Source organism: Camelina sativa, chromosome 14 (assembly GCF_030686135.1).
Source record: "Camelina sativa cultivar CO46 ecotype springtype chromosome 14, ASM3068613v1".
Taxonomy (NCBI): Eukaryota; Viridiplantae; Streptophyta; class Magnoliopsida; order Brassicales; family Brassicaceae; genus Camelina; species Camelina sativa.
In genome coordinates, this window is record NC_141893.1 from 28009285 (window position 1) to 28075471 (window position 66187).

General features: G+C 36.8%; 2 protein-coding genes and 2 non-coding genes across 4 annotated transcripts; 1 reads left to right on the forward strand and 3 right to left on the reverse strand.

Annotated features, from left to right (window-relative positions):
* Nucleotides 1–222: 222 nt before the first annotated feature.
* LOC147928717 (small nucleolar RNA R71) lies at nt 223–329 on the reverse strand. The gene has a single exon (XR_015581106.1). It is a non-coding gene; the product is annotated as a small nucleolar RNA R71 (small nucleolar RNA).
* Nucleotides 330–9461: 9132 nt separating this feature from the next.
* Nucleotides 9462–9568, reverse strand: LOC147928718 (small nucleolar RNA R71). Its single transcript, XR_015581105.1, has one exon. It is a non-coding gene; the product is annotated as a small nucleolar RNA R71 (small nucleolar RNA).
* An 18121-nt stretch (nt 9569–27689) lies between these two features.
* Nucleotides 27690–28690, forward strand: LOC104743961 (uncharacterized). The gene is made up of 3 exons (XM_087486242.1): nt 27690–27747; nt 28066–28196; nt 28280–28690. Exons 1-3 carry the CDS (start codon nt 27690–27692, stop codon nt 28688–28690), a joined length of 600 nt encoding a protein of 199 aa, XP_087342368.1.
* Nucleotides 28691–45336: 16646 nt separating this feature from the next.
* LOC147928719 (protein C2-DOMAIN ABA-RELATED 5) lies at nt 45337–47046 on the reverse strand. The gene is made up of 4 exons (XM_087485717.1): nt 46818–47046; nt 46467–46679; nt 45905–46000; nt 45337–45777 (listed from the first exon to the last, which is right to left on the reverse strand). Exons 2-4 carry the CDS (start codon nt 46575–46577, stop codon nt 45487–45489), a joined length of 498 nt encoding a protein of 165 aa, XP_087341843.1. The 5' UTR covers nt 46578–46679; nt 46818–47046; the 3' UTR covers nt 45337–45486.
* Nucleotides 47047–66187: the final 19141 nt, after the last annotated feature.

A 66187-nucleotide genomic window follows, 5' to 3' on the forward strand; every position in this document is an offset into this window, starting at 1 on the left:
AATGGAGGATCCTCTAGATCACCTTGATGAGTTTGACAGAATATGTGGACTCACAAAAATCAATGGAGTAAGTGAAGATGGCTTCAAGTTAAGGTTATTCCCATTTTCCCTTGGAGACAAAGCTCATCTATGGGAGAAGACTCTTCCTACTGGAGCAATAACCACATGGATGCATGCAAGAATGCTTTTCTGGCCAAGTTCTTCTCCAATGCAAGGACTGCTAGGTTGAGGAATGATATTTCTGGGTTTGCTCAAAGGAATAATGAGAGCTTTTGTGAAGCTTGGGAAAAGTTTAAAGGATTCCAGACTCTGTGTCCTCACCATGGCTTCAGCAATGAGTCCCTTCTAAGCACTTTGTATAGAGGAGTGCTTCCCAAAATCAGAATGCTTCTTGATACAGCTTCCAATGGCAACTTCCTCAACAAGAATGTGGAAGAAGGATGGGAATTGGTTGAGAGAACCTTGCTCAGTCAGATGGTAATTATAATGAAGATTATGATAGGCCCATAAGGATCCCCTCCACTGATCAAGAGGACAAATACAAGCAGGATTTAAAGATGGTCAATGAGAAGCTTGACAAGATTCTCCTAAGCCAGTCAAAAACCATTCACTTCATTAGTGAAGAAGAAGCTCCAGTCCAAGAAGGAGATAGGGAGTTTGCTGAGTTGTGGTATATGCAGAACCAAGGAGGAGGATACAAAGGCTACAACCAATGGGGAGGATTCAAGCAGAACAACCTCTCTTATAGGAGCACTAATGTAGCCAACCCTCAAGACCAAGTCTATCCACCTCCTCAGCCTCAACAACAGAACAACTATGCACCCAAGCAGCAGCAACAAGTGTTGCAGCCCCAATTGTGTCCCCCACCAGGGTTTCAGACTAACCAAGGCCAGGAACAAGACCTAAGAGCAATGATACAACAACTGTTGATTGGGAAAACCAATGGAAAGATTGAGGAAGCCAAACAGTTTGCTGAGTTGAATCAAAGGTTAACATCACAGTATAATGATCTCAATATGAAGTTTGAAGGTCTGAACTCAAGAGTGAAGTATATGGAGAGCAATATAGCATCTACTTCAGCTCCAAAACCCACCCAACTCCCTGGAAAAGTAGTTCAAAACCGAAAGGAGTTTACTGCCAAAGCCATTCATATCTTTGAAGAAAAAGTCACTGGGGACAGTGAAGTTCAAGTTGGGGAGGATTGGTCATTTTTTGAAGCTCAGAGTGAAGTCTGTGCAAAGCAGTCTGAATCCGGTATTGCACTCGACCAGGTGCTCGAGCAAGCACTCGACCGAGTGAGTGTTCGAGTGGTCAATCAAGCTGAAGAGTCAGAAGTTGTCAAGCCTGCTAAGTACATCCCTCCTGCTTACAAGCCTCCACTACCATTCCCAGGGCGTTTCAAGGCACAGAAGCTTAAGGAACTAAGGGAATTCATTGAGAAAAAAGAAATGTTGGCTTTGCAACAAGAGGAAGAGAAAGCTTTGAAAGAAGATGTTGTGATTGAGAAACAAGAAAAAGTGATGGCCATACAAGAGATCATCATTGCTTACCAAGAAGAAGAAAGATGACCTGCCTTGGAACAGTATGATCCATATCCTCTCTATAAGGATTTTTTGCTTGATTTATCAAAGAAGAAGGCTCAAGCTCAAGATGAGAAGGATCTTGAAGACCTTGGAGGAGTAATCACCCCAATTAAGCTTAAGGATCCAGGTCCATTCTATCTGCCTTGCACACTTTGCTATCTTCACTACAACCAGTGCTTATGTGACTTGGGAGCATCTATCAGTGTGATGCCCTATTCTATAGCACAAAAGCTTGGGCACACTGACTTCAAGTCCACCAACCTTCATATATGCCTAGCTGATGGTTCAAACAGAGATGTGGTTGGCAAGTTGGAGAATATTCCAGTCAAGATAGGAAGAGCAAGGGTTCATACAGATTTTGTGGTATTGAAGATGGACAAGGAACCTGAAGATCCTATCATCCTTGGGAGGCCATTCTTGGCCACAGTTGGAGCTGTTATTGATGTTAAGGAAGGTCTTGTGACCTTGAACATTTCTGAGGGTATAGCTATGAAGTTTAACATCTATAACCCAACCAATCTTCCTACCATTGATGATCAACCTTTTACTATCAAGGACAAGGGTGGTCATGAAGGTTTGAGTGAAGTGGCAGCTCCAAAGGACAATCTCTCTCTTCAAGAAGATTCTGTGGAAAAGCTTAAGAGGTCAGTTCAAGAGTTGACTGGTATGGTTAAGGATCTCCAAGTCAAGTTAAACAAGAGGTCTTTGAGGAAAGCAAGACCAAGGCTCAAAATCAAGAAGAAATATGGTTTGTGTGTTAAGGGTGAGGTGATCAAGGATCAGACTCATAGTGATCAAGAAGTGTCAGGGAGGATTTCATCACCTCCTTGGTATCTAAACAAAGCCTAAAAGGCAACCAAAGACAATCTTAGTGACTCTAAACAAGCTCACTAGGGAGGAAGTCCCTAAGGTATCCTTTGTAAATATGCTTTATTTTCTTAGTAGTTTTGATGTGTTTTCTTTTATGTTTGTGTTGGACAGGCCTTTCAATGAAAGTGTAGATGGGTATGGAGAGATTTGGACTTGGGGAAGGAGATTCGCAAGCCCACTCGACCAGCCCACGAGAGGTACTCAACCGAGTTGGCAAAGAAGTAAGGCCCACTCGATTCTCATTTCTCTAGAATGATCGAGTGGAGGGAAGAAAAAGAAGAAAAATTTTGAAATTTCAAACTTTGGTCAAGGAGCACGACCACGTGCTGGTCGAGTGTGGGGTCGAGTGGCAGCAAAAAGCAGGTCAAAGATTCCCATTTCGAATTTGAATGGTATGGACGCTCCACCCTTGTCTCCTTGTCCCCTTAGCTTCTTTAAATAGAGCCTCACACGATCCTATATCTCTCACACTCTCTCATTTGCTCAAAACAACTAAAATCAAGTTTTAAAATCTCTCTCAAAGTTCATCATTTGCTCAAGCTTGGCTCTTTTAAGTTTTTGGGTCACTAACCTATTAACCTTAAGCTTTGAGTATATTCCCTTCAGTTCTATTCGAAAATGTCTTCAAGGATTACTAGGAAGTCTCAACAAGCGGTTGCAAGCTCCATGGAACGTTGTGATGATCGCCTACAATCAAGGAGAGAAGCTGGAAGAACCACTCGATGCCCCACTCGAGCATGCACTTGACCGAGTGGTGGTCCGAGTAGTCGATCGAGTCAGATGCCGTGTTCAAGAAATCAGTCAGTTGAGGAAGATCCTGAGAGAACTGAAATTGAAAAAGAAAGGGAGCCAAATCTTCGTGAGTTCATGAGGAGAAACAAGGCCAAGGGGAAGAGGCTAGCAGTTGAGATTGAACAAGAGGAGATTGAAAGTGAAAGTGAGGAAGAAAGTGAAGAAGAAGAGCTAGAGGATGATGGAGAAGCAGAATCTTGTGGATTGACAAAGAGGCAGCTTTATGAAGCCTTCATGAGAATGGAGTTCCTAGGAACTAGGTATCCACACAAGGAAGCCATGGAGAAGCTAGCCATTGATAAAGATGTGGAGTATCTGTTTGAGAAGAGCAACCTAACCAAGTTCATGGGGCTTTGCATGGAGGGGTATAAAGAAGAAAGTTGTGAGTTTCTAGCCACAGTCAAGCTGCACACATATGCAAGGAAGGATGATGAGTTTGGAGCTGGTCATATTGCTTTCACAATCAAGGGGAAGAACTATAAGCTTTCATTGAAGAAGATAGCAAATGTGTTTGGTTTTGAAGTTGGTAGTAATAGGAGCTTGATGATACCAAGAGAGGAGCTCTATGCCATTTGGGAAACCATTGGAGACAACATCACCTATTCATCCTCCAAGACCAAGAGTTCAAAGATAAGAAGCCCAGTCCTAAGGTACTTCCACAAGGCCTTAGCAAATACATTCTTTGCTAGGAAGAAGACTGGAAATCTCAATGAGGGTGAGCTCAAGATAATTGACATGGCTCTCAATGGAATCATCCTTGAGGCAAGAAATGGAACAATCATTCTTGGGACCACTGTGGAGACTGACCTTGCAATGGTGCTCATTGACCACATGATATATTTGAGAAGTTGGGTAGGCAAGCTACAAAACAAAAGGTCAATAGGAGCCTTAGCCATTGGAGGCATCATCACTCCAATACTACAAGCTGCCAAGGTCCCACTTAGAGGAGAGAAGGTTTTGCCAAGATGGATTGACTCAAGCTACCTCACCTCTACTCTCATATTGGCCAAGGAAATGCATCAAGGAAATCACATCTTCAACTTTGAGCTTCCAACAGTTGGGAAAAAAACAGTTGATCTTACCTAACCAAGAGCTCACCACCATTCAAGAAGGAGCAAACATTGACTTTTGGCCAGCTGATGAGTTCTTGTTTGATGGGATAGTTCAACCTAGAGTTGATGAAGCTGGAGATGTACAAATGGCTGATGGGGAGGAACACTTTTACTTTGAAGATTATGAGCCCAACCCAAGGGATAGTAGAGGAGTGAGAGAGACTAGCAAGAGGTTGACTCTCCTACAAAAGTGGAGCAAGTGGCATGGGAAGAGGTTTGATAAGCTTAAGAAGAAGGTGACCAATATGGCTAAGTCCATCAAGGGCCTAGAAAAGGAGATTGTTGAGCTGAAGAGTGCAAACTCATCTCCAAGCCATTCAAGCCCTTTGAGGAGGAGTAGCTCAACTAGAGCACTCTCAAGAGTTGCAAACCCTATGGAACCAGCTAGAGCTTCAATGTACGAGTTAAATCAGAGGAAGAGGAGTTGAAGTAGCCGAGAACAATAATTTTTGAGGCACTCGACCGGGTCACTCGAGCACCCACTCGACCGAGCACCCCAGATGCACTCGGCCGAGTTCCAGCCCAAATCACCTTATGGCTTCCCACCTCCAGCTGCTTATCCAGGATATCCAGGTTACCCTCCCATCCCACCCCAGTACTTCATGGATCCATCAATCTACCAGCAGTTCTACCAGCAGCAAGGTCAGAATTTTGACACTCGCTGTCCAGCTCGACCCCCCCCCCCCCACTAAAGCACGTACTTGACCGAGTCCCGGTCGATTCCCATCGTCGAGCTGCCCCAATCTCCACCTCCAAGTCATCAACAAGACCCCAACTACACTTTTGACAGCATGCAAGAGGATGTGGACAGTTTCTTCTCCAATCGTTGAGGTACCACTATCACCTTCCCTTGTACATACCATTGCATTTGATGTTATGTTTTGTTTTTGATCTTGAATCCTCTTACAAATTTCTTTCACACAGAGGACTGTGTGATTTAAGTTTGGGGGAGGTTTGAGATAGCATTTGATATTGTGTTTTGTATTCTTATATCAATTTTTTAGCATCATCATGTTAGTATTTGCATAGCATCTAAGGCATAGAAAACCCCTAAAAATTTGAAACATTTATGCAAAAATCTTTATAACAAAAAAAGAGTGTTCATGTACTTTGCATTGCATATTAGGATCTTGATTAGCATGTTTCATGTAGGATTGTATATTATTTGCATTAGGGATCTATGATGAGCTTTTCCTTGTTAGTTTGCTTGATTCACTAGACTAGGATCAATGCCCAAGTTAATAGTACTTTGATGCTAGTTGAGTGGTTAGAAGCATAAGATTGAACCAAGCCTTGAATTCCTACATTGCATTTGGTCTAAATTGAAGCATGTTGTGATTTGACACTATTTCCTACTTATAAGAACTTAATATTGACTGTTAAATATCAATGTGTGCATTGCTTTAAACTCATGGATACCATATACATATTTGGATCATCTTCCTCCTTTTTACCACTCTTGTTGATCCAAGTAGCTGATTGAATCATTAAAATCAGTTTCCAATACCCTTAACCAACCCTTCTTTCAAGCCATGTTTATTCTTGAGTGTGTAAGGCCTATTTTGGGATTGAGCTTGGTAGAAAGTGTTAGGTTTGAACTGACAAGAATAATGCCTTGTGTAGTTCTAGTTTGCATTATCCAAACTAGATAGGACTAGGTGATTTCATTGTTGGGTTTGGGATTTGGTTGTTTGAAAAAGAAAGAAAAGAAAAGAGGAAAAGAGAAAGAAAAGGTTAGAGTCTTTAGGAGGAGAATGTGTTTAAGTAAAATCAATGTCTAGTGAAAGAATGGAAAGTATGATATTGTTGAAGATGGTTTCAGTCAAAGAAAAGAAAGAAAGAAAAAGAAGAGTATAGCAAAATGCTTTTATGTCTTAAGAATAAGAAGAAAAGAAAACCATAGCAAATAAGTAAGAATCTCCCATTCCACTAGAAAGATCATATAAGAAACCTCTCCTAAGACTTTAAAATCAAAAGAGAAAAGGGTGAAAGAGAAGAGAAGAAGTTAAAGGGTAGCACTAGGATCAATTGGGTTTAGATTGATAGGATAAACACTTTGGGTGCCTTTGGGTAGACAAGGTTTTGTTCTTGTATGTGTCTAAGTGTTCTTACCTTTAGCATTCTTCTAAAGCTCAATCCATTTTTATGAGAGAACCTTGATATTGATAAGCCCCACTCTAAAGAGAGACCATCATTGTCTCTAAACCTTTTACTACCAAGCCAAATGAGTTTAAGCATTGCATATAATTGATTCATGTTCTTGATTAATGAATGTTAAAGGAAATTGTTGATTTGAATGCATGTGGACATCTAAGGCTCAAATCAGTAAACGTTGTGATATGCTTGCCTAAAATCTTGAAGTACAGCTCATTCAACTTGCATCATAGTACTAGTAACTTGGACATTGATTCTAGATGGTCTATTTGCAAGCTTTAGGAGCTGAGATCCCATTTTCAAACCTCACCTACCTTCTTATGTCTTGTTCATTTGCTTGAGGGCAAGCAAAGACTAAGTTTGGGGGTGTTGATGTTCATATATTTTACCCTGTTTTCCCTTAATATATTCACATCTTTTGCATCTTTTGCTATCCATTTTGACCATTATTGCATAGCTTTAGGACTGTTCTTGCATTAGAGTTTAGTTGCATTGCATTTGCATCTTTTCATGCATAAACAGGTGATTATGGAGCTTAAGGAGCATGGAAGCAATGTTGAGGAGAAGTGAAGCAATCATGAGGAGAAAGCAAGAGAGCTAAGGCTGAAGAACCAAGGTCCGGAGTCCAACTCGACTGCCCACTCGACTAGACACTCGACCGTGTGCTAAGAGGGACTCGACCGAGTGGGACGAGCACAAGACGAGCCAACTCGACCGGTCACTCGACCGAGCACCAGGTCGAGTTGGTCGAGCCGCCTGGCTATTTTGTCTTTTAGCATTTTTAGGGCTTCCACTACTTTTTCTATATAAGGGCTTGTACCTGCAGCCACCAAAGAGACCAGCTTTTTAGAGAGTCAAAAACCTAGTTTTTACCTTTTTGGGAATTATTCCTTTTGCACTTTTATTTTCTTAAGATCTTGTACTTCTTTTAAAAGGAGAAAAAAGACTAAATTCTTCAATATTGTTGGTTTCATAACTTTCAGAATATTGAGAATTTGAGTTTGATTCTTTCTTCAATATTGTAGATCTTTGCTTTATCTATCTAATCATGCAAGTTTCATTATTTTATGGGTTTATGATTTTGATGTTCATCATGTATGATTGTTAGTAGTTGCTTAGGATCTTGAGGATGGGTTAGGCTGGGTTGTGTTTGAGGTTTGTTTGATTTGGTCAAGCTTGATTGTTGTAGATCTCTTCTAGGCTAGATGTTCTTAATGCTGATCCTATATCTGAGAGGGTAGGATCTGATTTCAAGCCTCTTAGCATCACACCAATGTCTAAGGAGCATAGATAAGGCTAGATTTAGAGACTATCATTAGGCTTGCTAAGAGATTAGAAGTCTTGTTTGATTTTTGTCATATTGCTTAATGCCTGCTTGTGTAGATTCTTTACTTTGTGAGAACAAGTCTAGAGATGCATGAGTTTGATTGTTTCTTGCCATGAGAGTGGATTAAACATGTCTTAGAAATATATGTCTAGAGATTAGCTCAAGTTGTTTGAGATTTGTTGACCAAGTTAGATGACCTCAATCATAGTCCAGCCCATGAATCCCTCCTCAAGACCTTTCTTGTTTATTGATTTCTTAGCTTAAATCCTGTTGTTTGATCGTTGTTTGATTCGTTTTGGTATTGCTTTGTTTTTCTTGTGTTGCTCTGTTTTGCGTATTTGTCCAGCTCGACCCTGCACTCGATCTACACTCGATCGAGTGCTTGCTCGAGTTCCAACCCAGAACTTGTGTTTAAGATTTATGTTTGTCCTGTTTCATTCTAGTTGCATTTCTGTTGCATTCATTTAGTATCATGTTCATTACTTACCTTGCATTAGTTCAATACTTGCATTTCCATAGTTTCTATTTTTGTTTGTCATAATCATTCTGTTCCATTTGCATTTAGCTCCTAGTTCTTGTAGTTTTACTTTCTGCACTTTCCATTTCATCATAGGATTGTTAGTGACAAACAACCTTTACATCTGGCTTGACATAGACTCATATGCACATCTTGATTGTTCACAAACACTCAAATTGGATTGACACCTCTTATACTACAACTGCATAAGGGGAATTGAAACACCATGCCATCCATTCATTCATAAGTCATCAGTCCATACATCATTCACCCACACCACAAAAAAATATGTGTTTCAATTTGGCGCTGTTGCCCATTTGAGTTTGTTTTGTGACATTTAGGATCATTATTAGTCTAAGATTAAGTTCGTTCACACACTTGTGAAGTTATTGTACTCGAATCTTCTTTTGCTTGGCTGTCTTGAGTTTCAGGTACCCACTCGACCACCCACTCGACCGAGTAGTGATCGAGCACTTGATCGAGTCAGAAGCCAGATACAAATAGCCATCACTGCCCAGTCGACTCGACCACCCACTCGAGCCTGCGCTCGACCGTGTACATGTTCGAGTCTGTACTCGAGTTTGTTGATGCACACAAGGTCAAAAGGCAAAGACAATCTTCAAAGGCCTATTGACAACATCGACAGGCTACAACATGGTTTGAGACATAAGCAAAAAAGAGTAGTTCAGGAACAAGAACAACAAGTGCTAATGGAGCAACAAGATCAACAAGCTCCAAGGGCAAGGAACATTGGTGCTGGGGATGCACCTAACACACACAACCAAAGAGCTGGTATTGTGCCTCCTGCAGTTGCCAATAATAATTATGAAATCAAGAGTGGATTGATCTCCATGATACAAGCCAACAAATTTCATGGGTTGCCAATGGAGGATCCTCTAGATCACCTTGATGAGTTTGACAGAATATGTGGACTCACAAAAATCAATGGAGTAAGTGAAGATGGCTTCAAGTTAAGGTTATTCCCATTTTCCCTTGGAGACAAAGCTCATCTATGGGAGAACACTCTTCCTACTGGAGCAATAACCACATGGGATGCATGCAAAAAAACTTTTCTGGCCAAGTTCTTCTCCAATGCAAGGACTGCTAGGTTGAGGAATGAAATTTCTGGGTTTGCTCAAAGGAATTATGAGAGCTTTTGTGAAGCTTGGGAAAAGTTTAAAGGATTCCAGACTCTGTGTCCTCACCATGGCTTCAGCAATGAGTCCCTTCTAAGCACTTTGTATAGAGGAGTGCTTCCCAAAATCAGAATGCTTCTTGATACAGCTTCCAATGGCAACTTCCTCAACAAGAATGTGGAAGAAGGATGGGAATTGGTTGAGAGAACCTTGCTCAGTCAGATGGTAATTATAATGAAGATTATGATAGGCCCATAAGGATCCCCTCCACTGATCAAGAGGACAAATACAAGCAGGATTTAAAGATGGTCAATGAGAAGCTTGACAAGATTCTCCTAAGCCAGTCAAAAACCATTCACTTCATTAGTGAAGAAGAAGCTCCAGTCCAAGAAGGAGATAGGGAGTTTGCTGAGTTGTGGTATATGCAGAACCAAGGAGGAGGATACAAAGGCTACAACCAATGGGGAGGATTCAAGCAGAACAACCTCTCTTATAGGAGCACTAATGTAGCCAACCCTCAAGACCAAGTCTATCCACCTCCTCAGCCTCAACAACAGAACAACTATGCACCCAAGCAGCAGCAACAAGTGTTGCAGCCCCAATTGTGTCCCCCACCAGGGTTTCAGACTAACCAAGGCCAGGAACAAGACCTAAGAGCAATGATACAACAACTGTTGATTGGGAAAACCAATGGAAAGATTGAGGAAGCCAAACAGTTTGCTGAGTTGAATCAAAGGTTAACATCACAGTATAATGATCTCAATATGAAGTTTGAAGGTCTGAACTCAAGAGTGAAGTATATGGAGAGCAATATAGCATCTACTTCAGCTCCAAAACCCACCCAACTCCCTGGAAAAGTAGTTCAAAACCGAAAGGAGTTTACTGCCAAAGCCATTCATATCTTTGAAGAAAAAGTCACTGGGGACAGTGAAGTTCAAGTTGGGGAGGATTGGTCATTTTTTGAAGCTCAGAGTGAAGTCTGTGCAAAGCAGTCTGAATCCGGTATTGCACTCGACCAGGTGCTCGAGCAAGCACTCGACCGAGTGAGTGTTCGAGTGGTCAATCAAGCTGAAGAGTCAGAAGTTGTCAAGCCTGCTAAGTACATCCCTCCTGCTTACAAGCCTCCACTACCATTCCCAGGGCGTTTCAAGGCACAGAAGCTTAAGGAACTAAGGGAATTCATTGAGAAAAAAGAAATGTTGGCTTTGCAACAAGAGGAAGAGAAAGCTTTGAAAGAAGATGTTGTGATTGAGAAACAAGAAAAAGTGATGGCCATACAAGAGATCATCATTGCTTACCAAGAAGAAGAAAGATGACCTGCCTTGGAACAGTATGATCCATATCCTCTCTATAAGGATTTTTTGCTTGATTTATCAAAGAAGAAGGCTCAAGCTCAAGATGAGAAGGATCTTGAAGACCTTGGAGGAGTAATCACCCCAATTAAGCTTAAGGATCCAGGTCCATTCTATCTGCCTTGCACACTTTGCTATCTTCACTACAACCAGTGCTTATGTGACTTGGGAGCATCTATCAGTGTGATGCCCTATTCTATAGCACAAAAGCTTGGGCACACTGACTTCAAGTCCACCAACCTTCATATATGCCTAGCTGATGGTTCAAACAGAGATGTGGTTGGCAAGTTGGAGAATATTCCAGTCAAGATAGGAAGAGCAAGGGTTCATACAGATTTTGTGGTATTGAAGATGGACAAGGAACCTGAAGATCCTATCATCCTTGGGAGGCCATTCTTGGCCACAGTTGGAGCTGTTATTGATGTTAAGGAAGGTCTTGTGACCTTGAACATTTCTGAGGGTATAGCTATGAAGTTTAACATCTATAACCCAACCAATCTTCCTACCATTGATGATCAACCTTTTACTATCAAGGACAAGGGTGGTCATGAAGGTTTGAGTGAAGTGGCAGCTCCAAAGGACAATCTCTCTCTTCAAGAAGATTCTGTGGAAAAGCTTAAGAGGTCAGTTCAAGAGTTGACTGGTATGGTTAAGGATCTCCAAGTCAAGTTAAACAAGAGGTCTTTGAGGAAAGCAAGACCAAGGCTCAAAATCAAGAAGAAATATGGTTTGTGTGTTAAGGGTGAGGTGATCAAGGATCAGACTCATAGTGATCAAGAAGTGTCAGGGAGGATTTCATCACCTCCTTGGTATCTAAACAAAGCCTAAAAGGCAACCAAAGACAATCTTAGTGACTCTAAACAAGCTCACTAGGGAGGAAGTCCCTAAGGTATCCTTTGTAAATATGCTTTATTTTCTTAGTAGTTTTGATGTGTTTTCTTTTATGTTTGTGTTGGACAGGCCTTTCAATGAAAGTGTAGATGGGTATGGAGAGATTTGGACTTGGGGAAGGAGATTCGCAAGCCCACTCGACCAGCCCACGAGAGGTACTCAACCGAGTTGGCAAAGAAGTAAGGCCCACTCGATTCTCATTTCTCTAGAATGATCGAGTGGAGGGAAGAAAAAGAAGAAAAATTTTGAAATTTCAAACTTTGGTCAAGGAGCACGACCACGTGCTGGTCGAGTGTGGGGTCGAGTGGCAGCAAAAAGCAGGTCAAAGATTCCCATTTCGAATTTAAATGGTATGGACGCTCCACCCTTGTCTCCTTGTCCCCTTAGCTTCTTTAAATAGAGCCTCACACGATCCTATATCTCTCACACTCTCTCATTTGCTCAAAACAACTAAAATCAAGTTTTAAAATCTCTCTCAAAGTTCATCATCTGCTCAAGCTTGGTTCTTTTAAGTTTTTGGGTCACTAACCTATTAACCTTAAGCTTTGAGTATATTCCCTTCAGTTCTATTCGAAAATGTCTTCAAGGATTACTAGGAAGTCTCAACAAGCGGTTGCAAGCTCCATGGAACGTTGTGATGATCGCCTACAATCAAGGAGAGAAGCTGGAAGAACCACTCGATGCCCCACTCGAGCATGCACTTGACCGAGTGGTGGTCCGAGTAGTCGATCGAGTCAGATGCCGTGTTCAAGAAATCAGTCAGTTGAGGAAGATCCTGAGAGAACTGAAATTGAAAAAGAAAGGGAGCTAAATCTTCGTGAGTTCATGAGGAGAAACAAGGCCAAGGGGAAGAGGCTAGCAGTTGAGATTGAACAAGAGGAGATTGAAAGTGAAAGTGAGGAAGAAAGTGAAGAAGAAGAGCTAGAGGATGATGGAGAAGCAGAATCTTGTGGATTGACAAAGAGGCAGCTTAATGAAGCCTTCATGAGAATGGAGTTCCTGGGAACTAGGTATCCACACAAGGAAACCATGGAGAAGCTAGCCATTGATAAAGATGTGGAGTATCTGTTTGAGAAGAGCAACCTAACCAAGTTCATGGGGCTTTGCATGGAGGGGTATAAAGAAGAAAGTTGTGAGTTTCTAGCCACAGTCAAGCTGCACACATATGCAAGGAAGGATGATGAGTTTGGAGCTGGTCATATTGCTTTCACAATCAAGGGGAAGAACTATAAGCTTTCATTGAAGAAGATAGCAAATGTGTTTGGTTTTGAAGTTGGTAGTAATAGGAGCTTGATGATACCAAGAGAGGAGCTCTATGCCATTTGGGAAACCATTGGAGACAACATCACCTATTCATCCTCCAAGACCAAGAGTTCAAAGATAAGAAGCCCAGTCCTAAGGTACTTCCACAAGGCCTTAGCAAATACATTCTTTGCTAGGAAGAAGACTGGAAATCTCAATGAGGGTGAGCTCAAGATAATTGACATGGCTCTCAATGGAATCATCCTTGAGGCAAGAAATGGAACAATCATTCTTAGGACCACTGTGGAGACTGACCTTGCAATGGTGCTCATTGACCACATGATATATTTGAGAAGTTGGGTAGGCAAGCTACAAAACAAAAGGTCAATAGGAGCCTTAGCCATTGGAGGCATCATCACTCCAATACTACAAGCTGCCAAGGTCCCACTTAGAGGAGAGAAGGTTTTGCCAAGATGGATTGACTCAAGCTACCTCACCTCTACTCTCATATTGGCCAAGGAAATGCATCAAGGAAATCACATCTTCAACTTTGAGCTTCCAACAGTTGGGAAAAAAACAGTTGATCTTACCTAACCAAGAGCTCACCACCATTCAAGAAGGAGCAACCATTGACTTTTGGCCAGCTGATGAGTTCTTGTTTGATGGGATAGTTCAACCTAAAGTTGATGAAGCTGGAGATGTACAAATGGCTGATGGGGAGGAGCAATTTTACTTTGAAGATTATGAGCCCAACCCAAGGGATAGTAGAGGAGTGAGAGAGACTAGCAAGAGGTTGACTCTCCTACAAAAGTGGAGCAAGTGGCATGGGAAGAGGTTTGATAAGCTTAAGAAGAAGGTGACCAATATGGCTAAGTCCATCAAGGGCCTAAAAAAGGAGATTGTTGAGCTGAAGAGTGCAAACTCATCTCCAAGCCATTCAAGCCCTTTGAGGAGGAGTAGCTCAACTAGACCACTCTCAAGAGTTGCAAACCCTGTGGAACCAGCTAGAGCTTCAATGTACGAGCCAAATCAGAGGAAGAGGAGTTGAAGTAGCCGAGAACAATAATTTTCGAGGCACTCGACCGGGTCACTCGAGCACCCACTCGACCAAGCACCCCAGATGCACTCGGCCTTCCAGCCCAGATCACCTTATGGCTTCCCACCTCCAGCTGCTTATCCAGGATATCCAGGTTACCCTCCCATCCCACCCCAGTACTTCCTGGATCCATCAATCTACCAGCAGTTCTACCAGCAGCAAGGTCAGAATTTTGACACTCGCGGTCCAGCTCGACCCCCCCCCCCCCACTCGAGCACGTACTCGACCGAGTCCCGGTCGATTCCCATCGTCGAGCTGCCCCAATCTCCACCTCCAAGTCATCAACAAGACCCCAACTACACTTTTGACAGCATGCAAGAGGATGTGGACAGTTTCTTCTCCAATCCTTGAGGTACCACTATCACCTTCCCTTGTACATACCATTGCATTTGATGTTGTGTTTTGTTTTTGATCTTGAATCCTCTTACAAATTTCTTTCACACAGAGGACTGTGTGATTTAAGTTTGGGAAAGGTTTGAGATAGCATTTGATATTGTGTTTTGTGTTCTTATTTCAAATTTTTAGCATCATCATGTTAGTATTTGCATAGCATCTAAGGCATAGAAAAACCCTAAAAATTTGAAAAATTTATGCAAAAATCTTTATAAAAAAAAAGAGTGGTCATGTAGTTTGCATTGCATATTAGGATCTTGTTTAGCATGTTTCATGTAGGATTGTATATTATTTGCATTAGGGATCTATGATGAGATTTTCCTTGTTAGTTTGCTTGATTCACTAGACTAGGATCAATGCCCAAGTTAATAGTACTTTGATGCTAGTTGAGTGGTTAGAGCATAAGATTGAACCAAGCCTTGAATTCCTGCATTGCATTTGGTCTAAATTGAAGCATGTTGTGATTTGACACTATTTCCTACTTATAAGAACTTAATATTGACTGTTAAATATCAATGTGTGCATTGCTTTAAACTCATGGATACCATATACATATTTGGATCATCTTCCTCTTTTTTACCACTCTTGTTGATCCAAGTAGCTGATTGAATCATTAAAATCAGTTTCCAATACCCTTAACCAACCCTTCTTTCAAGCCATGTTTATTCTTGAGTGTGTAAGGCCTATTTTGGGATTGAGCTTGGTAGAAAGTGTTAGGTTTGAACTGACAAGAATAATGCCTTGTGTAGTTCTAGTTTGCATTTTCCAAACTAGATAGGACTAGGTGATTTCATTGTTGGGTTTGGGATTTGGTTGTTTGAAAAAGAAAGAAAAGAAAAGAGGAAAAGAGAAAGAAAAGGTTAGAGTCTTTAGGAGGGGAATGTGTTTAAGTAAAATCAATGTCTAGTGAAAGAATGGGAAGTATGATATTGTTGAAGATGGTTTCAGTCAAAGAAAAGAAAGAAAGAAAAAGAAGAGTATAGCAAAATGCTTTTATGTCTTAAGAATAAGAAGAAAAGAAAACCATAGCAAATAAGTAAGAATCTCCCATTCCACTAGAAAGATCATATAAGAAACCTCTCCTAAGACTTTAAAATCAAAAGAGAAAATGGTGAAAGAGAAGAGAAAAAGTTAAAGGGTAGCACTAGGATCAATTGGGTTTAGTTTGATAGGATAAACACTTTGGGTGCCTTTGGGTAGACAAGGTTTTGTTCTTGTATGTGTCTAAGTGTTCTTACCTTTAGCATTCTTCTAAAGCTCAATCCATTTTTATGAGAGAACCTTGATATTGATAAGCCCCACTCTAAAGAGAGACCATCATTGTCTCTAAACCTTTTACTACCAAGCCAAATGAGTTTAAGCATTGCATATAATTGATTCATGTTCTTGATTAATGAATGTTAAAGGAAATTGTTGATTTGAATGCATGTGGACATCTAAGGCTCAAATCAGTAAACGTTGTGATATGCTTGCCTAAAATCTTGAAGTACAGCTCATTCAACTTGCATCATAGTACTAGTAACTTGGACATTGATTCTAGATGGTCTATTTGCAAGCTTTAGGAGCTGAGATCCCACTTTCAAACCTCACCTACCTTCTTATGTCTTGTTCATTTGCTTGAGGGCAAGCAAAGACTAAGTTTGGGGGTGTTGATGTTCATATATTTTACCCTGTTTTCCCTTAATATATTCACATCTTTTGCATCTTTTGCTATCCATTTTGACCATTATTGCATAGCTTTAGGACTGTTCTTGCATTAGAGTTTAGTTGCATTGCATTTGCATCTTTTCATGCATAAACAGGTGATTATGGAGCTTAAGGAGCATGGAAGCAATGTTGAGGAGAAGTGAAGCAATCATGAGGAGAAAGCAAGAGAGCTAAGGCTGAAGAACCAAGGTCCGGAGTCCAACTCGACTGCCCACTCGACCAGACACTCGACCGTGTGCTGAGAGGGACTCGACCGAGTGGGACGAGCACAAGACGAGCCAACTCGACCGGTCACTCGACCGAGCACCAGGTCGAGTTGGTCGAGCCGCCTGGCTATTTTGTCTTTTAGCATTTTTAGGGCTTCCACTACTTTTTCTATATAAGGGCTTGTACCTGCAGCCACCAAAGAGGCCAGCTTTTTAGAGAGTCAAAAACCTAGTTTTTACCTTTTTGGGAATTATTCCTTTTGCACTTTTATTTTCTTAAGATCTTGTACTTCTTTTAAAAGGAGAAAAAAGACTAAATTCTTCAATATTGTTGGTTTCATAACTTTCAGAATATTGAGAATTTGAGTTTGATTCTTTCTTCAATATTGTAGATCTTTGCTTTATCTATCTAATCATGCAAGTTTCATCATTTTATGGGTTTATGATTTTGATGTTCATCATGTATGCTTGTGAGTAGTTGCTTAGGATCTTGAGGATGGGTTAGGCTGGGTTGTGTTTGAGGTTTGTTTGATTTGGTCAAGCTTGATTGTTGTAGATCTCTTCTAGGCTAGATGTTCTTAATGCTGATCCTATATCTGAGAGGGTAGGATCTGATTTCAAGCCTCTTAGCATCACACCAATGTCTAAGGAGCATAGATAAGGCTAGATCTAGAGACTATCATTAGGCTTGCTAAGAGATTAGAAGTCTTGTTTGATTTTTGACATATTGCTTAATGTCTGCTTGTGTAGATTCTTTACTTTGTGAGAACAAGTCTAGAGATGCATGAGTTTGATTGTTTCTTGCCATGAGAGTGGATTAAACATGTCTTAGAAATATATGTCTAGAGATTAGCTCAAGTTGTTTGAGATTTGTTGACCAAGTTAGATGACCTCAATCATAGTCCAGCCCATGAATCCCTCCTCAAGACCTTTCTTGTTTATTGATTTCTTAGCTTAAATCCTGTTGTTTGATCGTTGTTTGATTCGTTTTGGTATTGCTCTGTTTTTCTTGTGTTGCTCTGTTTTGCGTATTTGTCCAGCTCGACCCTGCACTCGATCTACACTCGATCGAGTGCTTGCTCGAGTTCCAACCCAGAATTTGTGTTTATGATTTATGTTTGTCCTGTTTTATTCTAGTTGCATTTCTGTTGCATTCATTTAGTATCCTGTTCATTACTTACCTTGCATTAGTTCAATACTTGAATTTCCATAATTTCTATTTTTGTTTGTCATAATCATTCTGTTCCATTTGCATTTAGCTCCTAGTTCTTGTAGTTTTACTTTCTGCACTTTCCATTTCATCATAGGATGGTTAGTGACAAACAACCTTTACATCTGGCTTGACTTAGACTCATATGCACATCTTGATTGTTCACAAACACTCAGATTGGATTGACACCTCTTATACTACAATTGCATAAGGGGAATTGAAACACCCTGTAATCCATTCATTCATAAGTCATCATTCCATACATCATTCACCCACACCACAAAAAAATATGTGTTTCACTGTCCCTGGTCAAAAACCGCATCTTTTCACTCGGCCACCCTTTGGCCGTTTGGCTAAACCGATGGCCCCAACCGGCCGCTACTCTCCCGATGGACATGCCCAGTGGCTTCAACTGGCCACGGTTTGGCCGCGTCTCTTGCCCGCGTGTAGTCCCTGTTCGTTTCCGACCAGTGGGATTTGAGCTTTCCTGGAAATAGCTTCAAGCAACACCAAATCTCCTTCCTTGAAAACCCTTGGAAGAATTCTTTTGTTATGAAATGTCTTTGTCCTCTCCTTATAGATCTTTGAACTCTCATAAGCTTCAAGGTGGATCTCTTCCACTTAATTCAATTGCACCAAGCGTTTCTCAACAACATTCTTGATATCAAAGTTAAGAAGCTTGACTGTCCACATTGCTTTATACTCTAATTCAACTGGCAAATGACAAGACTTCCCATAGAGAAGGTTGAATGGAGTTGTTCCAATAGGTGTCTTATAGGTAGTTCTATATGCCCATAGAGCATCATCCAGCTTCTTTGACCAATCCTTCCTTGTGATTCCCACTGTTTTCTCAAGAATTGACTTGATTTCGCTGTTTGAAATCTCTACTTGACCACTTGTTTGGGGATGGTAAGGTGTGGCAACCTTATGCTTCACTCCATGCTTCTTAAGAAGACTCTCAAAGACGTTGTTGATAAAGTGCTTTCCTCCATCACTTATGACCACTCTTGGAATACCAAACCTTGGAAAAATGATTGTCTTGAACAACTTTAATACCACCTTTACATCATTGGTAGGACTAGCTATTGCTTCCACCCATGTAGAGACATAATCAACAGCCACAAGTATGTAACTGTTACCATATCATGAAGGAAATGGTCCCATGAATTCAATACCCCACACATCAAACACTTCAAACTCTAAAATAGGAGTTTGTGGCATTTCATTCCTCCTGCTGATGTTTCCTCTTCTTTTACATGAATCACACTTAGAGATAATCTGTTGAGTGTCTTTGAACATTGGAGGCCACAACATACCAGCTTGAAGGATCTTTGTGACTGTCTTGAATGTAGCAAAGTTCCACTAAACCTTCTATCTCTTCTTTAGCAACACATCTTCTGTACATCTTGTCTTTACAAAGAGTATAGAGGTAAGGTGCATCCCAATAGTAGTTGTTGATGTCCTTAAAAAACTTTTTTCTAGCATAGCCAACAAGATTTGGTGGTTCAAGACCACAAGCAAAGTAGTTAACATAATCAGCACACCAAGGACCATTCTCTTCCAACCTCATGACTTCTCCAAGCTTTTTCCAAGAATCACAACTCTTATCAAGGAGTTGTATTGCCATTAGTTGCTCTTCAGGAAGTGCATCATTGATTGGAATCTCATTGTCAATCCTCATTCTTGATAAATGATCTGCTACTCCATTTTCAATACCTTTCTTATCTTTAATCTCCAAATCAAACTCTTGAAGAAGCAATATCCATCTCAAGAGTCTTGGTTTAGCATCTTTCTTTGCTAAAAGATATCTCAATGTTGCATGATCAGTATGAACAATGACCTTTGAACCCATTAAGTATGACCTGAACTTTTCAAATGCAAAGACAATAGCTAGGAGCTCTTTCTCTGTTGTAGCATACTTGATTTGAGCTTCATCCAAAGTTCTGCTTGCATAGTATATTACATGAAGCTTCTTGTCTTTTCTTTGACCTAGTACTGCTCCAACTGCATAGTCACTAGCATCACACATGATTTCAAATGGCAAATTCCAATCTGGGGCTTGAACTATTGGAGCACTAACCAACTCTTCCTTTATCTTCTTGAAGGCTTGAAGACACTCATCATCAAACTCAAAGTCAACTTCTTTACACAACAATCTTGTGAGAGGTCTAGCTATCTTTGAGAAGTCTTTAATGAACCTTCTATAGAATTCAGCATGGCCCAAAAAGCTTCTTATCTCCTTGACTGAATTTGGTGGTGCTAGATTGGTCATCACATCAATCTTAGCTTTATCAACTTCAATGCTTCTCTCTAAAATCTTATGTCCCAACACAATTTCTTCTTTCACCATAAAGTGACACTTCTCCCAATTTAAGACCAAATTTCTCTCCTCACACCTCTTTAATACCCTGCACAAATTATAAAGACAACTAGAAAAAGAATCTCCATAGACGGAGAAGTCATCCCTGAAAACCTCTACAACATCCTCAATTACATCAGAGAAAATTGACATCATGCATCTTTGGAAAGTAGCTGGAGCATTACATAATCCAAATGGCATCTTTCTATAAGCAAAAGTACCATAGGGACATGTGAAAGTAGTCTTTCCTGATCATTGGGATGTATGGGGATTTGAAATAAACCAGAATAACCATCAAGAAAGCAATAATGAGTGTGACTAGCAAGCCTCTCTAACATTTGATCAATAAATGGTAAAGGAAAGTGATATTTTCTAGATGCAGCATTAAGTTTCCTATAATCAAAACACATGTGATGTCTAGTTATAGTTCTAGTAGGAATTAGCTCATCTTTATCATTCTTAACAACAGTAACTCCTCCTTTCTTTGGCACCACATGTACAGGTGAAACCCATGTACTATCCAATATAGGGTATATGATACCTGCATCAAGGAGTTTTAGAATCTCTTTCCTCATCACATCTCTTAAGTTAGGATTTAACCTTCTTTGTGGTTCAATGGAAGTCATTGATTCATCATCTAAATGAATCCTATGCGTACAAAGAGTTTCAGAAATTCCTTTGACATCATCAAGTGAATAACCAATAGCTCTTCTATACTTTTTTAATTCACCTAATAGAGTTTCAGTTTCTTGTTCACTAAGTTCTTCATTAATAATGACAGGATAAGTAGAGTCTGTACCAAGAAAAGCATACCTTAGCCCCTTGGGGAGTGGTTTAAGTTCAATCTTGGGTGCCCTCACTCCAATCTTCATTTGAGTTCACTTCAACTGAACACACCATTTGCTCTTTCAACTCAAGGAAGTCTCTTTCATCACTAATAGGCTTGTGAGAGTTAAGAATCTTCTCATATCCTTCACTATCTTCCTTTAGTAAACCAAACTCTCCTTGTTTTACTGTCAAAGTGCTTTGAAGCTCAGCCTCTATGACCAATTCCTCCAGAAGCTCATCAGCTGAAGCATCCATTCTCTCAATGTAGAAAACTTGACCATCAATTGTAGGCTTTCTCATTACTTTGTTGATATCAAAAGTCAAGGCTTGTTTTCCTAGATTCAATTGAATCTTCCCATTCTTCACATCAATCATTGTTCCTGCGGTTCTTAAAAATGGGTGTCCCAAAATGAGCGGGTCCTTTGGTTCTTCATCCATTTCAAGCACAACAAAGTCTGTTGGGATCTCAAAATGAACAATCATTAGCGGTAAGTCTTCAAGAACTCATATCGGTGTTCTAACTGACCTATCCGCAAGAACAAGGGTGATCATACACTTCTTGAAGCGGGTGAAACCTAGTCTTTTGGCAACTGAGAAAGGCATCAAGCTCACACTAAACCCAAGGTCACACAAACAGTGGCTAAAAGATTAGGGTCCAAGTGTACAAGGGAGAGTGAAACTACCAGGATCTTCAAGCTTCTTTGCTACTACCTTGTTTTGAATAATAGCGCTACACTCATGGGTTAAGATGACCATTCCTTGTAGAGCTTTATTCTTCTCCATAACTGCATCTTTGAGGAACTTGTTGTATGATGGGTTCAGCAAAAATGCATCAATGATTGACATTGTGATGGCAACATCTTTCATTTGAGCATTAAACATAGTTCTATACTTGTCCACTTGTTGCTTCTTAAACCTACCAGGAAATGGCAGTCTTGGCTCTTAAGGTGGAGGCACAAATAGAGTCTCCTTGGCAATCTCTTTACTCTTCTTGAAAACTTCATCAATGGTGCTGTCTTGCTTTGGTTCCTCAACCACTTTACTCTTCCCATTGTCAACCACAACTTCATCAGCTTCTTTGTCTTTATCCAAGTCTTTCACTACCAACTTATCCTCATCTTCAATCTCAACCACTACCTCCCCTCCTTTAGTCTCAACGTCCCTGATAGACAGGTTTTCACCCAGGGTATCAATCCCCTATGCAGTTGTAGTACAAAGGGTTATCAATCCAAATGGTTGTGTATTGCTAGCAGGAAGGATATGATCAGTACAATACAAGTCAAGCCAAGCAATTAAGGTTTGGGTTCTAACAGTCCTAATATAAACAAAGTAAAAGAATATAGACAAGTAAACCACACGACCTAAGCACTCGATGCAAGTAATCGAGTACAGGATCGAGTGGTGTGATTGAGTATGCAAGTAAGATATGAACAACTTGAGGTATTACTCGATGCAGGTTATTGTGTACCTGATCGAGTAAATGGTCGAGTAAGTAAAGAAAATGCAAGAAATGAAATAGGAAAGTTCCTAAGGATGGGGGTAATCGAATCCTAATTGTTCTAGACCAGTATGGATGCCTTACATGCCTCAAGCAATTATTTCCTAGACAATGAACCTCTAAAACCTTGTTACCACACTTTCACACTAGCAACAATCAACCTTGAACACACTGTCGCACTAGCAATATGAACAAGCAGGCATTAAGAACAATTCATTTCTGTTAGTAGACTTAAACTCATATGATTTTGTCACTCAGAGCTAAGTACACCTCTAGCATTGACCTAATCAATCATTTTATCTACTCCTTTCGGCCTGTAGCATTGTAAACTCCCTAGATCTAATCTCAACCTTTCGGTCTGTTGACAGTATTAAGAACATCAACCTAGAAGGAAATCTATCAATCATCACAATCAACTAAAGCATCTTAACCGATCAAGAACACCTAATCATCTATCCCATCCTTAGAAACTTTTCTACACTACTCGGACATAGAAACGAATAACAAAGCAATCTAAATAAACGAAAATGACATTATATTAAAAGATAGAGTAGAGCAAAAGAGTATAGGATAAAGATCTAAGAAAACTACAAAGTAAAAATGCAAAACAAGAAGAAAAATGTTGAGACGCTCAGTTCTCTCACAGAATCTCTCGCTCTCTGGTTTGAGGGTCGGCGGCGTGCTCGTTTGCGAGCTAGGGAAAGAGGGGTTTATATATGGAAACCCATTTGACCTAGCTTCCCAGACCTGCCCGATGGTCTACTCGATGGGGTACACGAGGGTGAAGTCGGGTAACTCCTCGGGTGGATCTTCGGGTTGTTCTTCGCGCTCTTGGATCCTCTTCGATCGTGTTGGGGTTCGGACTTTTTCTTGTTGCTCGATGGCTCCTTCGGGTACATGCTCGAGTTGTCCTTGTTTTTCCCCATTTTTGGCTCTTTAGCACCTGTTTTCATCCAATATATGCAAATGCAGAAATGCAACACCCTAAATGCTCTAAAAGTTGATTCTTACAGTAAATGACCTAAAAATGTTAAGTTAGAGGTATGAACAATGCAAAATATGGACAAAAAAGGATGCTAAAAACATGTAAATTAGAGTGTTATCAGTCCCTATTGAGCTCATTAGTAGGTAGTTGCTTACCACTTCTCAGCATTATGGCATTGATGTACTCTTTGGGGTTTGGTTCTGGTTTTCCTGGTAATGAACCCATTTGTCTTGGTGAAGAGGAAGAAGCTTGTCCCTGGACCTGTGTTTGAAACCTCTCAATCTTAGCATTTAACTCACCATAAACATTCTCAACCTTGTGGTGCATGTTCTTCATTTGTGTGGCAAGTTCAATGGCTCCTCTCCCTTGGCCTTCTAGGATTTGTCTAAGTAGAGCATTTGTGTCATCTCCTTGACCTTGAGGGTGTGGTGCATTCATTTTTTGCTGAGGTTGGGAATAGGTTTGAGGCTTAGCTTGATAGTTCCCTTGAGGTTTAGGTTGATAGTTTGGTTGTGAAGGAAAACCAGGAGGTTTTTGTGGTGGATAAGTCTGATCTTGTGGGTTTCCACATTGGTGCTGCGGTAAGAGAGGTTTGGGTGGTTGCGGTAATTAGGATTGAACTTGTTATAACCTTGGCCACCTATATAGTTGACTTCTTCTTGACCTTCAACACAAGCTTCCATGCCCTCTTGATAAAGTTCACAATCATTGACAAAGTGAACTTGTTTTTGATTGGCACTAAGCATCTTATCCATCTTATCATCTAGTATAGTGGTAAGTATTCCCGCCTGTCACGCGGGTGACCCGGGTTCGATCCCCGACAACGGCGCCAAATTGGTGTAGTACTTTTACTTCAATTAAATTATCAATCCACAATCTGCATTAATCAACTCACTAAGAATATACAAAGATGTTTAATCTAAACTTAAACAGGAATTGGTTTATTGTAACAGTCTTAACTAACAAAATGGATTAAAGAAAGAAAACAAAACAAACTTAAAGCAATACAAACTCATAACAAACACGGACACAACTAAGAACAGACTTTTAATCAAGTTTAAACAAGTGAACCTTGGTCAAGGTAATTGAATTGGAAGATAGCTAATCAATCTTAGATTTCTAAGCAAACAATCAAGAATAATCCTTAGACTAAGAACACTTATGTAAATCAATTCACTTACATGATAAAGATTCTATGCAAATCAAGCAATCATCAACAATTTCCAAAGGCAATCACCAAATAAGCATGCATCAAAATCAAGTCTTTATACCACTAAACATCCTAATCATCAATTTCCATTGGCTAGAAATGCAAAGCTATTGAATAGTTTGGTTCAGGAATTTCATCAAACACCTTTTGGGCATAGAAATCCTAATGTCTAGAATTAACTTGATCAAGGCTTATCTAGCATTATAATCACTAAACAAGAAAGGATTTACATAAATAAAGCCTTAGATATCAAAGATTAATCATCTATCTCCCTAATCTACCAAGCCCAAAGTTCTAAGAGATCTACTCACTCATCATCATGATCACACAAAGGAAATGGTTTGATCTTTGGCTTCAATTGGTGACCAAAATTTAGGAAAAGAATGAGGAGGAACCGCATGAATAGTAAAACAAAATTAAATTACTCTTAAAAATTCATTTTATGTTAATATTAATTATTCATATTTAATATGATATATCTAAAATGTAATTTACAAATTTTATGTTAAAGTCAAATGTAAAATTTATTATATATACATTAAAATAACGTTAGTATTATCATTAAAATTTAATTTATTTAATATTTAATATATTTTAAAACCTATTTTATTGTTTGGTTACCATTTACTATTTTGTTTTCTTCTCTGCAGATTTTCTTTTCATCCCTCAAAAACTGTTTGTTCCATTCCACATTGTTTTTTTTTCTTTTTCTTTTTGTTCTTCTAATGGTTACCAGTAGGAGCCTTTGTGAAATCATAATAATAAATTATAGATTAGTAGAAGTAAGGAAAAACTTGATATTAGAAACTTAGAAGTACTTAATCATTCAACAAACCAAGAGTAGAAAAGCTTAAGAACCCTAAAAGCTGTTAAACAAGAGATAAACAAAAGATAAGTCTCCCCTTAATAGGGTTAGAGTATTTATAGGAAAACAGAAAAGGACCCGGGTCAACCCAAAACAAACTGGGTCAAATTCGGTTCAGAACTAAAACAAGTGTGGTGTCTGTAGGCTACGGGGTCGGTTTGGCTGATTGGTGAAGTCGCTTGGCTCCATCGGCCAAGTCATGGTGGATTCGATCGGCCATCTGTTGGCCGCTGGTCTTAGCCGCTGGTGTCTCCTGTCCTTGTCACTTCTCCAACTCCACTCCTCTTGCTTCTTTGTACCAAAACAAGTCCAAATGCTCCAAATGTAGTGATATTACTCCAAGAACCTGAGAGATAAGACACTAGATGCATATGCTCTTAAAACAACTAGAATGATAAGATTATGCAACAAAACTACCCAAAAACAAGGCTTAAAACCCAACAAAAACACAAGATATCACATCATAGTATTAGTAACTTGGATAGTGATTCTAGCTAGTTTATTAGCAAGCTTTAGATTCTCAGACCCATTTTCAAACCTCACTTCCCTCTCTTTGTCTTGTTTTTTTAGGCCTTCATTAGTTCATGTTTTGCATCATATAGAAGTGATTCCTTAATTTTTATAGTTATTTCTGTCCAAATATGCACTTAGGATGTTTTAAAGCATGCATTGCATACATTTGTGCATTTAGAGTATATTAGGTGTTATGGAGCATTAAAAAGCTAAGGAAGGACTTGGTGTTATTTCTGGAGATAAACAAGAGGACTAGAAGCATTAAGAACATAAAAGAAAGCACTCCACCATACCACTCGACCAGGCACACGGTCGAGCACTTGGTGGGATTCATAACGAGCTCCTCAAAGATTGATTCGGATGAAGACATTTCGTTGAGTTTCAGCTTCAGCATCCTTCATAAAAGTTGTAGAAAATCTAGTTACCTTTCCAATGCCCGTCGTCTTAGGTCAATCCAAGGTGTATTGCAAGAGTTATCCCTGTTTTACTGAACAGATATCATCCTAGATCAAAGACTAGAACTACTTGACGAACCACTCGACCATGCACTCGACGGTGCATGGTCGCGCACTTCTAGCTGTTTAAGTGTTTTGTCTGCTTGCTAAATCAGGGCTTCCTTCCCTAACTATATATACCTCTTGTACCATGTGGCCGCAAAGGGGGGCAGAAAATATATTTTTAGGAGTGAGAGAGTGCCACCCCAAACCTAGTTTTTACCCTTTTGGGTTTTATTTATTTTTCTGCAACATTATCAACTTTTGTTCTTGCTTTTTCCAGAATTTTCTTACTTTGTAATCTTTATAACTTTCTGTGTGTTGAGTATCTGGGTTTGATACTTTGTATTGAATTAAAGATCTCTCTCTTATCTATCTTATCATGTTAGTTTCATTAATTTTTGGGTTTGAGTTTATCATCATAATGATTTGTTCATCTAAGTAGTGAGTTAGGATTCTGGAGATGGATTAGGATGGTTTAGGGCTGTGGTTGTTTGGATTGGTGAAGCTTGTTTGATAATATATCTCTTCTAGGTTAGATGTGCTCTAAGTTGTTCTTATATCTGAGAGGGTAAGAATAGATCTTAAGCTTCATTACATCATACCAATGTTTAGGTTGTTAGATAAAGCTAATGCTAGAGATTATCATGCTTAGCCCAAGAGATTGGTTTTTTTAAGGTGATTTTTGACAAGTAATGGTCTGATTCTTAAAGCCTGTTTAGTATGGTTTCACCAATGATAGTTGGGTTAGGATGTTACTAAACTTGATTACTTCTGTCATGAAAGTGGATTAGTAAGCTTTTAAGATCACTGTCTAGAGATAGCTCATGTTTGATTGAGGTTTGTTGACCAGTTTAGATAGCCACAGCTTGAACACCAGCCCATGAATCCATCTCTAGGAGCCTACTTTGTTATTTGATTGCTTGTTATCGCATATTATCCTGTTTCATTGCTCTTGTTTCTGTTTTAAGTTGTTAAGATTGCATCTGTTATTTGTATTGGTCCAAGATACAAATATTTGTATTGGTCCAAGATACAAATATTCTAATTTACCCAAGATACAAGTATTCAATTAAAAGAAAATAAAAATATGTGGCCATACAAACATTTTTAATAAATAATAGTACTATTTTAAAAAAGATTTATGTATTTTCTAATTAAATAACACAACAAATGAATTATTTGGTCTTGCATAACAAAAGAAAAAAAGAAATATATATATATATAGCTTTGAAAATCCAAAAAATAATTGGTGGTGAAAAGAAAAAAAAAAGTATAGAATTTATGTAAGAGTGATTAAGGAGGAACTATCCGATGGTTCTGGCGGCTGGAGAGCTGCTGGCCCCAGGATGAAGCTCCTCTTGCCTAAGGTGGTGCTGGCTTCAAGAAAATTCAATAACCTGCTATGTGAAAAAAACTAAAAAATGGTACAGAGTTTTAGGAAAGAGTGACATATATGTTACAGTTTTATAATATATATATATATATATATATATATTATGGTAATATTATGACTTGCTTTAATTTTAATTTTTTTGTTAATGTACTATTTGATTATTAATTTTGCTAGTGTACTATTTTGTTAATTCTAGTGATTTTGTATATAAAACCGCAAAATACGGTACAAGTAGCGAAGAGCTTCTCTTCTTCATGTTATTGGTAATAAGTCTCCAAAGAGCTTCTCTTTATTTTGATAAAGGTTGCTTTCGTTTTATTGGTAATAAGTCTCCAAAGAGCTTCTCTTCGGCTACAAGAAAGTACTAGAGTACTACGTTGGTGAAAGACCAAACGGCGTGAAAACGTATTGGTTAATGCAAGAATACTCGTCTGAGTCTTCTTCTGTTGATAACGAGAAGGTATGTGTTTGTTTCTTGGGTTACAAGCTATTAAGATTGTGATGTTTGGATTTATTTTTCAGTTTTGGTTGGTGCATGTGTAGGTCGATCATGCTTTGTGCAAGATTTACCTGACTCTAAAGGGAGCAAAGAAGAAGAAAGCTGGGGATCAGGAAGAAGAGAATGAGAAGCTTAAGAAAGAAGAAGAGGCGGGTGATAATCAGGATTTGCATCAACCGGACCAATCGCAGTCTCATGATATGGTGTATCAGCATCCACAGTACTGTTTACTTCCAGCACAGAATCAGAAGCCGCAGACGCAGACGCAGCCTATTCCTTACAACTCTTCTGAGTTGATCAGCTTTGAGCAGGAACGAGTGATCCCAGAGGATTTTGAAGATTTCTTCGCTGATTTCATTAAGCCACATTCACTGGCTGGAGATGAGGATTCCAGCAGTTATGGTTTATTTGAAGGCTTCGACACAGTAGGAATGATAAAAGATTGCACTTACTAATCTCAGCCTGCTCATACTTTTGCATTTTGCTCATACTTTTGCATAAGATTTCCATGTTGTTTTTTAGTTGTTAACAACTCTGTTTCCTTTATGGGCAATGTTCTCCAAAACCAGAGACATAATTCTTGTTGTCTTTGTCGCTTTTAATGTCTTGGTATAACTCACTTAATACACAATTTTTTCAACATTTTCTTATATCAAACCTTACACATATAAAGATAAAGATATAAAACAGTACTGATGTCTTCTTCTTACTTTGGCTTTTCCTCTGAAAGCCTAAATGTTTGAATCAAGATTCCGATTAGGGCATATTGTATATGTATCGCTTTTGCTACAGACAGATTTAAGAGATCAGTGTTGACCAGGTTCTTTTCTAAGTCTCATGTTGCAGAAGTTTCATTTAGCTAATCTGCGTCCTCAATAAATGAATCATTGCGGAAACAAAACACCGGTAGAGTAGAACATGCGAATAAACTATCAATTAGCGTAAGGCACACGAAATCTAACACTGATAGAGTAAAACAAGCTAATGTCAAACTTTTTTAGGCTTGAATAAGAATATTGTTGTCACCAGTAAGTACTTGGTTGCAAAAACAAACAGCAGCTGCATGCAAAGTGATGAAATCGAACTCTATCATCCCTTATTACAATAATTTTCCGACTGAAAGCTTTTGATACACATTTTGGTAAACGAATGTAAATCTCTGCAAATTAACTCTCAGAATCTTTATGATCCGGAGAATTGTTCCTGCAGGAATTCTCACCAATCGATATGAAATAGGCACTTTTCACTGTTTAATGTATCTGCAGATCGTAACCCGCAAGAATGGCAAGGTGGATTACTTCCCTGAGTTGTGAGTAAATAAGTGCAGACTCCTGATGATTTTTGTCATCAACGACAAAATTTGTGAACTTGATCACCAATCTCTAAATCCAGCTCCAGCCTTGAACTGTCAACCTAGCTAGGGTGAAGGGTTTACACAGAAGAATGAGACATCTCAGCGCAAACCTTTAGCTCTCCACAAATGTCCTAGCATCGGTCAATTTGTTTTTTTTTTTTTCTCTTATTTTTGAATAACCAAGATCAAAGTTTTAAATATATTTTGATGAACAAAGATAATATCAAATAAGTATCGAAACATATCTAAATCTTATCTATTTCTAATCCAAATACATATTGTATATCTTTTCAAAATTTTGATAAAATTCATATATATATGCATGGCCACCGACTTATTACAATCCATATAGATAAAAGATACATACATGTATCATATATATATAGGAAATATACTTAAAATGAATTATTATGTGTAGTGCTTCCATCATATATATAGGAAACAAATAAAACCCTAGGATAACTTAATTACAATTACATCTTTAAACTATATTACTCTTACACGCCCCATCAAAAGGGAGATAGTTGACGAGCTCTAATCTTGCTATTGAGTGTTTGAAAGCGTGGTCACGGTAGATGTTTAGTGAGAGTGTCGGCCAACTGATCCTGAGTATGTATGTGAACAACACGAAGAGAACCATCTTGGATATAACCGCGACCACGGCCAACGGTCGCTCTAAATTTTTTATTTTCCCTTGCTTGATTGTTGTTGATTCTTCTGATAAAGGTACTATGGTTTTATGCCTTTTTTCTTTTACTATGGATTTAGGTTTCTTCGAGTTGAGTCGACATATTCTTTTTCTTTTCTATTTTAGGTTGATTTAAGCAAAAGTGAAGAAAATCTAGCATGTATCTCACTCAAACTTGATTCTTCTAACATGTCGTTCTTTTTTGTTGTTGTTGTGACTTAACGTGAGTGTATTCGATAATTATCTGTATGCACATTTTCTTGGAGTTGTTGTAACATGGATAAAGCTGGGGTCTGGTTAGCAAGGTATTAACATGAATGTAGTTATACATCTTCTTCATGCATTTTGATGTGTCTGCATTTTATAGGATTTTAACCATAGTTTTTGTATTTGTTTTGAGTCTTTTGTTAAGTCCCAGTGTGCTTTTAGAGTCTTTTTAGTCTTGTGTGAGTCTTTACAGGTTCTAGGTGACTTTGGAAGAAATATGAGAGCTTTGGGAATGAAAACATGCATCTGGAGCTAAATTGGTTGAAGACTGATCGGGTTAGCAAGCAGATGGAGTGAGAGCAGAAAAAGCATCCTGGATCGACCGATCTACATTTGGGATCGACCGATCCCGTACCCGAAGCAACCTTTCCTTTTTTTTGTTTTGAACCGACTTTTAGGATTTTATTTTACTATTTAAGTTAGAGGCTCGGCCTCGAGAGACATAAGTTTTATTTTTCTGAGACTATTTTGTATTGAGAGCTAAGGGAGAAGATCTCTAATCCTTCTTGACACTTTGGAGAAGATTTCTAAACCCTATTTTCTATTAATTTGCAATTCAATTATGTTTTCTCCACCATTGATCTGCTGTTTCTGTTTCTCCATGTCTGAGTAGTTTCTCAATTGGGTTTAGGGTTTGAGAAGGGTTTCTATGATTAATTGATGCTAGGTTTGTTAGATTTGGGATTGATCTTATTGTTCTTCATCTATTTTTGTTCTTAATGCTTAAGCTAGATTGATCACCTATATTAAGATCTTAGGTTTAATTCATCAGGGCACCAAAAGTGTTGTTGAGTTGCTGGAAAAGAACATAGGTGAGCAAGGTGGACCTTAGCCAACAGAAGTTGAAGTTGAGGCATCTTGTGAACTAATTAATCTGAACCTATTAATGCTTGCTTGATTTGATGGATTCAAACGGAAGTTTAGGATTTAGTAAATTCATTGCTTAGATAGTTATCGCTGCAAAAGTAGGATAGCTTTACAAACGTGATTTGAGTTCAAGAATTGTGTTTAATGCATCCCTATCTAATCATCTAAATTCGTGATCATAATCCCTAATGATTCCCTGCAACCAATGTTTTCTCTTTTGATTTAAAACACTCCTTTATTTACTGCTTTGTTAGTGACTTTCAAACACAAACTTCCTCTTTTGCCTAAGCTATATTTGATCTTTACAATTTCAAAGTGCATTGCTTGGTCTCTGTGGATTCGACCCTGAAGTGTTACAACGACACCACTGGATCGTGGTTGAGTGCACATTAGGTTTTAATTGACCTTTTGATCACATTTCATTTCATGATTGGGATTTCTTAGTTTTTCTTTTTTTTTCTCTCTCTATTACTTACATAAATAGTCATGAGTATGAGAAAGGAGAAACTGAGTTTGTGTTTGATTTAGCAAGATGTTTGGGCAATGTATAAGATATGTTTTGTCCTTGCCTTGATTGCCGCAATGTGGTTCATCAATCAAATGAGATAGCGTAGGAGAAATCTTTCACAACATGCTATTGTTTACTCTATGTATGACTAAGTATCGTTGCTAACTTAATTGTTTGTGTGATGTAGGGGAATTTTAATTGGGATTCTAGGATTACTGACCTTGTTAAAGAAGGTTTCTTGAAGATAGCCAAGAAACGGATGAAAGGCATTGTCAATCAAGCAAAGAGGAGTGGTGTACAACCACCATGGATTCGTGATAAATTATGGGCTGAGATATGGACACATTGGGACACCCCTAATGCTATTGAGAAAAGTGAGAATGCTTCACAGTGCAGAAACTCTACTCGTGGAGGTATTGGAGTGCACAAACACTTAGCCGGTCAGAAGTCATTTGTGCAAGTTCATCAAGAAATGGCAAGTCTTCGGTTTCCATCCAATCACTTACCTTCTGATTTTCTAATACTGCTTATGTGAATTTAATTGGTTTTACTAACATTGTAAGAGGAAGAGTTGGGACGTCCTTTATCACTTAACGAAGTGTTTATGAAAACACATACTCGGGCTGATGGATCTTTTGTGGATCAAAAAGCAAAACAGGTTGTTGATATTTATGAGAAGGCCATCTAAGAGAAATTGTCTAAAATGAATGAGGATGGTCTACATACTTCAGATAATTCCTCGGAACATTCAAGTCATCGAACTCTCAGCCTTGGTCAAAAGAAGCGCTATGCGGTATATGGGCGGTGACCCAACGCCTAGCGCCTAGAACGTCTAATCGGGGCCTAGACGGTTTTAGGCGGTTTAGACGTTTACAACATAAAATATTATATATATAGAATTATGTACAAATATATGTTAGAAAAATAAAAAAAAATTATAAATTATAAGAAAATACATTTATTTAAGTTATATTAACAATATATAAACATTTATAATTACATATATATATATAACTTATTAATTTAAATATATGTAGTTAAAAATCAAAAAAAAATATTAAATTAAATTAATATAATTTTAAGCGGTTCAGGCGGTCATCTAGGCGTCTGCAGAGCGCCTAGCCCCTAGACTGCGCATAGGCGGCCGCCTAGACCGCTTTCCTGAACACTGATATTTTATGCTTAATTTTTTTGATTGTCTTCGTCTGCTAAGCATGGATACGTTAATGCTTAATGTTTTTTGATCAATTGTTTTTGCATTTCGTTTTTTTTTGTTTTCATTTAGTCTATGATCTTGTTTACTCAATGTTCATATTTTGTTTTAGTGTACTCAAATATATAACAAAGTCAACCATTTTGGCCTTGGATCTATTCTCTAGACACTTAACAAAAGAAAAAGGAAAGAGATTTATGCGAGCCCTACATCAACTGTTTTGGATCTTCAAGATCAAATTCGGCGCAAGATAGCTGAACACGAGGCTGAAAATGCACGACGTGATGAGAGCTTCAAGAAGCTCCTTGCCTTCATGAAAAAAAAAATCCTGAGTTGGCCGAGTTTATGGCTTCTGCTCCTACTGATCATGAACCAACCACACCTGCCATGGACACAGCCACAGGATTAGGCATCACCTCAGCTAGGGGAGTAGTGATATGTCTATATTTTGTCTCTACTTAGCATATATTTATCATGCATTTAGTTAGGATAACTCAATGTTTTGCATCATTTTCTAGTCTTTTCTATACACTTTGCATGTCTAGGTAACTCTTGCATCATCCTTGCATACATTGTGCATTTCGGAGTAATTCAGGTATCTAGGAGACGTTGGTAGCGCATCCGTTCGAGCCAACCTTCCAGACGCCGCTCGAGCCACACCTTCCAGATGCATCACTCGAGCCATTCTCAAGTCACCAGTCGGGAACGGATCACTCGAGACATTCTCAAGACAACACTCCCAGAACCGTCTCTCGAGCCAATCTCACAACACTCCCGGAACCGTCTCTCGAGCCAGTCCCATCCGCTCGACCGAGCCATCCGTTCGAGCTGTTCCACTCGAGTGGGAAATAGCTTTCGACGTCTTCATTAAAGTTGTAGGGAATTGAGTTATCGTTTCAACGCCGTTTATTTCAAGCCAATCGGAGGTGTGGTTCAAGAGTTATCATCATTTTAGTGGATGCGTATACACCACGCTCGAGCCATTCTCACTCACCACGCTCGAGCCACTCTCACTCATCACGTTCGAGCCACTCTCACTTGCCATGCTCCCCAGCGTCCGTCCGAGCCATGCTCCCCAGCGTCCGTCCGAGCCATGCTCCCCAGCATCCGTCTGAGCCATGCTCCCCATCTTCCATCCGAGCCATGCTCCCCAGCGTCCGTCCGAGCCATGCTCCCCAGCGTCCGTTCGAGCCACACTCTTCAGCGTCCATTCCATTCGACGCGCACGGACTCGATCGCACATGTCAGGAAGAAAGACGTTTGGTTTCACACGCTTCAAGATAATACTGAACTGACGCTTTACCTTGTCGTTTTAAGTGTTAGAGCTTTCCATGTTGGACTACTATATATACATTTTGTTAAGTCTTTCCTGAGACATCTTATCTTTTATCTCGTTTTGTTCTTAAGGTTTTACCTAGCCTCCAAAAAAACGTTCTCAGACTTTGTATCCAGATATCTTTTAATTCATTGAGTTTTTGCATCTGATTTCTTCTACAAACTTGTTCATCTCATTTTTATATATCTTATTATGCTTTATTTAATATTTTCGGTGTTTGCATCGTTGATGATGATTTTCGGATCTGAGTAGTATGGTAGTTCTTGAGGATAAGATACTCCACCGACATCAATTACTCCCATCCTTAGGACTTTTTTCTTTCTGATTTTTACTACATTCCTGAGACTGTTTCGTTTCTTGCTTTTTAGTTCATGCTTAGACTCGTCTCCGTTTTTTATTCATTTTAGTTTTTTGTCATACATTTTCGTTTCTAATTCTGTGACTCATTTCCGTTTTGCATTTGATCACTCTAGGATTGTTAGACATAAAATCACTTTCTGAACTGGCTTGACTTGTGATTGCTTGATTGCATCTCAATTGTTAGTAAAGTTTCCCAACTGGATTGACACCTTAAGTATTACAACTGCATAAGGTTAATTGAACCTGCTAGGATACATACAAAAATCCTAGTATCAGTAGGCACCACCTCAGCCGCGAGAGTAGGCAGCACACAAGCCACGGGAGTAGGCACCACCTCAGCTGCCAATTCTCCTTTGTTTAACACTGCTTCCACCGTATGAACTTGATTTGTATTTCCTCTCTTATAGGATGATCTTTTGTGTTCTAAACTCTTTTAGGATGATGATTTGGTATGATTAGGATGATATTTTGGTATGACTAGGATGATATTTTGGTATGATAAGGATAATCTTTTGGTATGATTAGTATTTTTAATCATCATTTTCTTTTTAATTAATAGTGTTTTAAATTGGAAATTAACCAATATCAAACATGTGAACAATTTGTGACCAAACCAAACAAAAAAAAAAACCTCCAAACTCAGACTCTTGTAATTAGTCCCAAAACCGTCCTGCTATAGGACTACTAAATATGGTCACAAAAGAGTCCTTAAGTAAACTTCGTTGCATTTTTATCGGAAATGTGCAACTCCCACTCCTAGTCACTTAATCGTCGCTTATATACTATTCTTTCTAGTCAGAATTGAGTCGCAAATTAAAGACCATGTTGCGACCGTTTTATTTTGCGATTACTTAGCGACTATTATAGGAGTCGAAAATGACGTATTTTCTTGTAGTGGGAGCCAGTGGCAAGATGATGACTGGCTTCCATGGATCTGCTCCTATTGGATTATATTTAACAACAGCTCCTGCTACTAAGTAAGAACTTGTAGGCGGTCTAACGGGAGGCAAACGTAGGGATGATGGTCCTAATTATGATGGCGTGAGAAAGGTATATGTTACTTACATTAGCACTCTTGTAAGAGGTATCAATGTTGACAACGAAAAGGACGGCCAAGTTGTAACATGTTACCATGGTATGAAGAAAGGAGATTAGGAGGAGGTACCAAATCATTTTGAACTCTTAAACATGTTACATGATGCTTAGTGCTAGTACATGCGGATGTAGTATGGAATATGGAGTATGGACCACGTGGTCACATAACATGATCCCTTGACGTCTAACTTTTTAATATCCAGGTGATTATTAAGCTCATTACAATACTCCTAGTCTACTATATAAAATAAAAATGTATTTATGTTTTAGCTCGACACTATAACTTTTACTAGATTCAGCTTTAAACAGTTTAAGATTCGCTCCGGGCGGAGACAACACATTAGCTGAGATCGGTACCGGAGGAAATTATTCATATCTTCTTCTTTTTTTTTTTTTTTTTTTTTTTTTTTTCTTATTATTATTCATATCTTCTTCTACGAATAGACTCTCCTTAATGCATGATGCTTAGTACTAGTACGTTGGTGTCTTTGTTCCTTTTTGAACTTAATATGTTGTTGGATAAAAAGATGGATACTTGGGGATTTCATGCTTCGTTTATGATAAAAAGTTTATATGATAGGATAATTATGACAGTTCCGGAAGTTTCCTTAGGCGCATTGGATTAATCAATGAAATGAGGCTTGTGATACTGTTCGTAGAAGGCCAAATGAGTCTGTTAACAAGAAATGCAAACATGTGTGCCTTCTCATTCAGGAGTCCATAGGAACGTATCCTTGCATAAATCATTAATAATCTGGACGAGATTTGAGCTAGACCAAGAAAAGAAAATTGCAACAAAAAAACAAAAAAACAAAAAAATGCTACTATGTATGCTTTCTAAATGGAAAAAAAGGAATATATATAAAAATAGGAAACAGACCCATGAAACTTACAAGACAATAACCTACTATGCAGGACAGGTCCAATAAAATTGGTGGTTCGAAGCGAAAATAATGTGGCACTTTTTCATTACTTGTTGTAATAATATTTATATATATATATTTTTTTAAGAAATAAAATTCTAATTTACCTAAGATACAAGTATTCAATTAAAAGAAAATAAAAATATGTGACCATACAAACATTTTTAATAAATAATAGTACTATTCTAAAAAATATTTATTTATTTTCTAATTAAAGAACACAACAAATGAATTATTTGGTCTTGCATAACAAAAAAAAAAGAAATATATATATATATATAGCCTTGAAAACCCAAAAAAAATTGGTGGTGAAAAAAAAAAAAAAGGTATAGAGTTTATGTAAGAGTGATTAAGGAGGGACTATCCAATGGTTCTGGCGGCTGGAGAGCTGCTGGCCCCAGGATGAAGCTCTTCTTGCCTAAGGTGGTGCTGGCTTCAAGAAAATTACTAGAAAATAACCTGCTATGTGAAAAAAAAACAAAAAAATGGTACAGAGTTTTACGGAAGAGTGATATATATATATATGTTACAGTTTTATATAAAATATATATATATATAATATGGTAATTTTATGACTTCCTTTAATTTTTTTTTGTTAATGTACTATTTATTAATTTTGCTAGTGTACCATTTTGTTAATTCCAATGATTTTGTATATAAAACCGCAAAATACAGCACAACAATTTTTGTTTAATCCTTTTTTTTTTGTCAAACATTGGACCACAACTGGTCAGCCCATTAGTCAAATTCTTATATTCGTAGGAAGCGAGATTCGATCCCTGGTGTGATGGTGTTTTCTACAAGTGGACTTACCTCCTGCCACTGCACTAAAGTCATTTCACAAATACAATCTTACTACGATCTGACCCGCGCTACAGCGCGGGGGAAATTTTTCGAATGTTTCGATATTAAATAAACGTAGTATAGTAGGGTTGTATCTCTATATTAATAAAATTTCTGAATTAAATATGTTAGTGTACAAATTTATAAGAAAATATTGGGGGAGAAAAAAATACAATACACAATTAAATTAATGAATGTAATAGAGTGTAACATACGTTTTGATTGTACATAATATTTTTTGATACAGTGTTTGCCGTTGTTTTGTTGTACAGTAGAACCTCTATAAATTAATACTCGATAAATTAATAAAATTTTTAAGTTCCAAGTTGGGACTAGTGTAATTTTGGACACAATTCGATAATATAATAAAATAATATTTTTTTTGAAAATCCTTTGTAAATATATGATCCCATCAATAGTATAAATTAATAATTATATTAAATTATCTAAATATATTTATATATATACACATTACTTTTTATTAGAGTTCATTTTTATTTTATTTTAAACATCTTTGAGTGTTATCTTCAAAACATGATAACTGTTATTTTCTTTGTAATTGTTTTTATAAAAATATTATTTATAACAACTAAAACTTATTTTAAATTATTTTTTACCAAATTAGGAAAGTCTCTCTATAAATTAATAATTATTAATTTATCGATAAATTAAAACCTCTATAAATTAATAAATTTTCATGGTCCTAATATTATTAATTTATAGAGGTTTTACTGTATTTTGCGGTTGTTTGGTTGTTTGGTTGTTTGGTTGTTACATTAGAGAGGATGTTGTCTATTAAATTTTTTTCAAATTTTAAACATAGTCCATTGAACATTATTAGACATAGTCCAATGCTAGGGTTGCAAATAATTTTTCTGATCACCCTCCTCTGTAATTAATTCCCATCCACTGCTTAACTCAATTTCCACTTCTGGATTCATTTCACCATCTCTATTCCTACAACCCAAATTGATTGAAACCCGATTATTTCCATCACACACTGCAGATCCTTTTCTGTGAAACAATTTAGGAGATCCAGTCATATTTAAGAACAACCAAATCTGCAACTCAAAGAGATACTGTAAATGTATTTGCCGTTGATTGATTTCTTACACGGCGGATTCAATTGTGGATTTTACAAATCTCCTTATCTGTCTCAGTTAATTGGGTAAGTTGATTCTGATAACGGTAAATCAAACGACTATCACTTCCTAATGGGTTTGAATTTAGCTTTATTGTTTTCAATTTGAGTAATTGTTCTAATTTGTTTTATCATGTTTTATCAATTCTATCAGAAAAATATTAGTCTTCAGCAAATTATTAAAATTATATAATATATATCCTTTGCTTTAATTTTTTATGGTCTGATTGATACTTTTCATACAATTATTCAGTGAATATAAGAAGATCTAATCAAACAGACGGACAGAGACATCATACACGGTGGATTCAATTGTGGGTTTTACAAATCTTCTAGACTAATCCCAGTTAATTGGTTAAGTTGATTTCTGATTCAACTATTGATAAACACTATCACTTCTATCAAGTTTGAATTTAGCTATATTCTTAACAATTTTACTAATTGTTAGTATTCGTTTGATCAAGTGTTCCACTTCTATCAACAAAACATTAGTCTTCCTTGTTGTTCTAAATTATACATATACTTTGCTTTTGTTTTGTATGTGCTGATTGATATATACTAATTTTTCAGAGCATATGTGAAGAAGATCTAATCAAACAGAAGGACAAAGGGAGAGACATCACTGTAAGTTTAGATTTACTCACGATGATATACTTAGGAGTATCTTAAATTTTTACATTATATTAATGGTCTGTACTAAACATCTATAATATATATCAGGTATCATGAAAAAATCTCAATGATTCTCCACTGACCAGAGAGAATCATTCGATGAAACTTGTGTAGCTGTTGTTTCTTGACGGTCGCATGGATCAGAGTACCCTAAACACAAATGAAAAACACATTCATAGTGAGTTAACCATTTATGTGAAATATTCAAAAACATAAACGTAAATTATTTGAAAGGATGATTATTAAGCTTACCAAGACATGAGCTACGACCATTTCCAGGGTCTCACCAGAGTAAGTCTTATATTGTGGACAGTTGTGGAGGATTTTTACTTGGATCTTCCAAACAGGCTTGAAAGGCTTGCTCGATGCTAGATCAGTTATTGGTAGGTTGGCAGCCATTTTTTAAGCTTAATCGAGATGTGCAGAAAAGATTAGATGGAAAGTATGGAATGGAGGTGTATCACTTAATGAGTATTTATAGTTAAAATATATTCTCTTAATATATTCTGATATTGATTTGTTGATTGATTCGGTCGGTAAACAAATTTTCGAAAGTTTAGGAGACTGATTTTTCAGTTTCTTTTTCCGAAATCAATTAGGGGAATAATAATTAGTAGACTAAAAATTAGGATCAATTTATTGGAAATATATTAGGTAAAGATATGATATCTTAGGAGAATGATTATGCGATTCCATATTTGGTAAAGATATGATATCCAGTTCATAATGATATGATCGATTTCTTCTTATTGTAATTCTGATTAATATCCCATAAATTTGAATTGTTTCCTAAATTATAGGAACCTTAAATATAAACCCACCTTAGTTTTATTTGAATTGTTTTTTAATTATTTTTTGTGGGATGATATTTTTAGATTTTGGATATAAACAACCCATATCCGATATAATTAATTTCAGGTTATTTTCTTTCTATAATCCGACCCGGAAAAGATTTTGTACTTCTCTTTTATTAATATAGAGATTTAAAATCAGTTTTTTTTTTCTAAAAAAGGTACAAAAATGTAGTTCAAAAATATTTAGCTAGATTTCTAGAATAACTGAACAATTGCCACAATAACTTTATTGCAATGTTAATAATAAAGTTTAGGGTTTAGTCGGCTACTTGAAATGTTGTTATAGACATCTATATTCTAAACATGACACCGACACACTATTTTACCATGACAAGTACACGGACGGTTCATAACTTTCATACCAAACCTTATTTGTATATTTATATTTAAAGCCACCCCAAAATATCAAAAGTAAATATATCTATGCTCCACAAATTAAGTAATCTATTTCAATCATGTTGTTTGTTTCATTCACTCGCCATGTCTCAGTATTCTGTTTGTTAGACTTAGAGTTTTTCAAATGTTAAGGATGGATAGTTGAATTAGGCAGAATTCATAGGATGTCTATGTACTATTTTACTTTTTCAAAATAATTGTCTTAATACATCTATTGTATAAGCCCTCTTAACTTTTTTTGGTTTTTGTCGAAATGATAATTTTATTTATGAATTCAAAAAGTCATAATACAATTGTTCAAATACCAAACAGGCGGAGAGAAACATTCAGAATAAAACAATGAAGTCGTACATCCATATTTAGCTAGAAGATGTGATACTTTATTACAATATCTTTTGGCAAAAAAAAAAATCGACATGTTGAAATCTAGTGGCCCAAAGAAAGAGAATGTGTGATTCCACGTTCTCCTTATTGTGGCTCTGAAATAGGGCCATTAGATCCTCTTCTTCTTCTTCATGTTGTTGGTAATAAGTCTCCAAAGAGCTTCTCTTTATTTTGATAAAGGTTGCTTCTGTTGTTTATGAACAAGTAGCGAAGTCTCTCGACAGTCATAATTGATCACCTGCACATGCGGAGTAAAAATATCATTCTTACCATTGGCAGAGTTTATGAACAAGTAGCGAAGTCTCTCCACAGTCATACATTGTATCTTCAAAGACACTTGTTTTTTTTTTCTTTTTTTTTTCTTATAGTTTTCCTGATTCAAGATGCTTTAGTTTGAGAAATATCTTGTAAAATAGTTTAATACAAAATAATTTTATAATACAATTACTTATAAAATATGGTTTGTTTGTTGATAACAAATTACATATATGTTATTTATGTAGGTAATTCACATCTAAATGTATTAATTGGTCAGTCAACCATGAAGAGTGTCATGGTGTTACTTTTTTTTGTATGATTTATTTATTTTTATATATTAGTTATTTTAATTATAATAATATATTTAATTTTAATTAAAATATATATAGTGTATTTAAATTTGAGGAAAAAAATATATGTATTAGTCCCTGTTTTAAAAATCGGCCTCCGCGGCCGATTCCTCGCTGGAAAAGCGCTCGGCAGCACCCAGCCGCCGCGATTTTAGTGTATTTGCCTAAGAAATCGGATCTGGGAAAAAACTCACTTTTTTTTGTTAAAATTCAGTTGAAAATCGATTATTTATGATTAGATCTGTAGTTTTGAGTATAAATATACTGGTTCTGAACAAAAATTGAGTAAAATACGTAAAAAAAACAAACTGTTCGTGTTTTAGGGTTTGTGTGCGCGCAGACTAAAGAAGAAGAAGATAAAATACCTATTCTACCCTCGGTTAAAGTTGAATGATTAAAAGCAACTGCTGAGCTTCGAACCTAAGACATAGAACTCGATTTAAGTGACTTAAACCACTGCGCCACCGAACTTATCAGTTTCTTAGTTCAAAATATAAAATATATATGTGTTATAAGTATATATAATCCCTAAAACTAGTGCCCGATTAATTCTCGTATAATCCCCGATTAATTCTCGTATAATCCCCGATTAATAGATTAATCGCTAGGCGCAGCTCGACCGCCTGACTAGCGCCTAGCGATTTTTAAAACAGGGGTATTAGTGTATTACTAGATATTAGCTCACGCTAGGCGTGAGTTCTTACATAATCGTTCTTCTATTTTTTAAAAATAATATAAAATAATATGTTATTATTATTTTGTTTTTTCGGTGTACATCAAAATTTAAAGACTACGTAATATGAAATTTTAACTAATGTAAAGAAATCAAATTTTCTTTTGATGATAATATATTTAGTGTAATTAAGTCATATTATATCTTACATGCCATATATTTTTGTAGTTGTAGTCATATTTCAAAATCATTGTGATATATATTTTCATAAAATTTATTTTGTGGTGTAGTTATGCATATTAATTTATTTAATTATGGTGATAGGTTAAAGAGATTTAAAATGTTTAAATTAAGAAAAAAATAAAATAATAAACAGTAGGTTTGCAGTGTCCCATACATATATAATTAAATGAGTATAACCATAGATTATTAGCCTAATACATTTTCCAGAAAAAAATAAAATAAAAAAACAGCAACTACATTATTAGGTTATTATCTTAAAGTTTTCAATTGTGTCTGGACTTTAATTTATATGAAATGATAATGTTTCATATAGAAAAAAATAATTAAACTAATACATATCATATTATTTTCTTTTGACAATTTTTTACTTTTTTTTGGACAACAGCACCTAATAAATTTGAAAGTTATCATTTATCAACTTATCATTTACCCTAAAACAAAACAAAAATAAAATTTTGAAATTGACTTCTTAAAAGTTATTTTTTTTGTATCAGTGTTAAGTATTAATAAGGTACACATATACGAACCAAACAATAAGGAAGCAAAAACAAAAAAGAACTCAACGAGCACAATCCGGAAAAAAAAGACCGATTTCAAACTGCGAAGTTCAGAAATTTGTGAGGTTTCCTCAGCTCGAAAGACTTGAAAGTTAATTTGTGGGTGTGAATTGTGAGCATACCTTTTTTTTTTTTTTGGTCAAACACTTCACTTTCATTAAAATAAAGAGTTTAAACCTCTAACAAAGAGGGAATACATCCAAAACAAAGGAAATGAAGGCAACAAATACCAAAGAAAACTATCAAAAGATGATTAAACAAGGGATAGATAAGATACAAATCATAGGAAGAGAACATAAGAGACCAACAAACAAGTACAATCTCAACAGTTTCTTGATAGATAGCATCCATAATAACCATCAGCCGGGAGGAAGAACCTTGCAATACCGACAAGTCTTGATCATCCAAACCCCTCCAAACAAGAGGGAATTTTAGGAAAGGAAACTTCAAAGACACGAACGTTAAACAGTCAACAAATGCTGAACGAGAACAGTCTTGAACAACAATCCCCGCTTCTACTTCAAGCAGAACAGTTAACACAATGCTCCCTGTAACACTACCACTAAACACAAGTGAAGTATACGGGAGGAATAAAGGCTCCATAAAGGAGAGATGAGAGCTACAAAAGCCCCGATGAACCAGGTGAACTGGTCGGTTATCTAGATTCAAAGAACTTTGTCCAAGCTGCCACAAAGCCAAAACGAGATAGGATCCGCATACTGCGGTAAATGATCGCATCAAAGCAATAAGGTTGCTGCAAGAGAGCACTAAAGTAGACACAACAGTATCTTTTTTTTTGTCAAACCGACACAACAGTATCTAAGCCCATAACTTCATCCAAATACCACAAAAACAGAGCCGCAAACTCAACCAACATCCAAGACCTTCCCGACATAGAAGAAGGTTTAGAGGGCGAATAAGAGCATACCTGAGGGAACATCTGGTGAGGTAAGGTGAGGGCATCAGTCGGCGGCGGAAAACCCAGTGTGGAGGGGAGAGGGACGACGAACAAGTCACACGCTCTGAAGGAAGAGAGACTCAGCGGCTGGGCAAGAGATTCACCAAAGGAGAAGCAGATCTGAGGGTCCGGTGGATCCGGTGGTTCTGGTGGAGTCGGCGGAGAAAGAGGCTCCGGCGGTGGTGCACGAGGGGGCCTCAAACGGAGGAAAGCGACCGAAGACATCGGTAAGTAGCGAGAGTGGCTCGAAATCGACAGAAACAAGGAAGTCATCTCGTCGTGTGAAGAAGCTCGCCGGATAAACGGTTACGTCACCGGAAAAGAGAACCACCCGAGAGAGATCTCACCTTAGCAAAGCGAACAGATCAGAAAAGGAGATTGCCGGAGAAACGTCGCTGGTGGAAGAAGCTCATCTTGTGGAAGGAACGGCTCCTTGGGTTTCGTGCCTGAGAGAAAACTCTAGGGCGAACTCTCTGAAATCATCGCGAATTGTGAGCATACCTTATTCTCTTCTTTTTCTCTTTTATTCTCTTGTTGATTGTGGTGAAAGCATGGTTGTGGTAAGTTAATGATCTATTGTTGTTCTCTTTAGATTTGCTGCAAGCATGGTCTCTCTATATATCCTCTCTTTTGTGGTTGTAATGGTGTTCTTAGTCTCATGTACGTAATTCTTTTGTACTTTCTACTACATTATATCAAGAAAATATTTTAACAAAAATCAAAAGAGAATACCTAATTGATAACTTTAAGGTCCCGGATACGTATAGAATTTAAAAGGAAACTATAATAGGGTTTGTGTGGTGTGATGGTCATGCATGTACTCGTAGCTACGTCATACATATCCACGTGCCTCCACCTGATACTCCTTGGACATTTGAGTTTACCCGTAACTTCTTTCCCCAAAAACTAACTAAAATTTTGACGTATACACACACTAGTATTAGATGAAATTTGTGGCTACTAAGGGGTTGAAGTCGCTAATACTACATAATTTCGTTCCACGGTTTGAAAAAACACTTCATGATTGAAATGCGTAGTTTTAGTTCAAACGAATTAAAGTAATGGAGACTAAAACACCACTAAGGGCTTGGTTTTGACCTCCACAAATTGAAAAAAACTCTAATAACATCACAACATTCTTCAGTTTTATGCTTACCGCAATGATTTTTGAAAAATATCATTTACTAACCAAATAATAAGATATACAAAGACAACTCCTATAAAATATCATTTATGTTTTTTTGTTTTCTAGTTCTTTAGTTAATTTACATTAATTTGGGGTTTTCAAATTCAGGTTTAAAGTCCCATAAATCATAGACCCTTAGAGCCAGGAAGATCAATCCATTGAAGCTGAGCCTCAATCTCACCGCACTCGACATGTCTTAGTCTAAGGACCAAATCTTGAATGAGCTTACCGTCAGACCATATAACCCGAGACTCCTCGGCAAGGCAATTGTCTCGGCTCGACTGGACCGTGGTCACAATGGTCCCAGATGGGAGATCATGTAATTGCATCTTCACTGCATTAACGAACGGCTTAATCGTGAATTCTGCATCTCCCATCTTGTCGTCTTTGGTGAACGTGTCGTGATCATACACCGTCTAGAGAAAGTAAAAACAAATACGTGACGACGGTGATGCTTGTGTATACGAACAATTTATAACGTTATGGAAATTATAAACAAAATGAAATATAAATATGATCGTAGCTGGTACTTAAACTACTTACCAAGAGGACAGTAAGATTGGGGTCGGTTACTGAGAGAGTCAAATCTTCATTCCACTCAGGATTTACATTATGGTAAATAACTCGAGTCTTCAATTTCTGCCCATTCAAATATTTCTCGTTCGTTTCAATATTGATTCTTGAATCATAAAATGAGAATTTGTAATTGTGTAATGACTAATTTGTAATCATAAACTATCAATCGACTAATACTAAAGGGATAATACTAGTCTAGATTCGAAAGTCTTCAAACACTCGAGAACAAACCAAAATAAATAGGAGCCCAAATTCTTAACTACTAAAACTATTTCATTACCCTAAAATATTCTGATTACCCTAAATTATCTAAAATGCAAACTGTAAGTTAACCAAACAAATTCTTTTGGAAAATTGACCGAATCAACCTAGCTATATGTATCTAACGTAAAAAAGTCTCTTTGATATTGAGAAGATTAAAACATTGAGTCAGGTTTTGTCAGATTTTTTTATACCGGACAGATGCCAACTCAGAGAGTCTACGGGCGTACGGGCAGTTAAACAATATAGTATGGTTAAGAATGGTTACCTGTTTTCCCATCTTGACGACGACGTAAGGATCACTACTGTTGAGATCTCGGACTGCGAGGTTGACACCGCGTTTGATGCGAATACGGAGGAGACCTAGTAGATTATTCATTAGAGAATTAGGTTTAATCCTCCAATCTTTGTTCTTCTCCGCTGATTCAAGATTGATTAATGTTCTCTATATCTTACGTTTTCTCGAGAAAATCTAACACGTCTAGCAGAACAAAAAAAGAAGAAGAAAAAAGAATAAGAGAGGATGAAATGTACTATATGCAAATAAAGGAAAAAAACTCAAAATAAAAAGTATAACTATATAATTCTGCATAATCATTCATCGTTGATCGAAACTTACCATAGCAAATATTGTGTAGTCTTCATCAATGTCTTACGTTTTATTTTGTCTTCGTCAATTTTGTTTTTTTTGTTTGTTTACATTTCAATTCAAAAAAGAAAGAACAGATCTTATTTTTGTTTTACCGGAAAGGGAAGTGGGAATTTCTTAGGAGAAGGAAACAAACATTGTTTGAGGGTTTGGTGGGAGATGGCCGGATATTCCGGTATCTAAAGTGTTTTAGGATGAAAATTTAGTTTTAAATTTCGGTATATAAAGTCTATTTTAGTGATTTATATATGAAAAGCTAATTCTGTTCTGATTATTTTTTCACCTTCAAAATTTTATTCCTTTTTAATCTATATTAACATTTTTGAAGTATATTTTGGTTTATGTCCTTTAAGTTTTATTTATTTAATTTTTTTTACAACATTAACTTCTAAAACAATTCCATAAATAACATTGCAGATAAACTCAAATACTAAACTTTCTTAAATTGACTAACATTTGTTACATTTATTGCCATAAAATCTTAACAACATCTATTCATTTGGATTTTTCCAAAAACAACTCTACCAATTAAAGTTTTAACCCATTAAATATACAAAACTATTTTTATGGATGCTAGAATCTCTCAAATTTAAATGATATACAACAGATTTTTCATAACAAAATTTACAATATCCATAATTATATTAACATTAATAAATTTCCTAAACCGAAAATCTAATTATAAAATGTCACATTAAATATGTTGAAAAATGAAAACCCCCCATATAATTTGGTTTATTTTCATTTTTTGAGGAATTACCAAAAAAGTTAAAATTCTATTAATTATCAAAAACTATATATATTGACATGGAAATTTTATAAACTATAAAAATATGCTAATTTGGTCAAACAATTAACATAATTAAACTTTATAAAAAACTTATTTTGATTTTGGTGAGACGGTTGGCATTAATCCCATGTAGGGAGTAAAGTGGAATTTTTTTTTTTAAAACACTTTTAGATGTTTACTAGGAGATAAATGTATTACTAGACTATACATATACCACACGGGTTAAAACCTTGAAAATAATACAAAAATCCTAGACTTTGAATACTTATATTAATTTTATATTTTTAAAATTAATAAAACAATAATAAAATATCAAATAAATACAATATAAATTTAAATTTTTAAAAATTAAAAATATTGTCCCGCGGTGTACCGCAGGTTATATCCTAGTCTATATACATTTTTGGAGACATTTATAAAATAAATCCTCAAGTTGGCACTTATTTACAAACATGCCATTGATATTAAATAATTAATTTAATAAACAAATTAACTCTACTTCTATTTGATTTTTTTTTTATAGAAACTAATTGTTTTAAAAGGTAACAAACATAATTGTAAATGTATACCAATTTTATTTCCTTATTTTATAAGGAGGTGAGTGAAGAGGTATTGTTCTTTAAAAATTTGAAAAACTGATTTGATCAAAAGTGATTTTTAGCCTCACATACTATATTTTACTTTCACGGATTTCGTATGATGAGTTTTGCAGATTAAAAATCTTTGAACATGTTGCGTGATCCGCCTAGCATGGCGGGTTTGGACTATAGAGCCAACACTAAAACTATTAGTTTATTTCATATACTATGGATTTGTAGTCATAGTTTAGAAATTTAACTTATAAATTATTTAGTATATGAACTACAAAATATTACACATACTACAACACATTCTTAATATTCAAATAAAAAAATTGTATACACCTAAAAATATACACTAACATACCATATATGCATATACCTCTGTTTAATTATAGAAAAAAAATAAGTGTAATTTTGGACACAATTCGATAATATAATAAAATATTTTTTTTTTGAAAATCCTTTGTAAATATATGGTCCCATCAATAGTATAAATTAATAATTATATTAAATTATCTAAATATATGTATATATATACACATTACTTTTTATTAGAGTTCATTTTTATTTTTTTTAAACATCTTTGAGTGTTATCTTCAAAACATGATAACTGTTATTTTCTTTGTAATTGTTTTTATAAAAAATATTATTTATAACAACTAAAACTTATTTTAAATTATTTTTTTACCAAATTAGGAAAGTCTCTCTATAAATTTATAATTATTAATTTATCGATAAATTAAAATCTCTATAAATTAATAGATTTTCATGGTCCTAATATTATTAATTTATAGAGGTTTTACTGTATTTTGCGGTTGTTTGGTTGTTTGGTTGTTTGGTTCTTACATTAGAGAGGATGTTGTCTATTAATTTTTTTTCAAATTTTAAACATAGTCCATTGAACATTATTAGACATAGTCCAATGCTAGGGTTGCAAATTTTAAACATAGTCCAATGCTAGGGTTGCAAATAATTTTTCTGATCACCCTCCTCTGTAATTAATTCCCATCCACTGCTTAACTCAATTTCCACTTCTCGATAAATTTCAACATCTCTATTCCTACAACCCAAATTGATTGAAACCCGATTATTTCCATCACACACTGCAGATCCTTTTCTGTGAAACAATTTAGGAGATCCAGTCGTATTTAAGAACAACCAAATCTGCAACTCAAAGAGATACTGTAAATGTATTTGCCGTTGATTGATTTCTTACACGGCGGATTCAATTGTGGATTTTACAAATCTCCTTATCTGTCTCAGTTAATTGGGTAAGTTGATTATGATAACGGTAAATCAAACGACTATCACTTCCTAATGGGTTTGAATTTAGCTTTATTGTTTTCAATTTGAGTAATTGTTCTAATTTGTTTTATCATGTTTTATCAATTCTATCAGAAAAATATTAGTCTTCAGCAAATTATTAAAATTATATAATATATATCCTTTGCTTTAATTTTTTATGGTCTGATTGATACTTTTCATACAATTATTCAGTGAATATAAGAAGATCTAATCAAACAGACGGACAGAGACATCATACACGGTGGATTCAATTGTGGGTTTTACAAATCTTCTAGACTAATCCCAGTTAATTGGTTAAGTTGATTTCTGATTCAACTATTGATAAACACTATCACTTCTATCAAGTTTGAATTTAGCTATATTCTTAACAATTTTACTAATTGTTAGTATTCGTTTGATCAAGTGTTCCACTTCTATCAACAAAACATTAGTCTTCCTTGTTGTTCTAAATTATACATATACTTTGCTTTTGTTTTGTATGTGCTGATTGATATATACTAATTTTTCAGAGCATATGTGAAGAAGATCTAATCAAACAGAAGGACAAAGGGAGAGACATCACTGTAAGTTTAGATTTACTCCACGATTATATACTTAGGAGTATCTTAAATTTTTACATTATATTAATGGTCTGTACTAAACATCTATAATATATATCAGGTATCATGAAAAATTCTCGATGATTCTCCACTGACCAGAGAGAATCATTCGTTGAAACTTGTGTAGCTGTTGTTTCTTGACGGTCGCATGGATCAGAGTACCCTAAACACAAATGAAAAACACATTCATAGTGAGTTAACCATTTATGTGAAATATTCAAAAACATAAACGTAAATTATTTGAAAGAATGATTATTAAGCTTACCAAGACATGAGCTACGACCATTTCCAGGGTCTCACCAGAGTAAGTCTTATATTGTTGCCAGTTGTGGAGGATTTTTACTTGGATCTTCCAAACAGGCTTGAAAGGCTTGCTCGATGCTAGATTAGTTATTGGTAGGTTGGCAGCCATTTTTTAAGCTTAATCGAGATGTGCAGAAAAGATTAGATGGAAAGTATGGAATGGAGGTGTATGACTTAATGAGTATTTATAGTTAAAGTATATTCTCTTAATATATTCTGATATTGATTTGTTGATTGATTCGGTCGGTAAACATTATTAGACATAGTCCAATGCTAGGGTTGCAAATTTTAAACATAGTCCAATGCTAGCGTTGCAAATAATTTTTCTGATCACCCTCCTCTGTAATTAATTCCCATCCACTGCTTAACCCAATTTCCACTTCTCGATTCATTTCACCATCTCTATTCCTACAACCCAAATTGATTGAAACCCGATTATTTCCATCACACACTGCAGATCCTTTTCTGTGAAACAATTTAGGAGATCCAGTCGTATTTAAGAACAACCAAATCTGCAACTCAAAGAGATACTGTAAATGTATTTGCCGTTGATTGATTTCTTACACGGCGGATTCAATTGTGGATTTTACAAATCTCCTTATCTGTCTCAGTTAATTGGGTAAGTTGATTCTGATAACGATAAATCAAACGACTATCACTTCCTAATGGGTTTGAATTTAGCTTTATTGTTTTCAATTTGAGTATTAGCTCTCTCATTGATTTTGCAATTGGTAAAATTGTTTTGTCACTAACCTACTAATCTTTGATTTTGAGTTTGAATTGTCTCAGCTTTACTATGTCTGACAATTTTTGGGATGAGATGTATGAGAAGTATGGTTGTGAGGTACCAGGACGTGTTGGTACTCCCAAGCCACCTACGCAAGGCGCTGAGTCAAGCAGAGCAGTAAACCGATCTAGTATGGAAAAAGCTCGTGGCAAGAAGCCAGTGAAACAGAGGGATGAAGGTAGCGATTACGAGATAGAGCAGGCTCGCGAGAGTGGATCATCAAGGAAATCTTTCAAGAAGAAGTCTAAATCGAAGCTGTCTGCCCAGGAGTACTATGATTTGTTTCAACAACATGAGTTTATGGGAAAAAGATATCCCCACAGTCAAACCATGATGGACCTTGGTATTGCAGCGGATGTAGAATATCTTTTTGGCCAATGCAACCTTAGCAAGCTTATGAACACGCCAAAGAACGCTTACAGAGAGGAAACCATCCAGCTTTTAAGCTCCTTGCAAGTTCACCTGTTCGCGAATGCAATTTAGGGTATTTCACGTTTAAGATACATGGTCGGACTTACAGCCTTACTATGAAGCAGCTTGAGGAAGTTTTTGGATTCACTAGTGGGACTGGCACTGCAGCGGAAATCGACAAGGAAGAGGCGTCGTCATTATGGGCTTCGATTAGCACTGAGCAGCGCTTCAACGCCTCAAGGTCGAAAGGGACGCTAATAAGAAGTCCAGTGTTGAGATACTTCCACAGGGCTATTTAGAACGTTTTCTACGCGAAGGAAATCACTGGACTTGTCACCAAGGCGGAGCTTGACATGTTGGATTTGGCACTCAAGGATCCGCTAAAGAAGACTACAGAGGATGTTATGCTTAGAGGTGACACTTCAGACACATTGTTCGCCTTCTTCCTGTTGAACCATCTGCAGACTTACAAGACGTGGGTGGTGAGACTGAATAACACTCATTCACCAGGAGTTATGTGTATGGGAGGGGTTGTAACATGGATATTAGAAGCAGCAGGCGTCCCTCTCCCTTCAGACTCGTTTCCGCCGCGCTGGATGGATATGTACCACCTGAAACAGATTCATACTTTAGACTAGGAAAACAAGCATGGAAAGTTTGTCTACAAATTTGTTCACCCAGAGGTGGAAGAAGCAAGGATCCTTATTCCTTGTGCGAGTCTAACAACGATCCGGAATGGTGAGAACATTGAGTTTATCCCCGATAGAAGCGTTTTGTATGTTGAGGAAGAGGATCAGCGTATGGAGATCTCAGCAGAAGAAGACAACCCGATGGAGGAGGATTCAGAAGACTATCGATCTGAGAGGTATCACTTCGACGAGTACACAGCACCAAGACTAGGAAAGGGTGTTAGGGAGGCTCATGAACGTCTCAACAAGCTTCAGAAATGGGGCAAGGCAAGGGACAAGACGCTCAGTAGTTTCAAGAAAACTTTTATGAACTTCATGAGTAAATTCAGTTGTTCGACATCCACTGCCGCCATCCCAATGCCTTCCCAGGATGTCATGCCAGTACAGGGACGCTCGTCTACACGTCTTGAGCCAACTCGCCGAGCACAGCCATCTCCAGCACGCCGGTCTGCTTACACACCATGAACGCAGCAACCCTCTCCAGCTCGACCACGAAATTCCTCTCATGAGCCCCGGGAGAGAGCGAGAAAGTCGTTGAAGAAAGCCAAGAAGGGACTTTCATCAAGCCGTCCAGCTGAGCATCACCAAGGCGGTCCTTCTAAGCATTTTTCTGAACCAGTGGTTGAGCAGCAGAATGAGCCTCAAGGTGACTTTCAGCATACAGAGGATGTTGTGTTATTATCGGATTATGGTGAGTCTCGCTTCGACGACATGCAGTGCGATGGACAACAGAGTGTTCATCCGAACACGCAAGTGATTGATGAGCAAGTCGACCAACCAGCTGAGCCCACTCATGCGGATCCTGAACAACGCGAAGCCCAAAGTCAGTACCACGCTCCTCTTTGGGCGAGCACCGACTCCTTCTTCTACTACTGAGGTACTCCAACATTTCCTTTGTACATACCATTTTATTTCTGCATTGTTTATGTTGTGATTCTTAAATTCTCCTGCAAATTTTTCTTACACAGGAGACTGTGTAATTTAAGTTTGGGGGAGGGTTTGAGATGATGTATCTGATGCTGTTTTCTGTGATTTTTATTTCAAATTTTTGCATCATATCATGTTTGAGTCTGCATTCATCTATTTGCATAGAAAAGCCATAAAAATTTGAAAAAATTTCGAAAATCTCCACAAAAACAGAGTGTTCATGTAGTTTGCATTTGCATATTAGGATTGAGTCTAGTGTTGTTCATTTAGGAACATTGCATTTAGCATAGGGGTTGATGATGATTGTAACCTTGTTAACATGCCGAATTCAATAGGATAGGATCAAGGCCCTTGTTATTAGTTCTTTGATGGGTGTTGATTGAACTTGAAAATGTAAGATTGAAGCATGTTTTGAATTGATATCATTTCCTATCTACCTGAACCTAATCCTAACTTGCAATTATCATGTTATGCATTGAAGTTGAACTCATGGATACCACATACATACTTGGATTATCTTTCTCCGTTTTACCACCCTTGTTAATCCAAGTAGCTGATTCCCATCTTTGGAACAGTTTCCCGCACCCTTAACCAACCGTTCTTTCAAGCCAATTGTATTCTTGAGTGTGAGGCCTTTTTCGAGTTGAGCTTGTTAGAAAGTGTTTGGTTCTAGCCGACAAGAGTAGGATCCTGTGTAGTTCTAGTTCGCGCTATTCGGGCTAGTAGGACTAGGTGAGAACTCAATTTTGGGTTTTGGGATTGGATTTGTTCTGAAAAGAGAAAGAAAAAATGGGTAAAGAGTCTTTAGGAGGGGGAATGTGTTTTCAAGGTTTACAAGTCTAGTAAAGGATGTTGGTTGTGCAATGTAAAAGAGTTATTGATTCTGGGCATAGAAAGAAAAGTTTAGACAAGGAAGGGAAAGCAAAACGCTTAAGAAGTCTAGAATTCTAAGAAGAAAAGAAAGAGAACCATAGTGATAAAAAAAAAAAAAGTTTCCCATCCGCTAGATTGATATGAAGTAACCTCCTCCTAAGGCTAAGTTAAAAGAATGAGAGAATGGGTTTTAGAAGAGATATCGATGAGGGGTAGAGATAGGACCAACTTCTGGGTTAAAAAGTTAGAGCTAAGTTTCTTTGGGACCTTTGGGTAGACGGGGTACTGCTCTTGTATGTATCAGTTGGTTTCAACCTTTAGCCTTCTCTTAAGCTCAACTCATTTTCGTGAGAGATCCCTGTTCTATATTGTTAAAACCACTTGCAAAGGAGACCACTTGCAAATGAGTTTGATGACATTGCATAGCTTGATTCATGGTTCTTTGTTAATGAATGTTAAAGGAAATGATAGAAATGATTGCATGTGTAGACTAAGGTTCGGAATCATTTCAGGTTGTGATGAGCTTGTCTAAAGTTTTTTAAATAGAGTTCCTTCACCATGCATCATAGAACTAATAACAAGGACCTTGATTCTAACTACTCTATTCAGCATGTTTTAGGTTCTGAGACCCCATCTTCAAACCTCTCTTCCATACTTTGTTCTTGGTTGTTTGCTTGAGGGAAAGCAAGGAATAAGTTTGGAGGAGTTGATATGTATAAATTTTACACCTTTTGATGATGCATTTGTCATTCATTTTGTTCTCTTAACTCATTGCTTTGTATTGTTTTTAGTCTCTTTTGCATAACATGCATATCTAGGTATTCTTTGCATTGGTCTTGCACGCATCTTGCATTTTGGAGTTGTTTCAGGTGTTTTAGGAGGTGTCCAAACCATCAAATGCAAACAAGGATCAGGAGAGCAGTTAAGCGACTCGATCTCACTACCCAACGACACAAGCTTCCACGTCTTTGATCGAGTCGAGTGAAGATTTTACTTTGGGATTCAGCTTTCGGCGTCTTCATCAAAGTTGTAGAGAATTGAGTCATCTTTCCAATGCAGTTTATTTCAAACCAATCGGAGTCGTGGTTCATGAGTTATCTCCGTTTTAGTGAATGCACGTACATTCAGAAGTCCGACTCGACCCGCACGCAAAGGGGAGCTCCCACTCGATCGGATGTTAGACGCGACTCGACCAAGACGTCCCAGGATGGCTCCTGAGCACCCTCAAGATGCGAATCGATCAGCAGTTCCCAGACGACATTCTCAAGCCGCGACTCGATCGACACTCTCACGTCGCGACTCGATCGACACTCTCACGATGCGAATCGATCGATGCTCTTAAACCGACGTCCTGGTTTTGTCCCAAAGACGCATCCAAGAAGGATTTCCGAACCGACGTTCTATATTGTCGTTTTATGTTTTAGAGATTTCCATGTTTTACTATAAATACGTTTTGTTAAGTTTTCACTCGAACATATATCTTTTATCTCGTTTTTGTTCTTTCCCCTAAGGTTTACTCTAGCCATCAAAAACGCTTGATACTTTGTATCCCGATATCTTTGAATTTATTCAGTATTTTGATTGGATTTCTTCTCAAAACTTGTTCATCTCATTTTTATCTATCTTAGGATGCTTGAATTAATGATTTCTGAGTTTATATCTTTGACTATGATTTTCGGATCTGAGTAGTGTGGTAGTTCTTGAGGATGGGATAGATTAGGTGGAGGATCTTAGGATGTAGAGTATTTAAGCTTTGATTGTATGATTTCCTTCTGGACTAGAGTTAGAAATACTAGTTTCTCTCTGATCAATTGGAACTGGGTTTTAGACATTTCCGCATCCAAAAGGTGTTCGATGAAATGTCTGACCAACTAGTGCCAGAGACTTACGTTCCTAGCCTAAGAGAATAGTTTTCTAGGATGTTTGTTGACGTGAATGAACTTGATTTTCATGCCATGCTTAATCATGTTTCTCTAGCGAGAGCTAGGTTTGGAAGTGGTTGAGTTTGAGTAGCTTCTGTCAAGAGATTGGATTAGCTAAGTTGTGATGTTCATTGTTTAGGGATAGTTTGCTTGTGGCATGTTAAACACTCTGTAGACTAGGATACTCCACCGACATCAATTACTCCCATCCTTAGGACTTCTATCTTATATGATTGTTTCTGCATCCTTAAGCTTGTTCTTTATTTCTGTTCCAATAGCTTTCTCATTTGTCTCTGCTCGTTTAGCTTGTTTTTGCTCTCTTAAGTTATTGCATTTTAGCTCTTGTTCTGTAAACTTGTTTTGTTCTTGCATCTCGTTCACTCTAGGTTGTTAGACAAAAACTCATTTCGAATTTGGCTTAACTTGTGACTGCTTGATTGCATCTTGAGTGATAGTAAAGATTCCCATTTGGATTGACACCTTCTGTACTACAACTGCATAAGGTTAATTGAGACCTGCTAGGATAGACACACAAAAATCCTAGTATCACATATTCAGAGACTTTGTGGCTTGGGAGTATGGTTGGTATATCGACTTCGGATGACGATCCGGGGGGGGGGCGCTGTAGGGTGTCAACCCGAGAGACGAGTATTGGATTTTCCTTATATATATTATGGCATGCGGGTTTAGGCCCGATGAGGAGCCAATATTATGGCATGCAAACTTAGGTCTGATGAGGAGCCAATAAAAACTCAAAGTTTAGGCCTATGAGTAAAGGAAAGTCCAAAAGTCGAGAGCAAATGACGCCTGGAGCGTGATTCTAATGCCTAGAGGTGATCTTCTGTAGATCGGTCGGAGGAGTGCGGGCCGTGGAGACGGACGCACGGGAGTCCTTGGCTGATGGTTGTTCGAGATTCGAGGACAAATCTAGATTAATGGGGGAGAATTGTATCATCCGTGAACCAAAATCCCGGTTTGGGGATTGCATCAGTCGATGCAGAAGGTGCATCGGTCGATGCAGGTTCAAATTTCTGCGTTTTGACTTAAGTTAAACACTGCATTTTGGGCAAAGGGAGAAGGAAACCTTTAAGTCGAGCTTTTGTCTCATTCGACGTGTTTTGGCCGTTTCCGGGAAATAGAAAGAGAGAAAGAGTATTGTGAGTGTTCTTGAGGATTTCTGGAGATTTGAGGCTGTTCCTGTAGAGATCTGTAGCTTGGATCGTTGTAGGAGCTTCCTAGGAGCGTTGTTTTGCTTGTTTGAGGTTCAGTTTCGTCTTGGCAAAGGTAAGTGCAGGACCATGGCTTATCTAAGCTAGCGAACTCTCTAATTTTCTTGTTGTGTGTTGTTAGACTTGTTAGATCGTTATTTTGGACGTTAGGAAGCTTTCTTGTGGTTTGGGATCGATTTTTATGGTTGTAGGAATGAAGATCCAGCAAGAAGCTTTGGGGAAAACACGATGCTCGGCATTGCATCGGTCGATGCATATCTTGCGTCGGTCAATGCAAATGCGAGGACAGCGCGTAAAACCCTAGGGTTTTTGTGTTATGTCGAGCATGCATCGGTCGATGCAGTGCGAGTGTCGGTCTATGCAAGTGCATCGAGCATCAGTCGATGCATCTCTGTGTCGATCGATGCATCCCCTTTTGGTGTCAGTCGATGCATGTTGGTGTCGGTCGATGCAGAGTCCTGGTTTGTTATTGTTGATTGTTGATTGTTGTTTGATGGTTAGAGATGACTTTATTGCTTGTGTGTATAGCCCAGTAGATGGGAGGATTTCCTTACTGAGTGTTTATAAAATACTCATGCATTGCAATATATGTTTGTGGTGAAGGTAAAGGCAAGGTGTGATCGTGGAATCAAGGCAATGAAGAGGAGGATGTTCTAGGGACTCGGTTTAATGTTGTCTGGCATTGCTAGGTTGCTAGAGTTGGGTCATTAGAACATTGCTAGGTTGCTGGTTTTATGTTTCCTGTTGTTTGATTATTGGATATTGTTGATGTTATAATTATTGGTTATATTATTGGATATTATTGGATATTGATAATTGTTATTCCACTGTTGATTGTGATTGTGGTTAGGTGGCCAGTGGGTATGGGACCACTAGTTGTAGTTTATTTATTATATTACATTTATTATTTATTATTAAAAAAACGGGTCGGGTCGTTTCAACGGCACGTAAAACCCTAGGGTTTTCGTGTTATGTCGAGCATGCGTCGGTCGATGCAGTGCGAGTGTCGATCGATGCAAGTGCATCGAGCATTGATCGATGAAACCTTGTGTCGGTCGATGCAGAGTCCTGGTTTGTTATTGTTGATTGATTGATTGTTGATTGATGGTTAAAGATGTCTCTATTGTTTGTGTGTATAGCCGAGTAGATGGGAGGATTGCCTTACTGAGTGTTTATAAAATATTCATGCATTGCAATTTGTGTTTGTGGTGCAGGTAAAGGCAAAGTGTGATCGTGGAATCAAGGTAATGAAGAGGAGGATGTTCTAGTTGTTCGTTTGGTTGTCTGGCTTCTGTTAGGTTGCTAGAGTTGAGTCCTAGATTGTTGTTTAGGATTGCTGGTTCTCTGATTGTTGTTGTTTGGATCATTAGTTTATGATTGGAATTAATACTGGTTATTATTTTATTGGTTATTGGATTATTGGATATTTATTGGTATTGTTATTTCCGTTATTGGTTGTGATTGTGGTTAGGCAGCTAGTGGATATAGGACTACTAGTTGTAGTTATTTATTATTATTATTATTTATTTAATTATTATTTTAAAAAAACGGGTCGGGTCGTTTCAACAGTGAATATATTGTATCTCTTGATGGCTACTACGACATAACCGGTGTGATACAAGCACTTGAAATCAAAACCAACTGGAAGACTTCAGAAGTGATTGGATATTAATTCAAAGTGTACCACAAAGTTTTTACTTGGTGGACACTACAAGAAAACCTCCAATTTGGGACTACCATTTGTGACTATATACTCGGTCGCAAAATAAAGCGACTCTTCTGAGACTATTTTGTGACGACTCAAAGACTACAAAAAAAATTGGAGAGAAAAACGTCGCTTATTAACGACGAAACATAAAGGTCACAAAAGAGTCTTAAATTAGCGACAACATTAGGACTAGTGTCTGTCAAAAATATATTAGTATCAAAACGGTCACAATTTGCGACTACTCTGTGATCCATTATATAGTCGGTCTAACCAGTCGCAGAAACGTCGCATATTGAAGACTTATTTGCATCTACAATTTTTACACCTATTGAATAACGAAGTGGTCACAATTTGCGACGATATTGCGACTAATATCTGAAGAATATGCGACTAACACCTGATTTAGCTACTTTTTTAAGACTGTTTACCCACTCGGAATATTATTTATTTTGAAATTTCACATTTGAAATTCATTTACATGTTTAGGTTGATGTTTATGCTTTGTTTTGCTCTACCTTTTCAATACTAACTTTCTCAAAGTATTAAATTTCAAGAACTATAAACTAAACATCCATAAGTTCTAAATTTATCTTAAGTGTTACATGTTCTTTTATGAGAATGTGTTGCAATGAAGAAAATTTTTAAAAATAATTGATGAAAACAATGTTTAACTAAATCGTACTATTACATGTACTTTATAATACTACTATGAGTTCTCCTTAGTGATTTATATAAATAGTTTTGTTCATAATGTATAGAATTCAAGATTTTTATTTTGTGATGTATATTGGGTAGTCTCAAAATGGTCACAAGTTGAGACTGCTTTGCCACTACATTAGGACTACGACAACTTGTCACTCTTGTGCAACCGGTTAGAGACCAATTTGCGACGATATTGCGACTGATATCTGAAGAATTTGTGACTAACACCTGATTTAGCTACTCCTTTAAGACTGTTTGCCCACTCTGAATATTTTTTATTTTGAAATTTCACATTTGAGATTCATTTACATGTATAGGTTGATGTTTATGCTTTGTTTTGCTCTACCTTATCAATAATAACTTTCTCAAAGTATTAAATTTCAATGACTATAAACTAAACATCCATAAGTTCTAAATTTATCTTAAGTGTTACATGTTATTTTATGAGAATGTGTTGCAAAGAAAAAAATGTTCAAAAATAAGTGATGAAAACAATTTTTTACTAAATCTTACTATTACATATACTTTATAATAATACTATGAGTTCTCCTTAGTCATTTATATAAACAATTTTGTTCATAATGTGTAGAATTCAAGATTTTTACTTTGTGATGTATATTAGGTAGTCTCAAAATGGTCACAAGTTGCGACTGCGTTGCCACTACATTAGGACTGTTTTTAGTGAATTTACTATGTGACTCGTTTGCAACCAAATAGTGACTCTCCTCCGCTAATAACTAGGTAAACTAAAACGACTTCTCTTCATTTATAATTAGGCAAACCTGATCTAGGGTTTATAACACTCAACTCTCTCCTCTCTCAATTTGCGATTTCTCTCCCATTCTTTTCTCATTTGATTCATCTCGTTTCTATATCGATCTAATGGTTCTTAAGGGTAGTAAATCTAGAGGTCGTGGAGGCAGGACTGCGTCAGGTGTAAGGACATTCAATGGTCAAAATGCTACCAGAGGTGTCAGTGCTCACAGAGCTTTTTCTCGCTCGTCCAACCCATCAACGATACATTCTGGGACCCATTCGCATCAAGGTCGTCCTTTGCAGTTTCCGCCGAGGATACAGTCTGGGAACCATTCACATCAAAGCCCTCCTTCACAGTTACCACCGAGGAAACAGCCACGGTCTCCTACTCCAGAAGTTGTAAAACAACATGTTCTGAATCCCCGATTAGGTTTAGAGCAACCAAACCCTAATCTTGAAGAGGATGGTGGCGAAGAAGGAGGAAACCCAAATCCTAATCCACCTTAACAAAATCCTAATCCAAATGTTGACTCAATGATTTGTTGGATCGTTTGCTTGCTCTTTCAGGTCGCGAGCATCTACCACTTTTTTCTGAGCAACCTATCCCAGGAATCGAGACTTCATGGTATAAATTCTCCTTACTCATATAAAATTTTTGTAGTTTGGCCTTGTTTGGTTTAGGAGTTTTATTGTAGTTTGGCCTTGTTCGGTTTAGTATTTTTTTTGTAGATTGGCCTTGTTTGGTTTAGGATTTTTTCGTAGATTGGCCTTGTTGTTGTTCTTGTGATTCTCAGTTTGGCCTTGTTTGGTTTAGGATTCTCAGTTGTTGCTGTAATTCTCACTTTGGCCTTGTTGTTCTTGTGATTCTCAGTTGTTGTTGTGATTCTCAGTTTGGCCTTATTGTTCTTGAGATTCTCAGTTGTTGTTCTTGGTTTTATATGGACTATTACTCAGTTTTTGTAACAGGTTTAACAGACTTAAAGGGAGGCTGTCTCGAGAGATTGCTGGAATCTTTAGGAGGAAGTTTGATGGGCCTTACTACAGTTGGAAGGTGACTCCAATACCCATTCAAGAGAGATACTTCAAGACGTTTGGGGTAATGTAGAATCTTTCACAACATGCTATTGTTTACTCTATGTATGACTTAGTATCTTTGCTAACTTAATTGTTTGTGTGATGTATGGGAAGTTTAATTGGGATTCTAGGATTACTGACCTTGTTAAAGAAGGTTTCTTGAAGATAGCCAAGAAACGGATGAAAGGCATTGTCAGTCAAGCAAAGAGGAGTGGTGTACAACCACCATGGATTCGTGATAAATTATGGGCTGAGATATGGGCACATTGGGACACCCCTAATGCTATTGAGAAAAGTGAGAATGCTTCACAGTGCAGAAACTCTACTCGTGGAGGTCTTGGAGTGCACAAACACTTAGCCGGTCAGAAGTCATTTGTGCAAGTTCTGATATTCTAATACTGCTTATGTGAATTTAATCGGTTTGACTAACATTGTAGGAGAAAGAGTTGGGACGTCCTTTATCACTTAGCAAAGTGTTCATGAAAACGCATACTCGGGCTGATGGATCTTTTGTGGATCAAAAAGCGAAACAGGTTGTTGATACTTATGAGAAGGCCATAGAAGAGAAATTGTCTAAAATGAATGAGGATGGGCTACATACTTCAGATAATTCCTCGAAACATTCAAGTCATCGAACTCTCAGCCTTGGTGAAAATAATGAGATCTTCCTTCAGGTAATTTCTCTTTCTATTTTATGCTTAATGTTTTTGATTGTCTTCGTCTGCTAAGCATGGATATGTTAATGCTTAATGTTTTTTGATCAATTGTTTTTGCATTTCGTTTTTTTTTTTCATTTAGTCTATGATCTTGTTTACAGAATGTTCATATTTTGTTTTAGTGTACTCAAATAGATAACAAAGGCAACCGTTTTGGCCTTGGATCTATTGTCTAGACACTTAACAAAAGAAAAAGGAAAGAGAGTTATGCGAGCCCTACATCAACTATTTTCGATCTTCAAGATCAAATTCGGCGCAAGATAGCTGAACACGAGGCTGAAAATGCACGACGTGATGAGAGCTTTAAGAAGCTCCTTGCCTTCATGAAAAAAAAAAAGAAATCCTGAGTTGGCCGAGTTTATGGCTTTTGCTCCTACTGACCATGAACCAACCACATCTGCCATGGACACAGCCACGGGATTAGGCATCACCTCAGCCACGGGAGTAGGCACCAACTCAGCCACGAGAGTAGGCAACACAAGCCACGGGAGTAGGCACCACCTCAGCTGCCAATTCTCCTTTGTTTAACACTGCTTCCACCGTATGAACTTGATTTGTATTTCCTCTCTTTTAGGATGATCTTTTGTGTTCTAAACTCTTTTTGGATGATGATTTGGTATGATTAGTATGATCTTTTGGTATGACTAGGATGATATTTTGGTACGATAAGGATAATCTTTTGGTATGATTAGTATTTTTAATCATCATTTTTTTTTAATTAATAGCGTTTTAAACTGGAAATTAACCAATATCAAACATGTGAACAATTTGTGACCAAACCAAATAACAAAAAAAAACCCTCCAAACTCAGACTCTTGTAATTAGTCGCAAAACCGTCATGCTATAGGACTACTAAATATGGTCACAAAAGAGTCCTTAAGTAAACTTCGTTGCATTTTTATCGGAAATGTGCAACTCCCACTCCTAGTCACTTAATCGCCGCTTATATACGACTATTGTTTCTAGTCGGAATTGAGTCGCAAATTAAAGACCATGTTGCGACCGTTTTATTTTGCGCCTACTTAGCGACTATTATAAGAGTCACAAATATAGGGTTTTGCGACTACTTAGCGACTATTTTAGGAGTCGAAAATGACGTGTTTTCTTGTAGTGGGAGCCAGTGGCAAGATGATGACTGGCTTCCATGGATCTGCTCCTATTGGATTATATTAAACAACAGCTCCTCCTACTAAGTAAGAACTTGTAGGCGGTCTAACGGGAGGCAAACGTACGGATGATGGTCCTAATTATGATGGCGTGAGAAAGGTATATGTTACTTACATTAGCACTCTTGTAAGAGGTATCAATGTTGACAACGAAAAGGACGGCCAAGTTGTAACATGTTACCATGGTATGAAGAAAGGAGATAAGGAGGAGGTACCAAATCATTTTGAACTCTTAAACATGTTACATGATGCTTAGTACTAGTACATGCGGATGTAGTATGGAATATGGAGTATGGACCACGTGGTCACATAACATGATCCCTTGACGTCTAACTTTTTAATATCCAGGTGATTATTAAGCTCATTACAATACTCCTAGTCTACTATATAAAATAAAAATGTATTTATGCTTTAGCTCGACACTATAACTTTTACTAGATTCAGCTTTAAACAGTTTTAGATTCGCTCCGGGCGGAGACAACACATTAGCTGAGATCGGTACCGGAGGAAATTATTCATATCTTCTTCTACGAATAGACTCTCCTTAATGCATGATGCTTAGTACTAGTACATTGGTGACTTTGTTCCATTTTGAACTTAATATGTTGTTGGATCATAAAGATGGATACTTTGGGATTTCATGCTTCGTTTATGATAAAAAGTTTATATGATAGGTTAAATATGACGGTTCCGGAAGTTTCCTTAGGCAAATTGGATTAATCAATGAAATGAGGCTTGTGGTACTGTTCGTAGAAGGCCAAATGAGTCTGTTAACAAGAAATGCAAACATGTATGCCTTCTCATTCAGGAGTCCATAGGAACGTATCCTTTCATAAATCATTAATAATCTGGACGAGATTTGAACTAGACCAAGAGAAGAAAATTGCAAAAGAAAACAAAAACAAAAAAACAAAAAAATGCTACCAGGTATGCTTTCTAAATGGAAAAAAAAAGGAATATATATAAAAATAGGAAACAGACCCATGAAACTTACAAGACAATAACCTACTATGTAGGACAGGTCCAATAAAATTGGTGGTTCCAAGCGAAAAAAATGTGGCACTTTTTCATTACTTGTTGTAATAATATTTATATATATAATTTTTAAGAAATAAAATTCTAATTTACCTAAGATATAAGTATTCAATTAAAAGAAAATAAAAATATGTGACCATACAAACATTTTTAATAAATAATAGTACTACTAGATTAGGACCCGTGCTAGAGCACGAGTATAATTCTTTTTATTTATATTGTAATTTATATATAAAATAGAATTTATGTGATTGTTTTTTAAAGTTGTAGTGAATAAAACATTATGCAATAAAATCATATGCTAAATATGATGGACCCGTTGCTAGAGCAAATATCAAAATTTCGTTTGTTTATTTTGTAATTTTTATTTAAAGCACCATATATATGATTGTTTTATTTGTTTTAAAAGTTTTTTTTTTGATGAGACACTATGCCATTAAATCATATGTTGAATATGACTTATGGAAAGAACATATATTTTATATTGATTTTGATCCGCCGTACATCGCGAATTAAGTTATTTGATATAAAAAAAATTGTTTGTTAATTTTCTTTGAGTTGTTTACTGTTTAAAATTATATATTGTATTTTGATTGTTAATTCTATGACTTAACCCACAGTATACCGCAAATTAACTTTTTGTTACAATATTAATTTAATCAAATTAAATAGATATATCGATTAATTTAATATTCATATTATTAACAAAATAATGAAATGATATTTTACCCGTTGAGCACCGAATTAATGAATTTTCAAATTTATATTAGTATATATTCAAACACGTCATATCATATAACCCCTCGTGTAATATTTTAACTTGTAGTACCCCATGAATTGTAATGTACTAATGTGTATAAACATAATAATCATCACTATAAGTATGATAAAATTAAAAGATATGAATCGAAAGATGATACCTTATCAAAAGGTAACGATAGATTATTGATCTGTTTATTTTGTAGTATAATCGGAAATCACTTTTAATCCGCGGAAAAAAAATTATTTTTTGAGATTTGTTTGCCTATATATGGTTAATTAAATATTCTTTAGAGATTTTATCTTATTCTTTCCAATATCCTGTTTTAGAGGATCTTAAATCGAGATTAACTAATTATTAGAACCCATATAACCTATCAAATAATCAAAGAATTAATCTTATAATCCATATTATATAGTCTACAAAAGAAAGTTGTGTACTTCCATTTTATTATATAGGGGATTTTAAAAAATATTTATGCATTTTCTAATTAAATAACACAACAAATGAATTATTTGGTCTTGCATAACAAAAGAAAAAAGAAATATATATATAAATATATATATATATATATATCTATACTAGTATTTTTGCAGCACTTTTTGCTCAAAAATATGTTCATGGAAACATTTACTATTGAATACCATTTAATGCTTACATTCATGTCCAAACAAATTTAGTTAATTCTCTCTACTATCCTTATAACCAAACAGAATTAAAATATTAAAATATCCATATATATATAATATTCTATAGTTAATAAAAATATTTAGAAGATTTATTTCATATTAAAAAAAATTATTCTCCTATCATCTTTCCTAGCAGGTTCAATTAACCTTATGCAGTTGTAATACTTAAGGTGTCAATCCAGTTGGAAATCTTTACTATCACTCAAGATGCAATCAAGAAGTCACAAGTTAAGCCAATTCAAAAAGAGTGTTTTTCTAACAATCTTAGAATGGTCAAACTACAAAACGGAAATGAGTAACAGAACTAGAAACGAAAAT

Bases quoted from the DNA above. Each gene is read 5' to 3' on its own strand.
- LOC104743961 (XM_087486242.1), top strand. From the start codon at position 27,690: ATGAAGCTCCTCTTGCCTAAGGTGGTGCTGGCTTCAAGAAAATTCAAT. The intron at 27,748-28,065 runs GTGAAAAAAACT...ATTGGTAATAAG, and splicing joins AAAATTCAATAACCTGCTAT to TCTCCAAAGAGCTTCTCTTC. The intron at 28,197-28,279 runs GTATGTGTTTGT...GTGCATGTGTAG, and splicing joins CTTCTGTTGATAACGAGAAG to GTCGATCATGCTTTGTGCAA.
- LOC147928719 (XM_087485717.1), bottom strand. From the start codon at position 46,577: ATGAATAATCTACTAGGTCTCCTCCGTATTCGCATCAAACGCGGTGTC. The intron at 46,001-46,466 runs GTAACCATTCTT...TTGAATGGGCAG, and splicing joins TCGTCAAGATGGGAAAACAG to AAATTGAAGACTCGAGTTAT. The intron at 45,778-45,904 runs GTAAGTAGTTTA...TACTTTCTCTAG, and splicing joins CCAATCTTACTGTCCTCTTG to ACGGTGTATGATCACGACAC.